Source organism: Mytilus californianus, unplaced genomic scaffold (genome assembly GCF_021869535.1).
Source record: "Mytilus californianus isolate M0D057914Y unplaced genomic scaffold, xbMytCali1.0.p SCAF_3, whole genome shotgun sequence".
Lineage (NCBI taxonomy): Eukaryota > Metazoa > Mollusca > Bivalvia > Mytilida > Mytilidae > Mytilus > Mytilus californianus.
In genome coordinates, this window is record NW_026262679.1 from 82,145,372 (window position 1) to 82,210,089 (window position 64,718).

At 32.7% G+C, this 64,718-nt stretch overlaps 2 protein-coding genes across 3 annotated transcripts; both read right to left on the reverse strand.

The window, feature by feature from the left end:
• Positions 1–6,737: 6,737 nt before the first annotated feature.
• Positions 6,738–8,237, reverse strand: LOC127735202 (zinc transporter ZIP1-like). Its single transcript, XM_052245328.1, has one exon. The coding sequence runs from the start codon at positions 8,222–8,224 to the stop codon at positions 7,223–7,225; it is 1,002 nt and encodes a 333-aa protein (XP_052101288.1). The 5' UTR covers positions 8,225–8,237; the 3' UTR covers positions 6,738–7,222.
• A 38,369-nt stretch (positions 8,238–46,606) lies between these two features.
• On the reverse strand, positions 46,607–60,421 carry LOC127735208 (alpha-ketoglutarate dehydrogenase component 4-like). 2 transcript variants are annotated; one of them, XM_052245335.1, is made up of 4 exons: positions 60,361–60,421; positions 51,582–51,630; positions 50,844–51,013; positions 46,607–46,751 (listed from the first exon to the last, which is right to left on the reverse strand). In XM_052245335.1, exons 1-4 carry the CDS (start codon positions 60,385–60,387, stop codon positions 46,734–46,736), a joined length of 264 nt encoding a protein of 87 aa, XP_052101295.1. In that variant the 5' UTR covers positions 60,388–60,421; the 3' UTR covers positions 46,607–46,733. The 2 variants fall into 2 exon arrangements, with proteins under 2 accessions (XP_052101295.1, XP_052101296.1); XM_052245336.1 differs by having other exon boundaries at positions 50,844–51,010; positions 60,361–60,416.
• Positions 60,422–64,718: the final 4,297 nt, after the last annotated feature.

Below are 64,718 nucleotides of genomic sequence, written 5' to 3' on the forward strand. Positions count from 1 at the left end.
TCAAAACAGTTAAGTTACGGTAGGTATTTTGACATCCGAATTCAACTATTAAATTAATATATGTGATGACGCAAATGCGTATTCTTATCTAGAATATCAGTGCGTATGATTTCTATTTACTACTTTTAGCGCAAAAATAACACGAGCATGCAATATTAATTTCACTCGTGAATGCGAATTTTCGCTGTTTTTATCTAGATTCAGGACACGGTAGTAAGCGCTCGACATGTGACTTTCAAGCAAGGTCATGATTACTTACAGTATTCTGACCTCTAGCTGTTTCTCTTTTGTTTTCTTCTTTGAGTCTCTGTCCTATTATAAACTTTGACATTTCGAAATGCTAAGGATTTTCTACTCAAGGAATTGATTACTTAACTTCGTAATTTATTTGGCCTTTTTCACTTTTTTATTCGAGCGTCACTGTTGATTCTTTGTACACTTCACTCGCGTACAACATTTTAATCATGGCATGCTATCTTTTTATATCTACATATCTTTTTATTTAAATTGGTTCTTTTTAGAGTATGTTCAGGTATTAATATAACTTCTGAAAATAGGATATTCTTCAAAACAAAGTTTTCCTGTAGAATAGTTTGATTGATTTAAGTAACATCAGGAAATCCTTTTAAAAAATTTGTAATTATTTTTTGACCAAAATATGTCTCTATATAAGAGGTCCATATGAATCTAGTGTGTTACTCTCAAGAAATATATACGAAACCTTCTTATAAGTTGCATGCAACAGGGTTTCACTTCACATGGAAATTTGAATTGATAAGTAATTGGGGACATCCAGGAAACAAAATATGAAGATATGATAGATAAAATAAATGCATCCAGATTAGAAAGCAAATTATGTGCTTAAATCTATATTGCGATTGGTTTATGCAATTTGCATTAGACATCGGGTTTGTAAAATACTGGGATTAACAAAAGGGTCATGAAATAATTATTTACACTCCCAAGTAATAAATAAAATAGTCGAGCCTTAAATGTACATTCAAATAGTAGCTGTATATACACATTTCTGTTCACAACTATCCATCATTGCTCTCAACTGAAACGTGTTTTAACATCATCATTATCTTATTTTATTCACATTCAGTTATTTCAATTCAAAAGCAGACAAACATTCAGCAACAACTTTTTGGTTACCAGTCAGAGGTCTTGGGTTCACGTATTGCTTTTCTTTTTTTTAAAGAAGGCAACTTGTTTTTCAGTTAACATTTACAGACAGTCTGGGATTAAATTTTTTTGACATGATAAATTTGTAAACCTTCATGGATTGTTATGAAACTTGGACAGAAGCTAATCTTCAAGACCAAGAAATAGCATCTAAAGAAAAAGTTTGATTTTTTTTAAATTCTGTATTTCATTGATAAATGGACTCACTTTTTAAGTCAATATTACATTTTTACACTGACAGCAGCAATCGCAGACGAGAAACAGGATTCCGCGGAAACGCTTACGAATTTTTGTATCAACATTGTCTTCAGGTACACTATACAGGAGCGAATAAAATTAGTTTGAAACTAATTTTTATGGGTTTATACTGAATTGTATAATTTGAATTATGTATGCGACATGAAATAATGTAACACATTTATCCCATTTTCTATTTTCCGAACCTGGATTTATTGACAGGTGAATGCTTGACGTCCAGTGGCAAATGTTTCATGCATGTTCACTGAGTACGATAATGAATTAAACAATACATCAAGTTATATAAAAATAGGTAAATGTGATGTAATGGATAAACAGGGATGCAGAGCGGGGGTTTGTACTGCCACTAGAAAAAAGGTAATGTTAGATAAAACCAAAGTTGTCTTTTGGACCCAAATTAATTTAACAAGAAAATAGAACTTTTAATTTTGCAAAAGCATGCGTGAACAAATTTCCCCTTGAACTATTTCACATCACAGACACCTTCAACAAGCCTTTCACTCTTTGTGAAAATTGACAGAATCACAGATTCATGAACGTTTAGGTTATAGCAATAGAATAGTTTATCTACAAAAAATTGATCAAATTATAAATGCCTCTTAATGGCTCGACATTTGTTTAAGAATATCATTCGTTGCAGAAAAAAAATGTAAAATTTAAAATATTCTATGGAAAATATGTTCAATAATATTTAAAGTTTTTTTGTCGAGCCTGCGACTTCTGTCGCAGAAAGCGAGACATAGGGATAGTGATTCGGCGGCGGCAACGGCGGCGTTGACAAACTTCTTAAAAGCTTAATATTTCAGAAGGTAGAAGATTCGGATGCTTAATACTTTGTATATAGATGCCTTATGTTATGAAGTTTCCGTCTGTCATATGTCCACTGTCCTTGACCTCATTTTCATGGTTCAGTGACTACTTGAAAAAAGTTAAGATTTTTAGTATTTAGTATGTGCGTACCTTGCAAGGTCTTCCTGCTGTCATACTGTTTTCATTTGACCCCAACCTAATTTCATGGATCAGTAAACAAGGTTAAGTTTTCGTGGTCAAGTCCATATCTCAGATACTATAAGCAATAGGTCTACTATATTTGGTGTATGGAATGATTGTAAAGTATACATGTCCAACTGGCAGGTGTCATCTGACCTTGACCTCATTTTCATCGTTCAGTGGTTAAAATTAAGTTTTTGTGTTTTGGTCTGTTTTTCTAGTACTGTATGCAATAGGTCAACTATATTTGGTGTATGAAAATATTTTACGATGTACATGTCAGTCTGGCAGTTTTTATTTGACCTTGACCTCATTTTTACGGTTCATTGCTCAATCTAAGTTTTTGTGTTGTGGTCTGTTTTTCTTAAACTATAAGAAATAGGTCACTTATATTTGGTGTATGGAATAATTGTAAGGTGTATATGTCTGTCTTGCAGTTATCATCTGACCATGACCTTATTTTTATGGTTTATTGGTCAATGGTAAGATTTCCTGGATAAGTTTGTTTCTTAGATACTATATACAATAAGTCAACTACATTTGATCAATAAAATGATTGTAAGATGTACATGTCTGTTTGGCAGGTATCATCTGACCTTTACCTCATTTTCATGGTCCATTAGTCAATATAAAGTTTTCATGGTTTGGTCTGTTTCTTGTATACTATAAGCAATAGGTCAAGTATATTCAGTGTATGGAATGATTGCAAGTGTACATGTATTTCTGTCTTAGTTTATCTGACCTTGACTAATTTTACTGGGTCATGTTAAGTTTATGTGATACTTGTAGTAAAACTTTATATTTAGGACTATCAACATGAAATCAATGGTCAGTAAAGCAGGCGAAACATTTCAGCGTGTGCATTCTTCTAGAGTTGTGGTATGTTTATCAGATACCATAAGCAATGGACCAACTATATTTTGTATGTGGAATGATTGGTAAGGGGTAAATGTCTGTCTGGCAGGGTTAACCTGACCTTGATCTCATTTTAATGGTCCATTGGTCAATATTAAGTTTTCATGGTTTTGTCTATTTCGCGGATACTGTAAGCAATATAGGTCGACTATATATGGTGTATGGAATGATTGTTATGTGTATATATCCGATTGGCATGGACACCATTGTCATAATTCATTTCTCAGGTTATGGTAAAATGTACTCACAGAAATTTGGCATTACATTAAAAAAGGGTTAAAATTGATAAACATTTTAGATACATGGTTTGGGTGTCTTTAAATGAAAATGTGTTATTGTCCTTCACAATCTTAATATAAGCCCAATTCACCAATCAAAAATCAACATCATTAATTTTCTCGTGTTTAAATTAAACGAAGCAATTATCTAAGGCGCTTCTGATGTGATAATCTAACATGTAAAACTTGGGTGAAATCTTAAGTGAACAACCTCAATAGGTTTGCAAACTTTCTGCGAGGTTCATAAGATCTGGGTTGAAAATAAAAATTAGAAATTTTGCTGAAAATTCTTAATTGTGGAATAAGCAATTCCATAAAACAGTTGTTACTAAATTCTTTCATATAGATACCAATATATAAAAATCTGAATAAAAACGGGATATCAAATCAAAATTTTCACGGTGATTTGGTTTATAGAGCTGTGGTTATTGTTGGTTTCAATCTGTCATAATTGTTTTTCGTTCAGTGTTACTAGCTTAAATCAGGTCGTTGGTTTTCTCTTTTAAATTATTTAGATTTTGAGTTTGTTCTGGGGACTTTTGTAGCTTATGATAAGATATGGATATTGCTCATTGTTGAAGGCCGTACAGTGACCTGTAGTTATTTACATCCATGCATGTCCTTGTCTATTGGCAATCAAATAAAATCGCCTTATTTTTACGCAATAAATCAGCACAGGAAAAATACGCGTAAACTCTAAAAACGGTACAATAGGTATAAAACCACATACACAAACACAACAACAAAAAAAATATTATTCTGTACCAAAGAATGCTTGCAGTTACTGAAAGCTAGGTCAAAGTACTAACATTCTGATATGACACCATTCCATCTCTAATATTGGTGGATGTAAAAAAGATTTCAAACAACAAAATCATAAACAGTTCATGATGACCACTCCTCAAACTCAATTTATGTCTTTTTCAATCTTTCGAGTTCTGTAGCCAAAATAAAATAAAACGTCTTTTGCACATCATTTTGGATCATAGTTACATACCCAAAAAAAGCTGTATAGTCATTTACAAAGTGTCTACACTCGTTGCGATTCACACAAGTCCTTGACATATGGACCAAACATTGGCTATTATTGAAGACCATATGTTGTCTTGTAAATGTCTGTTGGAATATTGTGTTGTCGTCCCATGAATGTATTGAACAAAAAAAAATGTTTCATCAATTGCCGAGTTTCAATGGATTTTAAAAAGTCAAAATAGTAGTATAAACTGTACAAAAATCTTATAATATCTCTTATATATTTGATACACATGTAATTCTTTAATCAACAATCATGATTGAAAACAGAGTAACATTTATATGTTTCGGAGTTTAGTGTGACGTCCATTTTCACTGAACAAGTACACATTTTTGTTTAGGGGCCAACTGAAGCCCGCCTCCGGGTGCGGTATTTTCTCGCTGTGTTGAAGACCCATTGGTGGCCTTGTTCTATTTTCTGCTCTTTCGTCGGTTTTTTGTCTCTTTGACACATGCCCCATTTCCATTCTCAATTTTAAGAACATGAATTAGTCAAAATCGGTATTTAAGGGCTATAACTCCTTAAGGAGTAGTCTGATAATTCAGATGCAAACAGAAATTAGGTAGAACGTGACATTCTAAGCATTTGTGTCATATCAGATTTTCTTTATCTGTTATAGTTTTCAAGTTATAAGACAATTTTAAAATGCATTTTACCCTTATGGTCTATGTTTAGCTATACTAGTATATACATTCCAATACTTTATACCTGACTGAAATTTTAGAAGTCTAGTGATTCTAATTATCTTTTCAGTAACTCAAAACCCTTGCGCGCCACATATTAGCTGACAGCAAGGTACTGTATGTTCAAACCACAGTCACCTGAATTTCTATCAACAAATGCTTTAAATAATGGTAAAAAATAATGTATATTCTTTGTAGTATAGTATTATGTAATTACTGAACACAAGGTCATGCGTTTCTCAGACTGTTTATGACGTCTTTGTACTTAATCCATTGGATGTGTACTGATTGATACTTTAGTCTGGGAGAACATGATTTATTATTTAGTTGTAACTAGTTTTAAACTAGCTTTCAGAAACTACGAGTACTCTTATATCGGTGCTTTGTATCACATGTTAGTTGTGTTTTGTGCTTCCTACCGATCTATTGAGTTGAGCAAATTACAACTGATTTTTACAGTTTGTTCTTATGTTGTACTGTTACACCACTGTGTCAGGTTAGGGGAGGGTCGAGCGCGCACTTATATGTTTAACCCCGCCATATTGTTTATGTACCTGTTCCAAGTCAGGAGCCTGTAATTCAGTGGTTGTCGTTGGTTCATGTCTGCCATATTTGTTTTTCGTAAATTATATCGTTATAAATTAGGCCGTTAATTTTTTCTCGTTTGAACCATTTCACATTTTTCATGTCGGGGCCTTTCATAGCCGACTATACGTTATGTTTTTTTATTGTTGAAGGTAGTACGGTGACCTATAATTGTATACATTGTAAATCCACTTCATTTTAACTCTGGTTGATAGTTGTCTCATTGGCAGTAATCATGTGACCACATCTATTTATTTTTATTCTAACTAGTTACTACACTACTAGACTTAGAAAATCTATTTTTATTGTTGACACCCTCCCTTTTTCAGTCCATTCCTACACCACTGATATAGCCCTAGACTCTGACACGGTCCAATCGAGTTCTAAAAAGGCCGTCAGACTTCAGACAAATCTCTGACTAACTGTTATAAAGAGAATTATGTGCACATAGTGTACCAAGAAATAAAACGTTTTGTATCTTTTATACTTCTGTTTCAATATAATTCTCCATTTTTTGCTCAACTGGCCCATAGGGCCTTGTGAACTATAACATAACTTGGCGTTCTTCCTCGTCTTCGTAAACCTTTTCAAAGATCATCTTTTCTGAAACTACCAAACTATTTACAGCTAAACAGAGGAGGGGAATGATCCTTATGATATCTAGTAAAAAGTTTGTGTTTTTTTCTGTCAGTCAACACACATGGCGACCATAGGAGGAGGGTATGAAGTTGAAAATGTACACATGTATGAGTACTACGATATCCTTAATATTAAAAAATATAAAAAACAAAACTGACATCATACTTATTCTTATATAAAAGTGATTTTATTTCAAGACAATGTTTTTATGACAATAGTTTCATTTTATGACAAAAATCAAAATAAAATATTTTATCGAACTACAGTTCAAACATTTGACGATCACTAATCACAAACACATAAGCAATACACAAACAAAAAACACATTGTGGTGATATATAATAACAAAGCGTCAATACATATTACAATTTCATCATACCACCTCTTCAAAAACGAAAAAGTTTTTTTGACAAGTGATTGTTACACACATATCCTCAGATGAATCACGAGAAAAAACACAAAATAACATAAACTTATATAATAAAAAAAAAGATATTTCTTTACACTTTCAACTCGATGTATTTGTTCTTTGTATGTGGTACGATAATAATTCCATTGATTATTTAAAGTTTAAACAATCTAAAGTTTAAATCTAGGTAAATTAAATAATCAAATAACAGTTAAAAATTACATAAATAAGAATCTAACAATTAGTATCATTCATGGTCATGGATCAAAAATAAACCTGACATACATATAAATCCAAGAAATAGAAAAAAAGTTTTAATCAACCGAATGTCTGGTATGCTTAATTCATGTTGGAGTATTTCAAAGAATGTGACATACAAGAATGTTCCACATGCTAACCCTTGCAAGATCCCCTCGACCAATGACGATGTCGTTCCTTGCCCATATTCCACAATCAGCAAACCGATGACAATCCCGATCGGCGAAGCTAAGGCAAAAGTAAGAAGAGATCGTATCTGTGCCCAAAACGAAAGTTTGCTTTGGGTTAATGTCATACCTAGACTGAAGGCAAGAATTACTTTGTGAATACTGAGGCCAATAAAAACTTCAACTACATCAGTGGTTTGTTTCTGTAATCCGACTGCTATTCCCTCGAAAATAGAATGTAGAGATAAAGCTACCAATAGCAAGATAGATCTCAGAGTGGAACTATTTGTTTCAGATGTCTTCACCGACAGGGTTACAGTACTGTTCTCGAAGTCATTTGTTTTTTTCTCTCTAGAGTCGTCTGTTCCAATGCCTGATGAACTATATGATATGCGAAACTCATCTTTGTTTGATATAAGGGTGTTTCTTTCGGTTTTAATCGCTTCTGTTCTCACCGTATCATTTGAATGGCTAATTTGTTTTCGTTTCTCCTGGTATATTATAACACATTGTTCGGCCGTTAACATTAACATTAGTCCTATAACCATTATAAACTGAGCCACAGGGTAATGCTCAAATTTTTTAGACTCCTTGATATGTGGTTCCAAAGCCTCTATTGTTTCAGGGAGTAGATCCAAAAGACATGTGGCCATGAATACCCCTGCAGCAAAACAGCTCAGAATGCTTAATAAACGACGATACACTGTTGATGTTTCTAAGTTCCTTCTGTAGTGATAGATACATTTCACTGGAATAAATCCTACCAGAAATGAAGCTACTAATAGTCCAAAGAGAATTAAAACTTTCACATGTACTACATCCATGTTAACGGGTTCTAGTCTAAATCTATAATACAACTACCTGTTTATAAATCACATGTTTGATTCACATTTTTCTATAAATAGGACGTGTCACGTATCGATCACGTTACATTACAATTGATTCACAACTTTTTGGCCTTTAAAACGACCATGGTACACTTTTAAAATTCTAATTATTCACCCTTTCAAATTATGTGAGGTTAATTCAACCGTGTAATTTAGTAAAATAGTTGACAAATTTAAACTTTTATCCCTATTGTAAAGGGTTGTACGTTATGAAAATAGTATGTTCATTTAAATCTGAGAATGTGTGCCATCAAACCCACAGTTACGAGACGATTTTTAAAAATATGTAATCTATCCTCGTACCTGTGATCAAAGCACACACTCCATCTGACCCCATAGGATGTTAAAGAAAGCTAAAGGAAAAAATTGGTTTGAAAATTACTATGAGATATTTTGATAACAATTATAATATTTAAATATACAACAATAAAATAAAGTTACTGAGTATGATTCAAGTGTACAAAAAGAAATTTAATGAAGGATAAAAACACATGCATTTTAAAAACAAATTTGCTCATATTATAGTTGGGGAACAACCATTTGATATTCGGGGGGGAGGGGAGGGTTTTTCCTGATTAATCATTTATTTTTCATCTGTTGCTATGCATGATTATTCTTTTCAGCGGCTTTGCTCCCTGTTGTACACATTTGTTTCCTGTATTTTGTGTTGCAGAATATTCATTTTCATCCTATCTTGTGCAAATTCGTTCCTTTTCAAAGTCCTCCTGTCCCCTCCAGAAAATCACATGGTCGTCCGGTTATACAATTTTCCTTAATGTTTCAAGCAATTCACTGATAATTTTAAACTTAATTATGTATTAACTACAGATGAGATTATGGCGTTGATTTAAGAAATAAAATATCCCTACTTGGCATTTTTTTATACAGTTTTAAATTTTAAATATTTTTTTGATTTCTTGAGGAAAAAAATACATCTTTGTTATCTTTAATCATTCACCTTAAAGACATTATTTACAAAATAATTCTATAAAGTGTATATACGAAGTAATAGGTAAAAAAAAAATTAAAAATCTATCATTTCTATATCTAACATATACATGTACTATTAAGGTCAATAATTGTGTATTGAATTGTGTAATATTTTGTGAAATAAAGTGTCTGCTTAACTATATAAGTCAATGGTTACAACCTGATTAATATACAGATCATATGTCAATCCTTAGCTTAAGCGAAGGGTGGGCACAAGATCTGTATTTTAATCAGATAGAAAGGGAAGTTGATTTTGAAAGAGTGTAAATAAGACATTATTATAGAGGGCATGGCCTTTTAGCATGTGTTAATTAGTTTAAGTAGAGTTATATATATAAACTTGCGGAAAAGATGATATACCGCAAACAAATTGCAAAGGTTTTTTGTACACCATATCCAGATTTCGACAATTAATGTCTCTTCAGTGATGTTAGGAATCGAAACAGTATTTGGAAAGCCATACAATTTACCTCAATTTAGGATAGACTCTTGAATTTTGAGGAGTCAAAATAGGTTGAATATATATATATATATATATATATATATATATATTTATCAGCAATAGTTAGAGGAAGGCATAAGGTGTCTGCGCAATGCTAGGCAGTGCAGGTTCCAGCCCCGCTCGGGGAGGAAGTAAAGAATCAGATCTACTCTAACATTGTAAGGGTTAATTTTCTATAGGCACTCTTACTCATAAGAAATCCGATGAACAAGGTATAATTTACAGTTGACTCTACACATAGGCAGATATATATATTAATAGGTTTGGTGCATAGTTGGTGCATACTTGGTGGCAATTTAGGTCAGTAAAAATTTAGGTTAAATTTTTGGTGCATTTTTGGTGGCATTTTGTATATAAGGTTCAGATTTTTGTTATTGTAGGCAGATTTTGGAGATTCGGCAGATCTTGGCAGATCATTGATAGATACGGAATTACTATTATTTTTGATATTTTTGTCCGCACAGTATTGGACACTGTTGGGTGGTTTTTGTCCGCACAGTATTGGACACTATGCGTGTTTTTTTGTGTGCACAGTATTGGACACTGTTGCTTAATTTCGTTATACGGAATGTAATGAAATCCATTTACAGTAACTTGTGAAAGTGATTTACCGAGAGTGCCCGTGTGCCTAACATTTTTCTATGTGAATATTCGAATCATGTATTTTATAAACGATATACATGTAGATATTCGCCCAGAAAGGAATTATAATAAACAATAGATTAATCGATTTACTAGTATATTTTCATGTAACAAGACCACGCATCACTGGATTATTTGTCGTCAAATTGTCCGTCAATTCAATGTACTATGACCTGAAATTTTGTTATACTCGACCGCCATGGCAACTTGGTCCCAACTAAAATCCTAGAGTTTAATCATGTCTTGATGGTGACAGAGTTTATTCCTTAAATGCCTACACCTTTTTATCTACCGACGAAATAGAGGTAAAAAGATGTAGGCATTCAAGGAATAGTGTCTTATTAAAATAAAGTGTAGTCAAAACAAACAGTAATTAAAATCTGTGCAGGTAACTAAGCTGAGTTTCTACATTAAAATTCCAGGTAATTTTTTTGATTTTCCTGTTTGTTTGCAATAAATTGATATTTTGTATTTTTTCTGTTTGTTTAAAATGAATTTTGTTAAGGAATTATAAAAACACTCTTCTTTGACAGCTCAATAAATGTCAACGAAAGATAACTAATATAAGGAATAGATATAAGAAGATGTGGTATGAGTGCCAATGAGACAACTCTCCATCCAAGTCAAAATTTATAAAAGTAAACCACTATAGGTCAAAGTACGGTCTTCAACACGGAGCCTTGGCTCACACCGAACAGCAAGCTATAAAGGGCCCCAAAAATTACTAGTGTAAAACCATTCAAACGGGAAAACCAACGGTCTAATCTATATAAAAAACGAGAAACGAGAAACACTTATGAACCACATCAACAAACGACAACTACTGAACATCAGATTCCTTACTTAGGACAGGTGCAAACAATTGCAGCGGGTTTAAACGTTTTAATGGTACCAAACCTTCACCCTTATCTGAAACAATAGTGTAACATCACAACATAGAAAAACACACGTTAAAATATCAATTGAAATGGCTTAACTCAATCAAAAGACATATTAACACCGGTGAACATACACTGAACAAATAAATTTGATCTATGATACAATGCAAATACAAAATAAATAAACCAATGGAAGAATAATTAAAGTAACATGTTATATCGCTGTGAAATGTTAAACAATTTAAGAAAAACAATATACTTGAACAAAAATATCAGCCATTTGCAATTACTTTAAACACATGTAAATAAAAATAATTTTGTTGCTAGGTATACGCGTACAGTTCAGATAGAGAAAGGAAATATTTTTACAAAATAAATAATTTTGATGTTCATAGTACGAAGAAGTGAAAATTTACAGTAATACCAAACACTTATCAAAGCTGGTATATAGACCAGATATAACCCTGAATAACATTAAATAACAAAAAAGCAATACAATTAGTATCAACAGGTCATAAACAAGAAAGTACGATTTGAGAGTACTCGCAATTGATAATAAAAAATCATGCATCAGAGACTAAAATCAACTAAAACACATCTCAGGGATTTAGTATTTTAACGTCATGGACAGTCAAAGAAGACATGACTTGTGCAATGCCAAAAATAAATGTATCGACAGACAGTAGGCTAATTAGGAGTTAACCTCTTTAAGATCAAAATGAACATGGGTGTGTCTTTATACATCCCGTTTGAAAAGAATACAAATTTAGTTATGTTTTAATTTGCTGATGACAAAATCGATATTAGTGCCAATGTAAACTATATTCAAAGCCAAATTTACTAATCAAATCTTTGTATCTTTGAATATATATTTATTCGTGTTCAATTGATCAAGAATATAGATAATATTCAAGATAAGAAATAAGCACAAAAACATCAAAGCACTTGTCACAATCACAAATAAATAAAGCATGCATGTCTTTGAAATTTAAAACATGAATAGTCACATAGTGCCATCACAAGTATACTACAAGTATTGTTAATTAAGTCCAAACGAAGGAGGTATGAAACAGCATCTACAAACTGAACTGTTGAAATCTCTACGTTCTTGTGTCGGAGCTTTAGGTTGGAGAGTCTATCTTTAATTTCCCTGTATTTTCGCTTATTGATTTGCTCATACATTAAATATTTCTATGAATAATACTTTAAAATTTATATGATTTTTGTTTATAAATGACCTATTTTAGTCTCAGAAGCATGATTTTTGTTAATTCTTTGTAATTGGCTGAACTAGCTGTCAGTACTCTCAGATTTTTTCTTTTTGTTGTGGGGATGTTTAAGTACCCTGCCAAGTCGACTCTGTGTTTTTGTTAGATGTTAGATGTATTTCTGCTTTGTATCCATCTGATGAGTTTAACCCTTTTCAACTGATTTTTATAGTTTGTTCTTATGTTGTACTGTTACACCAAAGTCCCAGGTTAGGGGAGGGTTGGCGCCTTCAAACTAGTCTAACCCTTCCACATTCTATATGTGCCTGTCCCAAGTCGGGAGCCTGCAATTAAGTGGTTGTCGTTTGTTGCTGTATATCATATTTGTTTTTGTTTATTATTTTGTACATAAATCAGGCCGTTATTTTTCTCGCTTGAATTGTTTTACATTTGTCATTTCTGAGCCTTTTATAGAGGACTGTGGTATGGGTTTTATCAGAAGTCCATTACTAGACGAAGTGTGCAACCCGCTATGTAGTAAGGCGATCACGTTGTCCCCGTACTTCCAACTGTGATTGAAACGGGATTTGAGCGAGATTGCTATTAATAGTAACAAAAATCAATGGCCAAATTTTTTGCGATGCAATCTGGGTAGAGTTAATTTATGCAAAACACCCTATACCTTAATTAGCACACAGTTGAAAATAATGTTTGACCATCGATGTGTTAATGAGCAGCAGATCCTAGATGCCATATTATATCTGTGTCATGAGTCATTATGATGGTTTTAATATTAAATGATAAAAACCATTTTTAGCAAAATTAACAAATTGTACCCTCAATGTTGAAAAAAGAGCAGAAATTAATTGTATCCCGTTTTTTCAATTTCGAATATTTTCGATCCTGCTTAAATGAGATCTTGACGGTAATACTACCTCGGATGATGGTGTGGACGAACAAAGGTTATCATCAAGTTCAGTCAGATATTGTTACATTTATCCGTTAAAATACATGCAAAAAATGAAATTCTCAACACGTGCGTTCGACATATAAATTGTATAGGTTAAAATTGTAGGAAAAGATGCGATCACGATCTCTGTATAAATAATTTAAATGAGTAATAAATATATAGCCTTTATGTAAATATAAAAAAGAAGATGTGGTATGATTGCCAATGAGACAACTCTCCACAAGAGACCAACTGACACAGAAATTAACAACTATAGGTCACCGTACGGCCTCAACAATGAGCAAAGCCAATACCGCACAGTCAGCTATAAAAGACCCCGAAATGACAATGTAAAACAAACGAGAAAATAACGGCCTAATTTATGTACAAAAAATGAACGAAATACAAAAATGTAACACATAAACAAGTATACATCATACTGAAATATGACGATCGAAGTCTTAATTCAAAAACCTAGCTGCAGGACAATTTGATTTATTTTTTTCAAATACTAAATCAATCTCAAGGGTTAAGCTAGGCCGTAAGGAATAAAGCAATCCCTGGAATTATCTGGTACCAACAATAAAACCTTGTATTACCTAAACTTCTTTCCCATAAATACATAGGCTTAAATAAAACAAAACAATATACTCATATTGCCGATAACCCAGACAGCTTGAGGGACACCGGATTTTAATAAATTGACGAATACAATTCATAAGCATAAATACATAAATAAATCATTACAATTATAAATGATGACTGAATGCTGATATGCTGTATTTTAAAGTTAAATACCAAATAATGACAAAGTCTCTATCATCGACGATCCCGCCGGCCAGGAACAACCAACTAAAACGAGTTAACTCGGTCAAACTAAATTAAATACTAAATATGTAGTGGAAAAAGTTGGAAACCTGTGTCCAAACCCAATGCTCGGAAGACCGTCTCAAGAGGTATACTTGGACAGTATAAAAAAAATTATGCTGTTTTAGAACAAAATTTAATAATTAGGAAAAGAGTAGTTCAAAGGTAAAACATATTTTGGCATATTTTGCTACAATAGTGACTTACTCCATAAATCATTCTTTTTATAGTACCACTTTTTATTAGGATTATCATATACACTAAATACTAGTAGAGGTAAATTGGCGCAAATAAAATCCATAAAATTTGCGCAATTGATACCGTTGCAAAAATATTTGGCGCAATTGATGCATCTTGAAAATAGCAATTGGCACAAAAAGACTGCTGCCATTATATCGATTAGTACTCATAAGACCAAACTAGCCAAATTCACAAACCAGACATTCATACTTGAATAAACTGCTCTGAAAAATAACCCATTTTTTTTAGTTCATTCGTGTCTATAGACTTAGTGACTACATCCTGGTGGATGTGAATTTAGCAACCTTCTGACATTTACACATTTTTAGCTAATTTCATAAAGTTCAAATTTGTTTCATTTCACTTTCGTATTTTCAGAGTTATGTTCCTATATATTAGTAATAATACGCCAGAAAAGGAAAAAATTGGCATGAAGATCACAATGAAATATTTTGATAACAAGGTTCTTAAATAGAAAACCAGTATGACTAATATTGTTGGACTTAGTAATTAATAAGTGAATGGAGATAAATAACTTTCATTTGTATATTTAGAAAAATCTGTATTTTTAAGAGAAACAAAATCATTTTAATTACAACTACTTAAAAGGAAGTCGAATGAATTTTTTTTTTTGATAATTGTTGACCTCCCCCTCCAAGTTTCTTTTACTAAAATGGTTTTCAAGATCTTACTAGATAATGAAAAAACTGCGTTGCTCTATCATCTATAGCATCCTACAGAGGATGGTTTATATACAGTTTGTTAGATGTTAGATGCTTTTTAATGTGTCTAAATCCAGACTATATATAGTGTTTTGTCTAAACTTGAAAAAAGAATAAAAAAGAGTGTAAATTGACGCAGTAGTTTCATATGAAAGATTTTTGGAAAAGTTTTCGACGGACTACAGCAGAGGGACGATGGACAACAGATTCCATGATTGAGTGTATTCTATAGTAAAAGTATATTTTATAAGTCCTTTTCTATTTTTGACAATAAATCATTATTGGCATATCTTAGTTTCATGAAAATAATATTTCCGAGAATATTAACATTTCGAGACCACGTTACGAAACAAAACAAAATACTTCATTCGGCATATGATCATCAAGGATAAATGAAAAAATAATATGGTTTGAATCATCTATGTCAAATACATGTGTGTATGAAATTCCCCAAATTTAATGCCAATATTGATTGCATCTCTTTCTATACCACACCTGATAATTTTGATTTTGGTCACAGATTCAGTTCGAATTTGTGCGATAACACTTTTAATTAGCCTTTCGATAGATATTCCCCTTGATAATAACACCAACGGTACCAATTTTACTGCACCAGAAATGTGTTTCGACAATAAATGTCTCTTTGAGGCTAAATATTAAAACAAACATTTATGCATGTCATACATACGTTGAAGAGCTGATCAAACCAAAAAGGACCCAAAGTATAGCCAAATCCGGACAAAGAATAATTAAGATAGAAAACAGCCAATTTTGTTGGTTTCCGCACGATAACTCGAGTAAACCTCCATCAATCATCATTTGAAATTTGGATATGCTGTTAAGTACCATTAAACACATGTCATCTATTGAATGATTTTACTTTTGTCTTTTCATTTATATGCCCCTTGATAACGTTGAAAAAGTCACAGCTTTGGTTTATTGACAATAACTCGGCTGAGTAAGCCTCCACCAAATTTAGAAATATTGTTAGGGAAACATAAACACAGATCAAACATAAACACATATCCAGTTAAGTGATATTCCCGTAGAAAAAGTGGAAACAATCATAGTCTTCTTTATAATAACTTAAGTCAGACTCCATCAAATATAAAATTATTGTTGGGGAATACGAAACACAGATCCAGTTCCAGTTTGGTAGATTTTACGTTTGACTTTCCCGAGTTATGACCCTTGATAAACCGAAAACAGCCAAATTTGGCTCCAAGTAAGCCTTCACTAAATCATTCGAAGTTTGGAAATGTTAGAGATCCCTTTAGCACTTCGAATTGAACTGGTTTCACTTTTTATCTTGCAAGCATTTTTTCAGTAGATAAAATAAGCTAAAAGTGTGTCAATGTCAGTAGGTCCCTTAAGTCAGATAACAATTACCAAATAAAGATGCATCTAAAAGTTTATCATTGCAGTTCTTCAATAAACCTAGGACCAATAGATAATGAAACTTAAAACTAAGACCATTCTTTATCAATATTAACCAATAAATGACTGTGTTTGGGGCGTTTCTATATCAAAACATAGGTATAGTATTTTTTATAACTCGGAAGTATTTTGATTAAAAAAAAGATATTACACCAAAGTGAGAATTGTTGTAGGGTGGCATAGGGTCATTTTCATTTTCACAGTCTTACTATATGTATAATGTTTTTATTCTATTGTTTGAAGATAGATATTTTTTCATAATTTGAAGCACATTCAATTTTAAACATTTGTTGTTACTGATTTTGATATGGAGATGAGGGATGGAAAGAGGCATTTTTAAAGGATTTTTATTAAATATTGATAACAAGTTTTTCAGAAATGGACGTTACAAATGCATTTTTCAACAACAAAAACCTGGGACATTATATATTGTTAGTACACTATTCCCAGCAAAAAGTATGTTTATAATCTATATTTTTTATTCAAAATTTTGGTTCATTCTTCATTACAAAGAAAATAAAGTTCCTGTATTCAAATATACAAATACCTTATACTGATGAAAAGCAATTTAATGGAGGATAAACACACATATATTTATAAAAGTTTGATTTGATGTCAGAGTTACACAATTTTTTCCTCATTGTTTCAAGCAATTAAACCTACAAAATAATTATGGATAATAACAATTAGGGCACTTTTTTTTTTAAATTTGAAGGTTCATATGACTTTAATTGTGTTATAGGTTGTGTACTGGGTGTCTGCTTAATTATAAAATTCAAAGGTTATGATCTGATTAAAAAACTGAGCTGGTGTCATATTGGCCTACAACCTTGTAAGCGAAACGTAACATGGGATCCTGGCTCACGCTGACAGTCGACGAAGTTTTAGATTGGGTCAGGATGCCAGGCTAAGCGAAGCGTGGCACCGGATTTGTTTTTCAATTATATTCCAACCCATGTTTGTTTCACATTTTTCTATAAATAGGACATATGTCACGTACCAGTGTGGATTCACAACTTGTTGACCTTTAATTAAAATGACCCTGGTACTCTAAGTTCTAGTTATTCACCCATTCAAATTTACCTAGCTAAAATGAGATTACGTCAACTCTGTAATATAGTACAAGTTTTGACCGATTTATCCCTCTATCCCTGTTGTAAAAGATTTTAAGTAATGGAAATAATTCACGAAATCTGAGCATATGTGCCATCGGACCATCAGAGAAATGCGCACTCCATCAGAATGAGCTTACGAAACACCATCCCGTACGAAAAGAAAAATTAATACTTCTTCAGGAAAAGAAAAATGTTGGTATGACGATTACTATGAGGTATTTTTGAAATCAAGGTTCTTTAAAAGGAAAACAGTATAGCTAATATCACTGAGTAGTTAATAAGTGAGTGAAGATGGGTAACTTACATTGTTTTTTTTTTTAAGAAAAAAATCTAGATTTTTTAGGAAAATATGTCTTTCTAAATATCTCCAGGTATCTATCGTAGTTTCAAGGTAATAGAAAAATACTGAAATTGGTCAAAAATCATCATTTTATTGCAACTACTTAAAAGGTGTCAACTGATAATTTTTGTAAAATGGAATAATGAATTGACCCTACCCCTCCCCATTCAGATTACTATAACTAACTAGATAATGGCAAAGATTGAGTTACTCTATCATTTATAACAGCCTATAGAGGATGGATTTTTCCAGTTTGTTAGATGCCTTATTAACTATCTAACAGGCTATAGTGTTTTGTCTAAACATTAAAAACAATATATATATAAGAAAATTAATAAAAGATAATAACGGTTTCAATTCATCACTTTTACTAGCGCTTTCACTGCTTTTACAGATCTTCAGGTAATGTGACTTGTATACATAAGTGTTACACAAAACTTATGTATACAAGTCACATTACCTGAAGATCTGTAAAAGCAGCGAAAGCGCTAGTAAAAGTGATGAATTGAAACTGTTATTATCTTTTATTAATTTTCTTAAATGTTACCAGCATACGGATTCTACTTAACTTTTCTTTATATATATATATATATATATATATATATATATATATATATATATATATATATATATATATATATATATATATATATATATATATATATATATATGAGTCTAAAAGATTGTGTAACAATACCGATAAATAGATGGAAAACAAAACACTAAAAAGTGTTGAATATCATCGCACAAAGATGGAAAAACTGAACAGATGATATACAAGTCTAAATTGAAAACAACGTTCAAACCTATGACTGCGTCGGATAAAAACCTCAATTTTTATACGTTTGCATGCAAAACACATTCTTGGTAGAGGGGTCTAAATACAGCACAAACAACATTTTCCAAAAGACCAAAAAAAGTGAAAAAGTATATTTTAACAAAACGCATTTGACTAGCAGGCCGAACAACTGATGTTCTTATATATATACTCTGTTGCTTGCAAGAAAAAAAGTGATTATCTATTTGAATTAATTTATATAAATGATTATTTGGAAAAATCACATTTCAGGTATCTAAAATATATTCTTGGTGTAAATAAAAAAAGCCTCAAATTTGGCAGTGTTATCAGAGGTTGCAAGATTTCCTCTTTATTTTTCTGTCATTATATCTGTTGTGAACATTCAATAACGCGGTTTTACCTTTGTGTTAACGTAACGTCGTTCCCGGCAAAATTGGCAGTTGCCGATTTAGCGTTACGAAATTCCGCCAACATGTGGCATTCGAATAACATCTTTGTTTTCTAACTTGTTATTAATCCTACATTTCTTTAGTTACTTGTATTTATATGCTTTATATTGATAAATCGGTGTCGAGACGTATGAAATCGTGATTGCTTTCTTTATAATCCAATATTTACGTATGTATTGACAGTGATTTATATGATTAACCTTGACCAGTAGCGACCTATTTTCTTACGCGCAAGGATAAGGCGTGATAAGTATTATAAAAGGGGATTTTCCGAATAGCAAAACGAATTTGAACTCATCTTTATAGAAACTTAATAGGTAAATACTTCACGCACGAAAATCACAGAAAACCGTTAAACATATTGTACTTTCATTCTTTGTAGTAATTTATAGTAATAATAATAATTTCTATTTCTTGAAATAGTAGTTTAGTTGTTATTTTATTTAGAAAACCTGGCTAATGTATTTCGAAAAGCTATTGAATAGAATAAATATCTACAGACTAAAGGTATTGTAAGAAAGATTGAGAACAATCTTTACACTGGTGGCAGCGAATTTAGTTTTCTTTTTAAAGAAAATTTTAAGAATCTACGTGAATATTTTATTAGGCACGCAATTGATAAGTAAAAATATTTTAAATTGTTACTGTCCATATTTGTTTACACTTAAAAAAAAAAACTGAACATAATAAAAAAGGACACTTCAACAAAAGGTGAAAGAAAAGAAAAGTACAGTTGGTGAGATTAATTAAGCTTATAGTATATCTTTCAGTAGTTTTAAATTCAACAAGGATAAATATAAATCCAAGTTGAAAAGAAATAATATAGTTAATCAAAATCTATGTCAACAAGGATAAATTCTAATCCAAGTTGAAAAGGTTATAATTATTAAATTTGAGTATATATCAACAAGGATAAATATGAATCTATAAGTTGAAATAAAATAGTTAAGGGGTATACATCAACAAAGATAAATTCTAATCTAAGTTGAATGTTAAAAGATAAAAAATTTTAAGTCAAATTTCAACAAGGATAAAATAAATTCCAAGTTGAGCTAGATTAATATTGAATACCATATTCAATAAGGATAAACTTTAATCCAAGTTGAGTTTTAAAGTTAGGAGTCTATTTTTAACAGGAATAAATCTGAATCCAAGTTGAATAATAATATTAAAACCATAATTTTTTCAATAGGGTCCAGTTGTAAAATTTATAGTCTATTTCAAAGTTGTAAATTAAATAGTCCATTTCATAAGCTTATTTTTTACAACAAGGATAAATATAAATCCAAGTTGTAGTTATAATAATTTTTCGATAGAGTCGAAGTTTAAAAAAAAAAAAAATTATAGTCTATTTCGAAGTTGTAAATTAAATAAATAAGTTTTACAACAAGGATAAATATAAATCTAAGTTGTAGTTATATTTCATTAAGGTCAAAGTTGAACGTCTATAGTCTATTTCAAGTTTGTAATGTATATAGTCTATTTCACAAAGTAAGGATAGATTCATAATCCAAACTGTGTTTTAAAAGTAAGGCATAGGAAATTCTTTATCAATTTCAACAAGGATAAAATTTAATCCAAGTTGATTAGTAAATTGAAACTCTTGATTCCATTTAGCAGTCAAAAGTAGGATGTATAATTTGAGAAATAGACAACCTAGTATGTCTACGGGATCAATGTCTTTAGGAAGGGGAAGAGGAAGGGGATCTGGAATAAACCCACCAAGTAGTTTAGCCATTCCCAACCATGCCATATCATCTGGGAATATGGAGGCCCATTTTTCAGGGGAATCTAGAAACTCTCATTATTATTTTAATGCAAGGTTTAATATCCCTGAATTCAGTAATGGGGAGACAATAAATAAGTATCCGAATATATTGCCTACTTCAATTAATGAGGGAGAAAGGGAGATAACTCATTTGACTGATGAAAATCCTTGTACCATGGATCATACTATCAACTTACCTGCTATAAGTAAAGAAATTGAGAATAACACTAATCCGTTCCTTGTTCCAACTCAAAGTCGAAGTGATAGCGCTTTAATTTCAAGATCAACCAATTCTGATAGTGATGAGCTCACACAATTAAGAAGACAATTAGATGCCTTAAAGAATGAAAATTTTGAATTAAAGAGAACAGCCCAACAAAACAGCCTTCCAATACCAAGTTCAAGTCAAACAAACCATAATCAAAATCTGGTCAACACAATTACCCAGTCAACAGAGTATATAGAGCCGAATGTATATGCTGGTACCCATACCCATGTAAACCATGATATTGTTAGCAGAAACATTTCACAGAATCCAGTTCTTAACAAGAACTTGTATACTCAGAGTCAATTTGTGAACAACACCTATCCTCATAATACAATGCAAAGAAGTAACTATTCGCAAAATACAGTACAGAATAGCCGATATATACAAAATCAAGCCCCGAACAGTAATTTTTCACAATTTCCAGTTCAAAATAGAGATTTCCAACAATATCAACCAATCACAGAGCCAAACTTGTTACCAATGCAGCATTCCAGTGGACCACAGTATATTAATACATCAGAAGTTCCAATATTTAATGAAAATGGACGCAGAACAAGAGTGCCATTTTATAACGGGAAGGATCCATGGAATGCATATGTGATGCAATTTGAATTGATTGCAGAAATGAATAATTGGAGTCCATCAACCAAAGCCATAGAACTGATGACAGCTCTCAAAGATGAAGCAATGGTCTATGCTTCATTTCTTACACCAGAGACAAAAAGATCATTTTCAGCACTTTGTGCAGCCATGTCAAATAGATTTGGAGATCATGGGTACCCGGAAACATACAGACAAGAGCTTCATACTCTGAGAAAGTATGATAGAGAAACAATTCAGGAGTATGCTTCAAGAGTCGAGATGTTGGTCAGGAAGTCTTTCCCCACAATTGACACAGCAACACACAGTACACTCAGTGTGGAGTATATGCTTAGAGGATTGCCGGACCAGAGTATTGCTATTGAGCTACTGACAAAAAGGATTACTAGCATAACAGAGGCAATACACCAAGTAACGCTATACGAGGCCTACAAGAGAGGTTCAAGAGACAGAAACATCCGTCAGATTGGTACAACAGAGGACAGTTATAGAAATAATTGTGGGTCCGAAGATATAGCTGTCAGAAAAGTAGGAGGAAAAAGATTTGTAACAGAGGAAAGATTGACTCAGTTTGAAAGAGGAATTTCGGAGTCACTAGAGACAACCATTAAAAGAGAAATGGCAAAGTATTATACACAACAGGATTATGACAGTAGTCCATGGCAAAATAAGCAAGTGTATAGAGACCATACGACCAAGATGAAGAACTCCAGATGCTTTAACTGTAATGAGGAAGGCCATTACATACGAGATTGTCCAAAAGAAAAGAGAAGCCCCTATCATAATCATAAAGAAAATAGAGGTGGTTTTATAAGGAATAATGAAAGGAGTCAAAACCAAAATGAAGAGTCTTTAAACTGCTAAGGGTTGAGACTATCGACCAAGTGTCAGCCCCTAAACATGGTAAAGAAAAAGTTAAAGAGAATAATTTGAAATATGAAGAGAAACATTGCCAAATGAAAGAGCATTTGGTTGAACCGAAAAAATCAGTGAATACAGCTTATATAAAGAGATCATTTGAAGAAGATAGCCTAGATATACGGGACCTAGATTTAAGCCTAGAGATGTTGTTTGAGGAGTCTAAGGAGATACAACAGAACACACCAGAGAACACACCAAAGGAGGTAATGGGTAGTGCAGAACCGATCAACGGGATAGAAGGACATATTATCATTGCTCGGGTGACAGCAGCTAGCATTACAGTTTCAGTGGTCATTAACAAGATTGTGACGAATGCAGTTATTGGCACTGGAGCAGAGGTGACGGTTCTAAGTGAGAAGTTGTATAATCAGATTCCTGGGAGTAAGCGGCCAAAACTAAGGAGAGCAGCAAGAAATTTGGTAGTTGCTGAGGCCGGTAAGAACTTGACAACAAGAGGGATTACAGAGGTGGAAGTTAATCTGGGAAGTGAAACCTTCAAATGGCCAGTTTATGTAGCACCCATTGGAGATAACATGTTATTAGGTTGTGACCTAATTGATGAAATGAATATCACAATCAATCCTATGCAAGGCTTACAGTTTAATGGTCAGCGGATTGAATGTGAGACTAAGAGACAAACTGATAGAGAAGCCAGAGTCGGAGTAAAGGACACCAATTCTGGGCTTATCATTGACAAAGAAGCGGAAAGAAGTGAGTTCCTGTCAATCAGAGATTCAATGGTAGAGCCGGTAATGGCCGATGACAGAAAACCCATGGTAGCAAGTACGCAGGACATGCATGTACATATAGGAAATATTACCAGTACAAGTTATAAGGGTACACAGACGGACAAGGTCGATGTCCAGATGTTGCCTGAGCTCTTGCAAGAAGAAAATGTAAATGTTACAGAAGAAAATGTAAATATTAAAGGAGACAATGTAAATGTTACAGAAGAAAACGTTAATGTTACAGAAGAAAATGTTAATATTACAGAAGAAAATGTAAATGTTACAGAAGAAAATGTAAATGTTAAAGGAGAAAATGTAAATGTTACAGAAGAAAACGTTAATGTTACAGAAGAAAATGTTAATGTTACAGAAGAAAATGTAAATGTTACAGAAGAAAACGTTAATATTACAAAAGAAAATGTAAATGTTAAAGAAGAAAATTTAAATGTTAAAGGAGAAAATGTTAATGTTACAGAAGAAATTGTTAATGTTACAGAAGAAAACGTTAATGTTACAGAAGAAAATGAAAATGTTACAGAGGAAAATATAAATTTTACAGAAGAAACTGTAAATGTTACAGAAGAAAATGTAAATGTTACAGAAGAAATTGTGAATGTTCCAGTAACAGAAAAAAATCAAAATATTCCAGTTACGGAAGAAATTGTAAATGTTTCAGTTAAAAAAGAGGATGGAAACTTTTTCTGTCAGGTGGAAAAAATAAGTCAACTGAAAGAAAGTTTCCGTAAAACAGATTTAGACCAAACTAAGAAAGAACATGAGAATGAAAAACAGGTAACTCAAGACACACAAAAAGATTGGAGAAAAAGGAAGAAGAGGACACAGAAAGAGAAAAAAAAAACAGAAGAGGATACAGAAAGAAAGACAAAAAGAGACGAACCAATAATACAGTGAAGTTGTTGGACAAAGAAAACATTGAAAATTTTATAAACAGTTTATTTATTATATTGAAAGACACAAAACTACAAAATTGTTGACATTATTTATATGTATATTGTTTTATATATCATTGGTACACTTTTATTATTATACGTGTCAAGAATTGTGATATATTCGTGATCTAGTCAACATTGACAAAAACAAATTTTCTTAATTTTAATATTCTATTGAGATAGCAGGTGCTTGTTTAGATTTTGTTTAATTGTATCTAATGATTTAATATTTCGCAATTATTTAACGCGGTTTTACCTTTGTGTTAACGTAACGTCGTTCCCGGCAAAATTGGCAGTTGCCGATTTAGCGTTACGAAATTCCGCCAACATGTGGCATTCGAATAACATCTTTGTTTTCTAACTTGTTATTAATCCTACATTTCTTTAGTTACTTGTATTTATATGCTTTATATTGATAAATCGGTGTCGAGACGTATGAAATCGTGATTGCTTTCTTTAAAATCCAATATTTACGTATGTATTGACAGTGATTTATATGATTAACCTTGACCAGTAGCGACCTATTTTCTTACGCGCAAGGATAAGGCGTGATAAGTATTATAAAAGGGGATTTTCCGAATAGCAAAACGAATTTGAACTCATCTTTATAGAAACTTAATAGGTAAATACTTCACGCACGAAAATCACAGAAAACCGTTAAACATATTGTACTTTCATTCTTTGTAGTAATTTATAGTAATAATAATAATTTCTATTTCTTGAAATAGTAGTTTAGTTGTTATTTTATTTAGAAAACCTGGCTAATGTATTTCGAAAAGCTATTGAATAGAATAAATATCTACAGACTAAAGGTATTGTAAGAAAGATTGAGAACAATCTTTACAATATCTATGGTAAAATATGTACACAGGCTTAACAGATTGGACGATGGGTTACTTTATGATGCTTATGTTTGTAATAAAATTTTAGATGCAGGAAACATTAATTGTTGGTATTCATCTATGAGACATGTCCTTCAATCACTTGATATACAAAATTTGAATACAAAGCTCAATAAATTAATTAAATTTGTAAAATGTAAACTTTGTAACAGTTTTAAAACATTTTGGGTGGTCAAAAGATCTGATACCTTATCACAAGGTAATATTAAATTAGAAAATTATTTCAACCTCAAGACTGACTTCGTAAAGGAGGCTTATTTATCAATTAAAGATTTTAATATAAGAAGAGCTATATGTATCAAAGTACTGAAGTACTGAACATCGGATGACCGCAGGTTCTTGTGGATGGTCAAAAGCACATGTCACAGAAACAGATCACATCTCTATACCTGAAACTGAGATTAATTTACAGAGATTTTTTTTCTTATACAAGTTCGTGCTTGGATGATGAATAAATGACAGGAAATTCAACCTCACCGTAATAACTATTATATTGTAGTGATACAAATCAGTATACCTTAGACTATTATACTAATATAATAATAGTTCCAGAGAATACACTGGTTTGTTTTTATATATTATATTAATATTACGGTTGCATGTATATATAATTTTCATCTAGTTGTATATCATACTATTCTACTATTATTATAGTGTAATGCAAGTGCATGGTGGACACTCTTCTGTAAAAAAAAATCAAAGTCTTAAAGGCTGTAAAAGCAATTGCTGCCATGTTAATGTTTTGTGGAATTTTATTTTTCATCCATATATATAAGAATTAAACCTGACAGGACAGGAGTGTTGACTAGTGAGAAGCAAGACGGTTTTAACTTTATATCAATATAAGACTTTAGCAGGAAATCATTTTAAATATGTTTTATATTTTACAAGGAGACAACAAGTTTACCAGGCTAAAGTTGGGGTTAATTATACATGTGCTGAAACATATAACTGAAAAAAAATCATTATGGATTATCCCCTGGTAGTGTTTGTAACTGGGCAATAATTTCCTTTATTGATTTAATTTTAACCATTTTCATAATTAATTTAAATTAACCATTCAGTTAAAACATTTCAACTTTCCAGACGCTAATGTTGAAAAACGGGACAGAAATAAAATATCTTACAATACATAAACATGTAAAAAATAAATATATATTTCAGCTTACTAAAAATATTTTCATAATGTTACTTTGACATCATTTCTTAAAACTAAGTCCCAAACATAATTGCTCAGTTGACATGTGTCATCCTCATGCGATACGAGATAACTATAATTCTGATGCAATCCCGAAAAGGGGGGTCATCACAAACAAACATGACATTAAATTGTCATTATACGAACTAGAACAAACAGCTCTATGTTGCTTTGATATTTATCAATTTTCAGGAAACATGTGAAATAAATTTCAGGTCCATTTCATTATAGTGCCTAACAAGATTGTGTGAGGTAGACGAAATTGACCTTAAAACGATCGCATTGTCTTTTGATGTCCAAAAATAGGCAGATCGGACATATACGGACTTTATCTAATGACTACATAAATTTGGGATTTATTATTATTATAATATTCTAATGAAACTGAAAATTGTATTTTTTTTTTAGGATAAACAACAATTTTACCTGGCGTAGCCGTTCATAAATGTTTTTCTGCATTTATCTTCGAAAAATGGCGTATTTAATGGAATAGAACGTTAATACAGTAAACTTTCTCTTTTTTCTCCGCAATAGGCTATCAAAAATAATTTATCTAATGTGTATGTGGAAAATTATGTGAAAAGATAAAAAGTGGCAATTGTTACCTTTCATACCTTAAGTTTCGTTCATCTGATTCTGACCAATGCTTATATACTAAATATCTATTTATATGCCGCTATTATTGTTGTTGTTACCAATTATGTAAATCAATTGTATCTGATTTTATGCCCTTTATGGGCCCTGTAATTTGGGAAATAAAAAAAAAATCTATTCATTGATAAAACGTAATATGGAGTGGTCTAGTGTCCAGTTTGCAGGTCATTTAATTTTCTGTACACATTCATGCACGCTCTGATTTAATCAATATACTCGTACGAAAAAGCATGAACAGTTTGAAGGTAATCTAATAATAACTTAATCCAATCAAATTGCATAAGATTCAATAACAATGTCAAGTCCACATCATAATGAGTAATAGAGGTAAACTGGGTAGGGAGAAAATGACAGATATTTCAAGTTAATATTTATGCAATAACGAATTAAAATTTGTCAACCAAAAGTTTTGCTACAATTTCAAAAACATGGCGTTCTGTATGGGTATAGTTTTCGGATCTTTCATTAGCGTATTTAAGGCTATAAAAAGTTTGGGCTTCAAAAGTTCACACAATTATTGACTTTATACAGAAAATTCGTCCTTGTAAAACATTTAATAGTTCACAAATGATACGCGATTTTAAAGTAAAATTATTTCTTAAAACACTGCAAAAAATTTCATTCATATTGATAAAGTGGTATCGTCATAAAGTGCGTTGAAATGAACAGTGGTATAGCAAACATCGAATTCCCTCAGTAAGGGGAGTCAGTTAAGTTTGTCTATTTTTAGATACTATACAGGTAATCTTTTGACACTACGTATACAACCTGTGTGACCTGTGTAGTGATTTTGATTTTACGATAAATTCATGAATGAACGATAATTTTATGAATGAACATGAGCACCTGACCTCTTTCTTAAACACCTATTAAACATATAAAACCGTATTTAATAAGGAGATAATTCAGTCAAATTTTCAGTACTAAATCAACAACTGAAATGATTCCATTTTTTGATGAAACATCGTACGAACGGAGAACGGAATCGCAGGTATAAAAATGCACTTTTTTCCCTTGTAATGACCGCGGATCTATAATTTTTATAGATTGGTTGAAATCCCAAAACTAATTTGCATAATGGAAATTTAGGCGATAGCAATACATCGGAGTGACCTCAAGGTCATCCTCTGTAAAAATGAGAATAAGTGCACATGATCTTAAAATTGAGATAGATATAGTAAAAAATACAGAGAGAGAACTCAGCGTCTATGTCATCACTGCCTATCACATGGATCAAATTCTATTGAAGATGAGATCCATTTTACAGTAAGTTGTCCTTTGTATAACGAACAGAGAAAATTATTATGGGATAAAGTAAACAGTTTTTGTACTAATTTTAAATAATTACCCAAGGATAAAAAATATTTCTTGCTTTTCACAAATGAGCATTTACCAACTCTTATGTGCCTAGGCAATTATATAATAAAGTGTTTAGAAATAAGACCCAGGTGGATACACAATATATAAAATAATATTTAATTATTATGAAATTATTGTTATAGTTATGTAAGACACATGATGTGTTAGGCTCTGATCCTGTCCATAACATGATTATATTATATTAGGATCTAGTTTTCCTTTTTTCCAATCATATTGTGCTTAATATTGTTGTAAATGATGCCCTTTATGGGTTCTTGATTAGATTAATAAAATTCTTATCTTATCTTATAGTGTAAATTGACCAAGTTGTTTCATATGACAGATATTTGGAGAAAGTTTTTGACATACGACAGAAGATGGACTATGGTCAACAGATGCCAAGTGAAGGCCAAAATTGAGTGTATTCCATATTACAAAAAAAGTCTATAAGACCTTTTCTATTTTGACAATAAATCAATATTGGCATATGTTAATTTCATAAAGATAGTACTTCCAAAATTTCAACACTAGAGACCACGTTACGGAACAAAATATATTTCAATCATGTATGATAAATATCAAGAGGGAATCAGGAAAAACCCTATACTAAATTTATATGATAATCAAGAATAAAATGGAAAATAAAAATGGCGTGAATCGTTTATGTTGAATATATCAAATTTACAAATCTAATGCCAAAATTGATTTTATCTCCACCAGTACCACTCCTAAAGATTTTGACAGTCTCGTCGATAGACAACCTTATTAAAATGTAGATCTGTGATTTCGTTATGCTCATAAGAGTACACGAATTATGATAGATCTGAATTATAATCAGATTGGTCGACAGACGAAGGGGTAATCTACTATATAGTTTTACTCTCGTTACGATTTTGATTTCCTGATGTTAACTCGAGAAGTCTCCACGAAATCATTTGAAGTTGGGAAATATCATTAGGGAATACTCATCTGGAACCAATATATTTTCATGTATAACGTCACAGTACCCAAATTGTACTGAGTTCCCAAATTGCACCCATTTAGCAAAACTAGCAACAGAAATCTTACAAGTTTTCTTAGAGACTTAACAATTTGCATGCTCATGATTTAACATTATTCACGTCTTTCAACATAGGTAAATATATTTAGATACACACAAAACGTTCACGGTATATATCAACAGTTGAAGTATTCACTTGAAAAAGTAAAATATACGGAAACGTCGCCATGCAACGTCCACGAAAATACAACTTTTAAAAATGAGCAATTAAAATATGTTACAGACATCCATTTCTTAAAAAAATGAAAAGTAAGCATGGACTATTGTCAAATTGTTCTAAATATTTTGAGATATAAAAACAAAACTCCAGCTATTCGATTTTTATAGATGTTGATTTAAGCATGGATGAAATTTGGGTACTGCCCATTACATGATTCTGTAATCGTTTGGAGGTCGGTTCAAACCCATTTTTCTATGATTCAATATGGATTCAAAACTAAATTGGTGGAAATATATAGTAAATAAGGATACATCTACAAAATAAAAACAGAATTGAAATTTTTTGTCTGGATCATAAATAAACGCAGGTGAAAAAACTGTCAAAATATGTGCAATTTGGGTACCCTCACGTTAAGTTTCAGCAGAGATCAAGTTCGAATTTTGCCCAATTACACTTTTGTTTTCCCAGAGATACCCCCCTTGAAAATAACATTAACGGTACCAATTTTACCGTGCACCAAATGCAGGTACAAATGGTACAAATAATTGTAGAACTGGGCATGCTCAAAATAGACATATATCGGAAGTTTTATTTGAGCTTAACACCATCAGCAAAATGTTACATAATTCCTATTACATAATTAATAGAAGTTAAATTTCTTGTATGAGTATGCAACGATTTAGATTCAAATACACAGTTTTACAATTATTTGCATAATCATACAATGATTTAATTCAAGTGCACAGTTTATAACTACTTTCATAATTCTGCATTGACTTAATTCAAGGACACAATTTTACATAATTCTGCAATGATTTTTCTCAAGTACACAGTTTAACAATTATTTGCATAACTCTACAATTTGTTCATTCAAGTGCACAGTTTTACAATTTTTTTTTCTATCATAGTGCAATGATTTAATTCAAGTGCACAGTTTTACAATTGTTTGCATAATTCTGAAACGATTTAATTCAGGTACACCTGGAAGCATAAAAAATTACAGTGATGGAAAACCGTTTCATCTGTTCAGTTGTATGTGTATTGATGGCACGTTAAAAAGAAAACGACTGCGACGGCTTAACAGAAATGTGAAAAACCACCCATCATTTCAACATGATGAAGAATGCATACACGCTACAGCAGCTAGTGCCCTTGGCCTTGGCGATACTTTGATCGATTAAGACGACATCGAGGAATATATAACAGTGGACCAATTGTCTTTAGACCCATTAATAGTTGGAATACATGATGGCGAATGGTATGGGACTTAAACCAAAGGAGACAGATCGTCAGTCCAGAGAATTAGATGTAGAACTTACAAGTCTAATTTTCAGGCATATGCAGTCACATGCGAACTTACAAACTTTGGTGTACAGAAAAAGACATAGACTTTAATATCGACGACGTCCATAGAAAAGATTCTACTAAATCATTCAGTTGCATTTCAGAGAACAAAATACCTTTTCCCTTATCAGAGAAAATGAGAAATACTTTGGACAGATATGAATCCGGAAGTACAACCTTCACCATAGATTTAATTCCTCCTAAAGAAGACGGTAAAAATGCATACATGGCAATACATGGGATTTGAGAGATCCGAAAGGGCAAGGTTGGTTGGTTGTAAAAACTCTATTTCCGGCCTACTGTTGGATCGTGTAGCTGTTTCAAGTCATATGATGGTCTTGTTATTAAATCTGAACAAACATTTTTTTTGTTATGGATTTTTGTAGTTATTTACATTTAATGATGGAGGAAAAATCCACTGTCTAAGTTTAATGTCTTTAGACTGTCTTAGAATAGCTTCGCAAGACATATATATATCAACTGGAATTGTTCTTTTCAGTGCCCTAGAGGTGGACGAACGCCAAGTACCGTAATATGTGATGGCATTTTTCTTGAGATTCTAAAAGATTTGATTCCTTCACTGCTTTCTAACTCAGATGAAACAAATACAAAACCCATATCTGGAACAATGCTTAAGGGTCGTATTTATGTGGTGGACAGTAAAACACGAAAACTGCATGCACAGTTGAACAATCTATAATACAACTGGGCGTTACATAAATATCAAACCACGCACAGTTATACAATTGTATGACGAACCTGGCTGCATTACTTAATGTGCATAAGCATGTACAGTTTTACAATTGTTTGATAATCTAGGCTTCAAAACTTCGCATGTGTATATATGAACTGCTCACTTGTACAATTTCCTGGGGAGTTGTGCATGGTGTACATATCGTATTAAAATTGTAAAACAATGCATGCCCAGTTCAACAAACTATGGTAAAACTGTGCATTACATAAATATAAACGCATGCACAGTTTTACAATTGTATGACGAACCTGTTGCATTATTTTACGTGCATAAGCATGCAAAGTTTTACAATTGTTTGATGATCTAGGCTTCATTACTTTACATTCACATATGAGCTGCCCACTTGTACAATTTCCAGGGGAATTGTGCATGGTGTACAGAGCAAAGCAGCCAAGTGTGTTGGTTACCAGACGATAACTTCAGTATCATTTCAGGGATATGTCCCTTGATAATGTGGAAAAAGCCACACTTTTGGTTTTTTAGACAATAACTTGAGTAGGCCTACACAACATTAAGAAATATTGTTAGGGAGAACTAAAAAAAGATCCAGTTCCAATTTGATAGATCTTACGTTCGACTTTCCTCATTATGCCCCTTGCTAAACCTAAAACAGCCAAATTTGGGGTTTTAAGGCGATAACTCGAGTAAGCCTTCACCAAATCATTTGAAGTTTGGAAATGTCCGACATCACTTACCATTCGTGTTGCTTAGTCTTTAGTTTTCTATGTTGTGTCATCTATACTATTATTTGTCTGTTTGTCTTTTTATTTTTGGCCATGGCGTTGTCAGTTTGTTTTCGATCTATGAGTTTGACTGTCCCTCTGGTACCTTTTGTCCCTCTTTTATCACAGTTCACTTCGAATTTAACTTGTTTCACTTTTTATCGTTCAAGAATTTTTCAGTAGATAAAATAAGATATAAGTGTGTTAATGTCAGTGGGTCACTAAATGAAGAAAACAATTACCAAATAAAGATTCGTCTAAAGAAGTTTATCATTGTAGTTCTGCAACAAACCAAGGACCAAAATTTTGGTTCATTTTTCATTACAAAATTACAAAAAAAATTAAAAGTTCCTGTATTCAAATATACAAATACCTTATACACTATTTAATCCTCATTCATTTATCTTCGAGACACTATTTACAGAATAATTCTATGAAGTGTAAATAAAAAGTAAAAGGTAAATAATTCAATCTATCATTCTATATATCAAACATCTAACATATATAATTAAGGTCAATAATTGTGTATTGAATTTTGGTATATGTTATATAATAAAGTGTCTGCTTAATCATATAATTCAAAGGTTACAATCTGATTTAAATATAGATTATGTGTCCAACCTTCACCTACAAGCTTGTAAGTGAAGTATGGACACAGGATCTGTATTTTAATCAGATTGCATAATTTAGGGGCCTGATGGGGGGGGGGGATCTGATCACGATTCACGAGTTGATTTTTTTGTCAATCACGATTCACAGAAAATAAATTTCCATGATCACGGATCACGAAAATATAAAAAAAAAAAAAATCTGTAGAAAAACGGATCACGATAGCGAAAATGCGCCGATCACGAAGAACGAAAATAACCCATCAGGTCCCTCATAATTATGTAATTTGGTCCCAATTTAAAAAATCAAAGTGCTGGATAGCACCTGTGGAAAGTTTGCAATGGTAGATGTTTAATATTTAAAATAGGTTGTAGATGTGTATTATTTCAAATATGTATTTAATCACAGCTTTGATGTTTTTTACTAAACCATTGTCTCATCAGCAATTATCAAAAATCACTTTTTTTTCATATGTTTGGCATGTAAAATTTTGATATTTTCTATCGCAACCTTAAACTGTAGATTAAAATAATCAAATATACAGAAAGTTCTGTTAATTTCTGTATGTGCACATCCCATGTCAAGGGCCTGTGATTTTAGTATTTTTATTGATTTAGGTCCTTCATATTTGTTTTTAGTAAATTGTATTGTTACTAATTAAGCCGTTATTTTTCTTGTTTGAATTGTTCCTCATTTTTCATAACAGGGCCTTTTATAGCTTACTATATGGTACGAGTTTTTTTATCATTGTTGACGACTGTATGGTGACCTATAATTAATTATATGTCTTCCTCGCTAGGTTAACCAAAATTTTAAAGTACAAAAGATATGACACAGACACGAATTGTACAAGGTTTTACTATCATAGTTATCAAAGGACAAAGACAAGGTCAAAGTGTTCCGACTTTGGAATATGACACGTCCAAAGACCATAATGCAACTGCCTAGTTAGTTTGATAACCCAAAGTTTAAAGCATAAACTTTATGATACGGGCACAAATTGGATAAAGTCAACTATCATAATCTTTTCAGATTCTATGATTTAACCTTTTCTTTGAGTATACTTACAGAAAATTTAAGTCTAGCGTTTTATTCATGCCTCCATCTGTTTTATCAGTATGCAATGTCATAGGCATAGATACATAGATAAAAAAAAATTGCTAAACATATTTATATACGTAATAAATAAACAAACAAACAATAAAAAAAGTTATGTTTGGTTTTTAGATTTTAAGCATTAAGAAAGTCATTTTGCTTGAAAACTTGAGACTCATTGTTTTAAACACTTTAAAATATATTAGGCAAAGCACTGTCTATATTACATGGACAAATGTTATTTAATAATTTCTACATCACTTGTCTTGGCACACTGGGTTATTTTAAGAAGTAGAAGCTGACTTGGCTGCTTTTAATACACTTGACTGTACTTAAGTAATCCTTATCCTTGTAACAATTTGTGTAGTTGTTAATCCAAAGGAGGCTGTGAAAAGTCGTTCAGTCAATGTTTTTCTGCTGTCAGTTTGGATCCACTTGAGCATGCTGAAGGTCCTTATATCCGTATTGGAATGTATTTCTTTGTTGAAAGTTTTTAAATGTTTTTTGGCATCAAAACCTTTCGATCGATGTTTTGACAAAACCAATGCACTTTTCTATCAAATTACTCATCCTTGGCGTGTGACATAGACAGAAGCCATATGATTACCGAGTATTTAATATCCTGTCAACTGTTTGTTGTTCAATCAAACTATTATCACTTGTTAATTAGCCGCCGGCCTGGTCAAAATATAAACATGTTGCGTAACCAGTAATGTCAGTTTTATCGGATACTTTCGATACACCCGGGCTTTTACGTCTTTAATAATAAATAGGGTTACACTAATGTCCTGACAATGTCCTGACGATTGTCCTGACCGATAGGAAAATGCTAATTACTTTTTTATTCTTAAAAGGATTAGGAACCAAGCAAGATGACAACATTTATTTAATTATTACAAGAAAAAGAATTAAAAAAAATAACTCTAAGAGTTAGAAAACTTGACCTGACCAACTTCGACTTTGTACTGACTAATGTCCTGACCGATATGAAACTGCTACATACATTATTCAAATTTATTTAATTGGGTTTAATAATTCAGTAATTAGTTTCATTACTTGCACTTAATCAAATTAACAAATAGGGTTATGAAAGGAGGGGTAAGCAATACTCACAGTCAGCAACCTGTACTTATATTTCCCCTATCTTTTTATTTAACAATATTTATTTGCTTTGGATGTTGTGTTTTATGAATAGGATAAATATTATTTCAAAGATAATATACGGTAAGAACTTAAAACGTTTATGTTTGTGTATTAAAGTGAATAGGTTATAAACAACTACAATCCAGAGTGTGTAAACCATTTCACCATCATTGACAACATCAGAACTGAAATATTAAATAATGAATGAGAGAAGATTAGTATGATCGCAAAATGATAAACAACCTAACATACATCTCAATGATACTAATCTTGATATCAAATGATGTAAATATGAACCCTGGACCTGAATGTTCAAACACAAGTGGAACTGTATATCCATGTGGCACATGCGACCAACCAGTAACATGGCAAGAAAGAGGTATCGTTTGTGATACATCCAATCAATGGTACCACGTCAGTTGTCAGTCTATGCAAACCAAGTCATACTTAGAACAACATGTAAATGACTCAGCCATTGCATGGGATTGCATTATGTGTAATTGTCCAAATTACTCCACCTTCTGCTATTCTTTAGTTTTCAGCACCTCAAATCAATTTAGCATACTATCAAATATATCCATCAACAGTCTAACACCTGGTGTCATAAAACCACTACATACTTCAACGCCAGAGAGGAAAACAAAAAAGAAAAAGGAGCAAGATGATTCAAATCCTAAAACTATTCGGGTATTAAATATCAACTTCCAGTCAATAAGAAACAAACAAGGTGAACTGATAAATCTTATTGAAAGCACAAAGCCAGACATTATTTTTGGAACTGAGACCTGGCTAGATGCATCAATAAAAGATACACAATATTTTCCAGACGGATATAATATATATAGAAATGACCGGAACTTAAGTGGAGGGGGAGTACTCATAGCCGTCAATGACGCATACATTACATCATCAGTACCAGAACTGCTAACCGACTGTGAGATTGTTTGGTGCAAGATGGAGATTATTGGGCACAAAACCGTCTGTCTCTCCAGTTATTACAACCCTAAAACATCAAACGAAAAGGGATATACTGAATATGGAATAAGCATTGATAGAGCTAGCAAAAATAAGAAATGCTTTTATCATCTCGGCTGGTGACTTCAACCTACCAGGCTGGGACTGGTCTAGCAAAGAAATAAAGCTGCACACTCAATGTGTTGCAAATCACAAAAAGTTTGCTGACATATTGGATGATAATGGCATGGGACAACTTGTAAACAAGCCTACTAAAGGACCAAATTCACTAGACCTTGTGGTAACAAATCATCCAGATAGCTTCATGAGAGTTGCAACCTTACCCGGACTTTCTGACCATGACATCGTTTTCGCAGAAGTAAATCTCAACCCCCGGATTATCTATCCAAAAACCGAGGATTATACCATTATACAGGAAGGCAAATTGGGAAAATATGAAAGTTGACCTAAATAACCTACATAAAGATATTACCTCAATGAATGAACAGAAAGAGGGGGTAAATGCACTGTGGACACACTTTTAAATTAGAAGAAAGCATAGGTAAAATTGTACCAAAAAAGACCGCTAGAAAGAAGGATGGTAGTCCCTGGAGTACAACCGACATCAAACGTCTAATAAGAAAGAGGGATAGCTGGTATAAGAGAATGAAAAAATCTGGAAATGGAGGGGACACAGACAAATTCAAAGAACTAAAACGTTGTACACAGAGAGAAATCAGGAAAGCTTACTGGAACTACATCGACAGTATAGTCTCACCACCAGACCTGAATAAACCGCAAGAAAAATCAAACTGCATGAAGAGATTCTGGACCTTCATAAAGCACAAGAGGTCAGATGGGAGTAAAATACCACCCTTAAAATATAATGGAACTCTACACTCAGAACCAACTGAAAAAGCAGATATACTCAACGGACAATTTCAGAAAGCCTTTTCAGACAAAACCAACATATCAAACCAAGAATTCCAAAAGCAGTGTAATATGTCTGGAAACTTTCAAAACATCTCCGACATCAATATAACAGATAATGGTGTGAACAAACTTCTGAAAAACCTAAATCCAAACAAAGCAGCTGGACCAGACAACATAACACCTCGAGTCCTTAAAGAACTTGCATCAAATATAGCTCCAATACTGACAACTATATTCCGCCGCTCATATCTTACAGGGGAAGTGCCAAGTATTTGGAAATCAGCTAACATCTGTCCAGTGTATAAGAAAGGTAAGAAATACGATCCAATTAATTATAGACCAGTTTCACTCACCTGTATATCATGCAAATTATTGGAGCATATTGTAACTAGTCACATTATGTCTCATGCTGATGCACAAAACATCATGTATCCACTACAACACGGCTTTCAGAGGGGCCTATCATGTGAGTCACAACTAATTGAATTTATCGATGACGTAACTGGCAACTTAGATCTAGGAAAACAAACAGGTTGTCTCATAATGTATTTCTCCAAGGCATTCGATAAGGTTAGTAATAGCCTTCTCATCCACAAACTGAATCATTATGGGATAATTGGTAAAACAAATGAGTGGATAAAGAACTTCCTCAGTGATAGAACACAGTCAGTAGTGGTGGAGGGAGAAACATCACCCTCCATACCTGTGGAGTCCGGCGTTACCCAAGGATCCGTCCTGGGACCTAGTCTTTTCCTGTTCTATATAAATGACATGCCCCAGGGGATTCAATCAACTGTACGACTGTTTGCTGATGACAATATTGCGTATGTCACAATCTCATCCGATATAGATTCAGCAAACCTTCAAAAGGACCTTGACAAACTAGCTGAATGGGAATCGAAATGGCTCATGAAGTTCCATCCTGATCAAGGTAACGTACTCATCATCTCCAAAAAGCAAACTCCAGCTAAATACAGTTACACACTACATGGCCATAACCTTGAACACGTCACATCAGCGAAATACCTGGGATGTACCATTGCATCAGATCTAAAATGGGGTAAACATATAAGCAACATCTGCTCCAAAGCAAATAATACCATCAGTTTCCTTAAAAGGAACTTAAACATCTCCAACAAGTCTATAAAGGAAAAAGCATATGTGTCCCTTGTCAGACCAACATTGGAATATGCCAGTGCAGTATGGGACCCGTACCAACAAAATGATATTTATAGATTGGAAATGGTTCAAAGAAGGGCAGCAAGGTATGTTACTAACAGATATCACAACACTTCATCTGTTAGTAACATGCTTGAACATCTAGAATGGACTACCCTATCTTAGAACAATCAGAGAGTGGAACACCTTTCCCAACTGTAAGGTCTCTGCCCCGAGTCCTGAATCTTTCAAGGCTCAGCTCCGTCAGTAAATTAAATGACATGTTTTTATTTTCACCTGTATATAAATTTCACCCAGTTTTTGTTTTTGTTATTAAATTTAAAATTGTTTTCATGCGCACACTCCAAAAATGTGGCAGGATAGTCAACCAGTTGACGGTGGCGGCTTACTGGAAGAAGAAGAAGAAGAAGAAGAAGAAGAAGAAGAAGAAGAAGAAGAAGAAGAAGAAGAAGAAGAAGAATAGGTTGAAGCTGGTCAGGTCAATTTGTTATTATCTTTGAAATTTTGCTTTCCAATGTTTATGATAAGTATAAAAAAAACTTTATAATTCGACTTGGTCAAGAAGTCAATCATACCCATAATAATAAAAGTGCTGGATGGCACCTCTTGGAAGTTTGCAACTGAAGATGTGTATTATTTCAAATAGGTTATAGATGTGTATTATTTCAAATATGTATTTAATCACAGCTTTGATTTTTTTAACTAAACCATTTTCTTTTCAGCAATTATCAAAAATCACTTTTTTTCATATGTTTGTCATATAAAATTTTATATTTTCTATTGCAACCTTAAACTGTAGATCTAAAATAATCAAATATACAATAAGCTCTGTTAATTTCTTTATGTGCCAATGCCATATCTAGGGCCTGTGATTTTATAGTATTTTTTTCCATTTGTAACTGGGCATAACCTTAACCATAACAGTAAAATGACGGCACCAAAATTTTGGTTTTGTGGTTAAAAGTATTGTGTATAAGTTTTGTAACATTTGGTTGAGGCACACTAAAGTTAGAGCACGGAATTGAAAAAAAATTGTAAGTGTTCCGTGGAACCTGGTGTTTCGCCTACTTTTGCTGTTAATCGCAGGCTCAATAAAAATGAGGAAAAAAATAATAAAAATATTCCTCTCAATACTATCTTTTGATTGTAAGAAGCTTCTGTCCAAGTTTGGTAAAAATTTAGGATAGTTTATGAATCTAATAAATGTTTTAAAATATTTAACTGCAGACTGTATGTAATGTTAACTGGAAGAAAAGCTAAGTCCATTAATAAGTAAAATACGGAAAAACAAGAACAAAATTTTAACTAAATTTCCTTCTAGATACTAGCTTTTGATCATAAACAAGCTTCTGTCAAAGTTTGGTACAAATCCAAGATAGTTTAAGAAAGTTATTAAAATTTTAAAAACTTTAGCCACAGAGTGAATGTAATGTATCCTGGCAGAAAAACTAAGTCCATTTATAAGTAAAATACTGAAAAAATGGATTTTTTTTTTACAAAATTTACTTCTGGATACTATCGTATGATCATAAAAAAAAGCTTCTGAAGGATCGCTATGTCTCGCTTTTTCGACAAAAGTCAACGGCTTGACAAAAATCAGCAATTTTTAAATTTGTAAAGGGGCATAACTCTAGAACAGTAAATCTGACGCCACCAAAACTCAATTTTAATCAGTGTTTTGTGATAATGAGCATTGTGTACAAGATTCATAACATTTGGTTGAGACAAACTAAAGTTAGAGATCGTATACAAAAAAATCAAGCAACTTTTCCAATTGTTAAGGAGCATAACTCTAGAATTGTAAAATCGACGCCACCAAAATTCAACTTGACCTGTGTTTTGTGGAAATAAGCATTGCGTATAAGTTTCATACAATTTGGTTTAGGAAAACTAAAGTTAGAGAACAGAAACCAATTTTGGATGTACGGACGTATGTACAAGTAAGGGACGTACATACTTACAGAAGAAAAAGGGTAAAACTTAATACGGTGCGGGTGGGGACATAACAATAGCAGTATGACGACAGGAATAAAAAGTTTATATACACTAGATTCATAGAGGTGCTTATAACCCTGTAACACATTTTATAGTTGATGCTGTGAAATTTAGCATTGAGGCAATAACATTGTGGAGATTTTTGATTCGTCATAATTATTTGGACTAGCACTAAGAGTAAGAAAGTCATTTTTCTATTACATGGACAGATTTTATTTAATCATGTAAATAATTGCTACAGCACTTGTCTTGATACACTGAGTTATTCTAAGTAGAAGCTGACTTGTCTGCCTTATCTTTGTAACGATTTGTGTACAAATGTAATTGTTAATCGTAACACTGAGGAGGCTGTGATATGTACGAACTGTCGTTGAGTCAACGTTTTTCAGCTGTCAGTTTGATCCACGTGACTGAGCATGCTGGACGAGTGAAGGTCCTTAAATCCACATTGGAATGTGAAACAGCTAGTATTTGAATAGCGGAATTCCGATCGATGTTTTGACAAAAACATGCACTTTTCTATCATAGCCGATATTTACCTTTACTCGTCCTTGGCGTGTGACATAAACCATATGATTATCGAGTATTTCTGTCACATGTCTATAATTGTTCAATCAAACTTTTATCACTTGTCAATTATCCCACGGCTTGGTCAAAATATAAAACATGTAAAAAATTCAGTAAATTGTCAGTCATACGGGATTCTTTCGATACACTCGGGCTTTTACTTTATATTTAATAATAAACATTTGTAAATATCGTACGTAGTAAAAATTGCGCGGGAAAATGTTCATTCGTGAAATATTCATGAATTAAACGATGTCTCGCGTAGATATCTTTTGATTTTCTCTTCAGCGCATGGAAATTCCGCGAAGTAGTGTTTGTGATACTCATTTTCAAAATGAAGTTAAATTCACCTTTTTTATTCAAGCTGTAATCTTTTCAAAAGGACTCAAAATTTCAAAAGCATCTTCCTAGAATCAGTAATCAAACACTAGTACTACATTATCTTGGAGCAGAACATTTGCGATAGTCTGTCACCGGAAGTTTGAGAACGACGCCTTAGGAAAATATTGCTATAGCAAACTTCCCAAAAATGTATTTAGCATTTTTATATTGGTCAGGACATTAATCGATGTTGGTCATGTCAAGTTTTTTTTATCCTTAAAATATTATTTTTCGATTTTGTTTCGAAAAAATTATTAAATATATGTTATTATCTTGCTTGGTTTCAAATTTGAAGTCAATCTTTCCAATAATAAATAAACAGCTGCGCCACGAGTGCATGATACGCCCGTCGCTTTTTCAAAAAATAAAGTTCATTTACTTCTCAATGTTATATCAGAAATTCATGAAAAAATAAAGGGAGGTTATCTTAATAGATATAAACCAGTTACCCTAAGGCTAAAGAATATGTTTATGCAATGAACATGTAAGTTATAGCCATCGTTAATAAGTAATACAGTTTCTTTAATGTGGAGATGTAAAGATGAAAGAGATAATTCTTAATATTAACTGGTGGTTTGCTTTCTTAAATTATGTTTTTTTTATGTTTAAGGTATAAAGGTTATGCTTAATTTCCTCCAACATTACAGTCTTTCTACCATGATGCCAAAATCCGATTGATTTGTCAATCTGGTTATTATAAGCATCTGAAAGTCTATACCCACCCATATGAATTTCATTCAAATTTTGACTTATGTGTTTGACACTCTTATCTTCACGAAAAACCACAAAAAGCACCAATCTGAAGTTTAGTCCTTGTGAACGATCATTTGAGAATAAAGTGTGGTAGTATTTCTGGTGAAATACAAAATTCAATAATACCAAAGTCAGTACTTACAAGCATTTAGAAACACAAAAAGTTTGTAATTTTCTAAACATTTGCCTTTTTTGAAATTGTCAGCACGATAAGAATATAAGCATTAAAATATGAAGCCAAGGTTCCTGCATATTTTATTTTAACTTAAAAAAATAGGATGACACATTAAGTGATATTATACGAACGATACAGTAAGAGAAAACTTATTTAGTATGACATTGCGTTTATTCTGAGTTCTATGGAATATTTGATGGTATGTAGTAATTCAATATGTAGTTATTTATTATTGCTTAAGGTATTTTTATGCAAAAATGTATGCACGAAAAGATATTCAGCATTGTTTACCTCATAAAACGTAGGAAATTGCACTATGTCTGTGCGTTTTGCATCTAGCAGTTTTATCAGACGTTCTATGCAATATCTAAAACTTGCAACAACTGTATAATTGAATAAATCAACTAACATGCACATTGACATATTTATATATGCTCAAAAAAGTTCATGCAATTAGACATCTATATATCATGTATATTGCAATCATCCAATACAACTAATATTGTCCACCTATTGTATTTATTATCTAAGATACCACACTCATTAAGACAAACAAATAAACCAAAAAAATGTATTAAATTTCAGACATACTATTTGCGAATAGTATGTTCACATTACAATCATTTCAGAAAATATACTTGGTCTACTATGAGATTATTAAAAAAAACCACCAAAATCTCATGAAAAATAAGCATCGACCAATAGCACACGAAAATAAGGTCAATGTTAGATGAACCCCGTTCAATATTCTAGTAAAAATAACAAGCCCTGCATACGCTAATTGTAATTGACCCATTGCTGAAAAAGCATCAGAAAAAAAACCGAACCATAAAAATAGAACATTGACAAACAGTTAGTTGAAACCTACCGGTCGGACATGTACACACTGAAATCAGCCTATACACAAACGAAACAACGAAAATTAAATCAAGGACAATTGAAAATTATATTATTGAAACATAAAGCTTTAGTATGCAAAATTTGAAGCATTCGGATCTTCTTCACATCTGAAATAAAAGAAATATATACCAAAAGATAATGACGTCGGACTTGCATACCTATATTTTGCATTATGTTGCGCTCTTCTCAGGCGAAACTAAAGTGTATGTCAAAGTTATAAATGCTCATAATAACGATCTTCTAAAACTTTTCCAATGAATCATTTTAAACGTTAGTTAGCGGTAAATTCAGAACATATTGATCATACTAGATGGAGAGTTGTTTCATTGGCACTCATACCACATCTTCTTATATTTAGTGAAAGAAACGAATATTTCATGTACAAATCATTTATAAAGTGAGTATGGCCTGTATTTAACTCCAAAAAGAGCATGGTGTTTCGACGTTCAAAGTGAAACCTGCAAAAAATATACACATTTTTACATCGGACATAAAGCAAATTCAGCGGACAAAAAGCAAAACAGACCAAAAGCAACGGACAAAAAGCAAAAGTGTCGGACAAAAAGCAAAATTATCGGACAAAAAGCAAAACGGACAAAAAGCAACGGACAAAAAGCAAAAGTGTCGGACAAAAAGCAAAAGTGTCGGACAAAGCAAAATTATCGGACAAAAAAGCAAAAGCGGACAAAAAGCACCGTAACAAGTGTTTAAATAGTTTTAAGTATTGTTTTAATGTTCTTCGAGATACTACTACAGTTTAGTAGTGCCAAAGGCGAAAAATATAGTTTATGGTTCGATGTTAAGAAAAATGTTTTTCACCTGAAGCATGGAAGACATTGAAAGTTTCTATAACTTCAAAAAGGGATATTGCAGAGTGGAATTGTAACGTCTGCAAAACTGACGTGCACATTGCTGCATCACTCGTTTGTGATGGCTGCCTAGAGTGGTTTCACCAAAAATGCGTCGGACTGAAACATGGACCCAAAACAACATACTGGATGCGTAGAAACTGCCATTGTAAATAAAAAAATAAAAAAATTGTATGAAATATTGTTAAAATTCAAACAAAAGTTTTATACATATTACTAGTCCCAGTATACATTGAAGTGCATTAACGTACCAATAACACAATGTAACCGTAGACACAAATATTATTGTTACATTCGTAATTAATTGGTTCCTTACCAAACCCTGCATTCCGGCAATTGTCTCCAATGTAACAATAACTTTTTTTTATTATTATTACATTTCAATGTAACCATACCCAGTGCCGCCTAAGGAAAGTATATGCTATAGCAAGCTATAGCAAACTTTCCAAAAACCCAGCTTCTGAGTCTTATTGTGTCTTTGATCGTGACAGTTGTCAATCATACTGGTATTGTTACAGTACTCTTACTTAATATGAAAGACCAAACTAGCCAGCACATTCATGCTTGAATAAACTGCTCTAAGAGATATAACCCAATTTGTTTTTAGTTCATTTGTGCATATTTACATATACTTGGGAAGTATTGGGAACTATATTTTAGTGTCTATAGAGTTAGTGACTAACCTGGCTCCATCCTGGGCCTAAATTAGTGGTTCAATACCTTGAGGAAGCCTCCGTCAAATAATTCATAATTTCGATAGTGGGACCATTAAACTCAAATCCAAAGTCTTTTTTTTTTTCCAGACGATACTGGTAACATAGGTTAATTTCCATAAAATCTTTCAAAATTTGGAAATGTTGTTAGGAACCGCTAAACACGATCCATTTTAAATTTGGCGGATTTCACTTTTTCATAGAAACAGCACTTGATAAGGAAGAACAGACAAATTGTTTACAGACAATAACTTCAGTAAACCCCACCAAATCATTCAAAATTTGGAAATGTTGATAGAGACCAATAAACAAAAATCTAGTTTGAATTATGACTGATTTCACTCTCTTTCAGAGTTATGCCCCTTGATAAAGCAGAAAATAGCCAAAAAATTAATTGTTTTAGTTTCCAGACAATATCTTAAGTAAGCCTCTTTCAAAAATCATTTGAAATTTGAAATGTTGTAAGCAAACATTTAACACAGATATAGTTCAAAATTGATTGATTTCGTTTTGGTCTTTCCACCATTATGCCCCTGATAAAGCGGAAAATAGCGACATCTTGGGTTTCCACGGTATAACTTGAGGCCTCCACTAATTTTTAAATTTTGAAACTTAGGAACCACTAAATAGATTAACTGCCTCTTATTAAATACAAAAATAGACATTTTTTTTGTTTCTGGATCATATTAACTGGAGTAGGCATGGACAAAACCATTCTAAATTTGGGAATGTTTTCAGGGTTTACTGAACAGTTCAAATTTGATTTCTTTAATTTTTGCCATTCTGGAGTTATACCCCTTGATGTGAAAACTACCTCAATTGTTGGTTCCTTGATGATAAACATGGTGTTCCAATATCATCCACAGCACCTTGTAGGAGATGGTTCATGTAGAGTTTAGTTGGTGCATTGACTGGTTAAATAAAGGCTATACATGGCAGAACTTTAGTCCCAACCCATTCTCTCAGAAAAAAACCCTGATACTACTCCTGCCAACATTATATTGGTGAGGGCCATGTGTCACATGGACACATTCTATTTTTAGTTATTATGATTTTTTTTAGTTTTTTGGGGTTTTTCATGTCAGTTTTTTAGAATTGCCTACTGGATGGTGTATTTTTCAATTTGAAATGACTAGCTTGGCAATTAGTTTTCTCATTTAAATTATTTCACATTTGTCATGTAGGCACCTTGTATAGCTGCCTATACGGTATGGGTTTTTTCATTGTTAAAGACACTCTTATTGCTTTTATTTTCGTCTTTTAAACTGTAATGGAAAGTTATTTCATTGACAATCATACCACATCTCAATATCGTTATAAGTATAAAATTTTTGGTCTTACATTACAGAGGACCATTCTTCTTGGTCACCTCTCCTCTGTATTGATAGTTTTCAATATCAAACTGATTAAAAAGGCTGTACATATGACTTACCGGTTTATAACTAGACTACATCACATAGCAATTAACAAAATTGGCACTAACAAAATTGACATTTACTCTGTAGGGGGGGATTAATCATAATGAAATGAGGGTTTAATTTTTTTTAATGAAAAATTCACATTCGTACTTCTAACATATGCCTCTCATCTATTACTTATATATCATGTAAATAAATATAAAATTCATCTGTAACAATCCATTTAGCAAGTGACATCAATCAGGTCCTCCTCTCTGCAAAATAAAAAAGAAAGAAAAAATTTAATTCAATTTTTAATGAACTGTAGCTGGAGCAAAATCTAAAGTATGATATGTGGCTGTCACAGTGGCTTAACTTTAAATACAGTAATTACAAAAAATTATTGTGGCATTCATTATTTTTTATTTTTGAAGATTGAATGAAAAATGCAAGATTAATTATTGTGATTTCAGGAAAAGCTTCACAGATATATGCATTTGATATCAGAATGTGAGTTTTTATTATTGTGATACTGTTTCATTATTGGCATTAATAAAAAACCTTGCAATAATTTCTGAATTTACAGTAAGCAGTTGTGCAAGGCATTTTTTTTTTTATTCAGAAATTGTTAGAAATGTTTTTGAATTAACAATCTTATGCTTTTCACACAATGTCTTTTAATTTTTTTAGTAGTACAAAAATGCTATGTTGGCATTTAATTCATAGTTTTAATAATGTGTGATTCTTCCAAGAAAGACGTGTGTACACTACTGTATCTGAATAATATACTAGTAATTGAAACGGTCAAAGTCTGTGTTTATGTTTGATGTTTTTCTGCTTAGTATCGATCTGATGAGTTAAGCCTTTTTCAACTGATTTTTATAGTTTGTTCTTATGTTGTGCTGTTACACCACTGTCCCAGGTTAGGGGAGGGTTGAGGGCTCACAAACATGTTTAACCCCGCCACATTCTTTATGTGCCTGTCCTAAGTTAGGAGCCTGTAGTTCAGTGGTTGTCATTGGTTCATGTCTTTTGTACTTGTTTTTCGTTAATTGTTTTGTTATAAATTAGGCCGTTAGTTTTCTCAATTGAATTGTTTCATATTTTTCATGTCGGGGCCTTTTATAGCCAACTATACGGTTTGGGTTTTTCTCATTGTTGAAGGCCGTACGGTTTCCTATAATTGCTTACACCCACTTTATTTTAAATTTGGTGAATAGTTGTTTCATTGGCAATCATACCCTCATCTCCTTATTTTTATAAAGTCTATGCTTTGAAATGAGAAACCCCAAAAATCATTCAGATCAAAAATCAAAATAGCTGGTGCACAACTTCATGTTCTGTAGTTAAATCTATGCAATATAAAAATAAGATGTTAGATGATTGACAATGAGAAAACTCTCCATCAGAGACCAAATGATGTAGTCGAAGTTGGCAAGTTTAGTTGAATTATGTTGAGTTGTTTTCATGAAGTGGCAGATTAACATAAAGAGTGGCCTGAACAACAGACTGATCCCTATGCGTCGCTACAGCATGTTGTCAGGTTACACAACAAGTCCTGTCATATCACAGATATTAAATGGTTTATTTTGTCAGTTCAGTGCTTGATGCTCAATTTCAGTAATGAAATCCATGAAAGTTAGTATGTACAGTAAAATTTTAAAAATATTTCTTTGATTGGACGTCATAATTTATGTTCACAAAAATCAGAAAAGTTGTTAGACATATTTTGTATTATGAAAAATTAATAATATCGTAAGACAGCTTACTGTAAAAATACTTTTATTTGTGGGTACATGTATCAATTTTCATGGTTTGAGCAAAAGTTACATGTTCATAGGTTCTTAAATTCGAGGATATTAGTTTTCTGAACCAAATCGATTGAAGAATTTGAAGCCATCTGAAACGAAGATTCTTGAAAATAATCATATGTTGTTTTAAATCATTGTGGGACATTGCCTGCCTAGAGTGGTTTCACCAAAAATGCGTCGGACTGAAACATGGACCCAAAACAACATACTGGATGCGTAGAAACTGCCATTGTAAATAAAAAATTTAAAAAATTGTATGCAATATTGTTAAAATTCAAATAAAAGTTTTCAAGTTTTATACATATTACTAGCTTCTGAGTCTTATTGTGTCTTTGATCGTGACAGTTGTCAATCATACTGGTATTGTTACAGTACTCTTACTTAATATGAAAGACCAAACTAGCCAGCACATTCATGCTTGAATAAACTGCTCTAAGAGATATAACCCAATTTGTTTTTAGTTCATTTGTGCATATTTACATATACTTGGGAAGTATTGGGAACTATATTTTAGTGTCTATAGAGTTAGTGACTAACCTGGCTCCATCCTGGAAGGTGCCAATTTAGTGACCTTCTGACTTTGACACACTTGTTTTCTCATTGTTGAAGGCCGTACGGTTGCCTATAATTGCTTACACCCACTTTATTTTAAATTTGGTGAATAGTTGTTTCATTGGCAATCATACCCTCATCTCCTTATTTTTATAAAGTCTATGCTTTGAAATGAGAAACCCCAAAAATCATTCAGATCAAAAATCAAAATAGCTGGTGCACAACTTCATGTTCTGTAGTTAAATCTATGCAATATAAAAATAAGATGTTAGATGATTGACAATGAGAAAACTCTCCATCAGAGACCAAATGATGTAGTCGAAGTTGGCAAGTTTAGTTGAATTATGTTGAGTTGTTTTCATGAAGTGGCAGATTAACATAAAGAGTGGCCTGAACAACAGACTGATCCCTATGCGTCGCTACAGCATGTTGTCAGGTTACACAACAAGTCCTGTCATATCACAGATATTAAATGGTTTATTTTGTCAGTTCAGTGCTTGATGCTCAATTTCAGTAATGAAATCCATGAAAGTTAGTATGTACAGTAAAATTTTAAAAATATTTCTTTGATTGGACGTCATAATTTATGTTCACAAAAATCAGAAAAGTTGTTAGACATATTTTGTATTATGAAAAATTAATAATATCGTAAGACAGCTTACTGTAAAAATACTTTTATTTGTGGGTACATGTATCAATTTTCATGGTTTGAGCAAAAGTTACATGTTCATAGGTTCTTAAATTCGAGGATATTAGTTTTCTGAACCAAATCGATTGAAGAATTTGAAGCCATCTGAAACGAAGATTCTTGAAAATAATCATATGTTGTTTTAAATCATTGTGGGACATTGCAAAATAAGGTCTGTTTTCTGCTCTTTAGTTGGGTTGCTGTCTCTTTGACACATTCCCTGTTTCCATTCTCAATTTTATGTTCATTTTCACTTACTTGATTGTCTTTCACTACTGACAACATTCATCAGATTTTTAATAAAATAATTGCTTTCGGATATAAGCTGCTGATTCACGTATGCTCACAAATTATCTCGATTGAAGGAATTGCAAAGTAAACCATTAAATTGTTGCACATGTGTAATCAGAAGTGATGACATTAATTAACCTGAGATCGATTGATCAACAGATAAACGACCCCCAAAGGTGTTAATTGGGCCATAAACATGTCAATTAAAGAAAACGGTTACAGAAAAAATGCTACACATGTACTTTAAATTGTAGAATCAATGCTTGTGAAATAGTAAAGTAAGCCCAATATAAAATTGTTTTTTTTCCTATGAGAATTATGAGGAGATAAAATGAACACTTCATCGTCGCATATCATCACAGGAAGTCTGACTTTCATGGATCAAAACTAATTTATCATGAGAATTAAAAGAATAAAAGTCGTAGAGTTTAGGTTTTTTTAAATATTAAATGAGTAAAATCCTCCCTGAAGTTATATATATATATAGTTCATAGTGCATTTGCTGATATTCGAGGTATTCTCTAGATTATATGCCCATATCCATGTAGTCAAACCTACATGGGTATCTTTACATGTCTTGATTTGGACAACAGTTGTTATATTTCGTTGGACACTTAAATTTGTGGATAAAGCCATCCACAAAAAATCACGAACATTGGTACCCCAAGAATAAAAGTAATTTCACAGTAATATTTACCGGTATGTGATTTCTAATAAAATCATAGAAAAAGATATTTTCCATTTACAATGCTACTTAAATTTACTGAATATGACAGCGTTCTTGAAAAACTGAAGGTCCTGTCATTCCTGACCACCAAAAACCAGGTAGGTCCATTAATTTTGAGTGTAGCGGTTGTCCTGGTGTCCAGCTAAAAGTGGACCACCAGATATGTAGTCTTGGTGATCCCAATGACCACCATGGCCACCAGACTAAAACTTTTTTGAGCACCCTGATATGATATCAGACTAGAACTTTTTTTTTCAGAAATATTGGAACTTTCACAAAGCTGAAACATTTGCATTACCTCAATATATTCCATTTCCTCTTGGCTTATTGGTTTTCTTTGATACCGGAGTGGTAAATCAGAAAAGTCTATCACATGTCCTCCTTGTGAAGATGATCTACCAGCTGCTGGAGATAATGTCTGTGTAACAGAAGATACTACTGGCACTTCATGTTTGAAGGAAAAATCTGCTAAAGACCAAAACATCAATTTAGTAAAAAAAATACCTGTAGACTGTACTGTAGTTTAAAAATAACATAAAGTTCCTAACTTTTAGTCATATCAGCTGCCACAAGCCAAAATAGATCTTTTAACCCAAAAGTCTTCAAGAGCATCAATTTCTCAGCTGGCAATCATCGAGTGCATTTATATAAACATTAAAGGGCCCTTTTTATAGTGATATTCCTTATTGTTTTTGCTCTTTGCTAAGTAATACTGTCATAAAATTAATTTTGAACACTATATTTATGATATTTGTAACTTAGTCTGAATAAAATCAATTTCTTTGGGGTTAATTTTGTTTATTTTGTGGATAGACATTATCCGCAAAAATTATCCACAACAAATTTTACAAAGAATATAATTTCACATACTGGAAAGCACCAAAATTATTTTCCCATGATATAAAAATTGAAAAAAAAACACAAAATTACTCAAAATTTTAACCCCTCGAAAAACTGATGTTTCTACAGTAAAATGAGCATTTGCCAATAATTCAAGATTTGATATATATATATCTATCAGAAAACAAGTAAATACCTTTATTTCTTTGTGGAAATTTTATTTTTGGCACATGTGGAGCAACAGCCTGAAAAAAAAAAACTAAATATAAATATGAAACACATTCATGAGAATTTATTATTCTCTTAACATTGTTTGTAGCTAATTTTTGTGTTCAGCATAACTTACCTTTTTAAAGGCTCCAAATTTACAAAAGTTAATATAAACATTGATGGCCGTACTTTGACCTATAATGGTTTACTTTTACAAATTGTGACTTGGATGGAGAGTTGTCTCATTGGCACTCATACCACATCTTCTTATATCTATATATGATATTGATTTCTGTTTGTACATTATGTTTCTGAAATAAGCAGATATGCCTGAGACAAAGTTATGGGTACAATGTACATGCATGTAAGCAGAAGGATTAGCTTCTAAATTTTGTTACAAAATTTTTTATCAGGCTATTTTTTCGGCTAAAATTTTCCATTTTTAATGCATCTAGATTAGAGTATTTTATCATTTCTTAAATTATTTTTAAATGTTTCTAATGTTTACTAGTATGTGTGTAATCCTGATTTTTATTCAGAGGACAATGCTGGTTTCTAAAACAGCTCTGAACTCCAAATAGCAATACACCTGTCAGATAACTTTTTAAATTGTATGCCATTAAAGTTAAGAGAAAATATCTGACTCCACCAAGTACAAAAAAAATGTATATATTGTAATGAGTTTTGGGAAATCCCTAAAAGCAATAAGCTCTATAGGGATAAGGCAAAACACAGTATATTTCTGTTTCCTTTCTCCTTATATACAATTTTCATGCTTACCCCAGATGTTTTTGCAGGCCATTGATTAAGCAACGCTTAAGTCTAGAGATTTTTGGTTAAAAAAAAAAACAACAACTATTAAAAGTCCAGAACATTTCCCTATATACTGATAATCTATATAAAACATTTTACAGAAAAACATTTTTTTTTCTTAACATTTCAATTTTTTCTGCCAGGTTGCAGGAAACAAAGGTATTGTTTAGGCCTTATTATAGATGACTTCCACATTCATGCATTTTTCCCTACCGTTCAAACATTAAGATGCATATGTTTAAGGACATTATTTACTCTGTTTGACCTTGGTCAACCCTCATAACTTGGTATCAGGTTGTTCCAGCCCCAAACCAATCCTGTCCCAAGTGGATTCAGCCCAAAGTCGATTAGGGCCAAGTTAATGCAGCCAAAGTTGTTCCGACCCCAAAATAAAATAATGAATAATTACAAAAAAAGTTTTGTGAAGTATTTGATTCAGGGTAAGTGGCAATTTGCATATGAAAACGTTGGTATATTTCGCTGTCGATCGGAGGATCTTTTTAGAAAACAATATTGATGAATGACAGCAGGTATAAACTCTTTTATGGAAGGTATTCTGCAAATCAAACAACATTTCCAAATTGAGTAGTTTTTTTAACTTTTTTCTTCAAAAAAAGACAGTTTCTGTGCATCAGCTTGTGTGTAACCAATTGTTATTACACCAGTTAAGGATTTGTATAGTAACTTGCATTTGAAAAGTCTGTTAAGATCAAAGTCAAATGCAAGTTGACTTATTATTGTATATTGTACTGCATAATCATCTCATCAACTCATTACAGTCAAATGTAACAAGTTTCTTGTTATTTTAATGTTATCAAAATTATTGAACCAATGCATGCATATATATACTAAACTAAGTCCAGTATGAACCTTTTATATATTTTTACGAATCTATAACGTATTATCAATAAATAGTATTTCAATCAGTGATTGTTGATTGCAAGCTAATTAACTTTCGAGTTTGTTGCCAAAGTTTACTGGATCATGAAATTGATAAGCAATCAATACACAGAGCACTTGGAGCAGGTGACAAATAAGAGAATTGGTAGAGCCATGATATTGTTTTTGTTTTTTTTTTACATGCATTCCCATTTGTTAATTAAACTTTTCCTTAACAGTTGTTAAATGATTTCATAGGCAGATATAGGGGTGGTGGGTGTTCCAGGGGTTGGAACCCCCCTTTTTTTAGTTAATTTTTTCAATTTTTTTTTAAATTATGTGAACGTTCATTGTGTTACAGGTGTTGGAACCTTCCCTTTTCAGAATGGCTGGATCCACGCCTGGATTTGTTGTATCAAATTTTTTTCTTTAAGAATCAGTTATTACTTTAACCTTCCACTTCCAGTGCACGTTTGTTTACATTTTTTCATCAAGGTTTCCCCCTCACACTTGCGCTGGCCAAAGTTATAACGAGAGGTCTCGTAGTTGAGGTCACTGCAAGTGCATACGGGAAACTATTGGTTAATTAGTGTACAGGAAGGCAATAATTCAAAAGCAGTACATTTATGAAGATTTTGATAATATAAAAGATTTTCTATTACAGGAAATAGTAATTACCTATTACTAGGGAGGACCAGTAATCTACTGCAGTGCAGCAGTGGGCACAAAAATAGAGTTTTTGAACTGGTCGGTCTTACTAGATGGAACTTTGACTACTCGTTTGTTGTTACGGACTTGTTGGTCTATAATGTTCTTAGTTAATACAAATTTATTGTAGGTTGTTGCTCTGATTTGTTGTTTTGGTCTATGAAATTTAATCAGGTCGTCAGGAGGGAGCACTGGTATCTTCCCATCAACCACTTTGAAAAAGAAGATCAGTCGTTGCTGTTGACATCTTGATTGTAGTGACGGAAGCTGAAGTTCTGATAGCATTTTTGTCATACATCCTTCCTCTCTCGATTTGTAGTCTTTTATGATAAATCTATCTCCTCTTTTTTATATGGATTCCAGTTTATTGATGTCTTTTAGTGTATATGGGTCCCAAATAATTGATCTATACTCCATACCGGTAATTGATCTTACGAGTGCTATCTATGCTGTTTTACAGCATTCCTTAGGGCAGTGATGTAGGTTCCTCCTAAGGAAGCCTAGCATGGAACTGGCTTTGTTACATGTATTTGTTATTTGTTCGTTCTATTTAAGGTCTTCCTGTATTTGTAGCCCAAGGTATGGGTTGGATGAAACTTGTTCAAGCATGTGGTTGTTAAGGTTGAAGAACCGTTGGCGCCAGGAGGATTTTGAAAATAAATAACTCAGCCTTGATAATAACAAAAATGAATGGTTTGTTCTGTGGTAGTTTGAAAATAACCTGACTTACAATGTATTGAAAATAAACAACTTGGCAGGTCTTTTAAGCCATTTTATAAATGCTATTCTAAAGTATGAGTTGGCACCAGATTCTTCCAAAATTCATCTTTTTTCATATTTTTTTCAGGAAAAACTTCCCAAATCTTTTAATAATACAATGTATAAATATAAATGTACTTGAAATGTCTGAAAATGGGTTTCATTTAACTTGAGATATATTGTCTCAGGAACATTTACCTCCCTTTTATTACAGGGCCGTAATTACATTGAGGCAAATGCCTCATGTAGGAAATTTCAAAAACAAAAGCTTGTCTTCATATCAAATTGTTTTCACACGGTGAATAATCTTCAATAATTGAAGGATCGCTAGAAACTTAAAGAAGAAGAAGAAGAGTGTCTTGCAAGAAGCAAGTTCTGTTCACCCTCTGACTTAGCCCCCATTTTTCGTGATCCATGTTTCTCATTTATTTTTAGTTTTCAGTGTTATTTGTCTATTGTTTGTTGTTTTGTGTTTTATCTGTTCCCGGGTTTGTCTTTTGCTAATTGATTGCTCATTGATTGCCCTTCTTTATTCTCTTAGTGTTGCATTCCATTTGTAATTTAGCAATTTTGTTTTAAACTTGAGTTTTATTTCATTTAAGGACTTTTTATCTAATTTTACAAAATTCTTTAAATTGTATCCCAGTTAGGAACTACATCAAGTTGTAATTGAAATGTGCTATAAAAACTTACCTGACAAACATGTAGTTACATCAATGATAATCAGCCCCCTCTTAACTTAATTTGAAAAAACCCCACATAATTGACAGGTATAAAAGATTTTCTGCAAGACGAAAGACCAAAAAAAATAAATAAATGGAGAATGTGTCCCCATGGACACAGATAATGCCCCCGCTTGCATACAACATTATTAAGGGACATAACTCAAGAACGTTAAAAGTGACGCTACCCAAATTTGTACTTGATCTGAGTTTTCTGGTAATAAGTATTGTGTATAGGTCTCATAATGTTTGGTTGGGACAAACTTAAGTTACAGAACGGAAACTCAAAATTTTGCAATTTTTTCGATTTTTAAAGGGGCATAACTCGATAATGATTAAAGTGATGCCACCAAAATTCAACTTGATCTGTATTTTGTGGTAAAAAGCATTGTGTATAAGTTTCATAACATTTGGTTGAGGCAATTTAAGTTAGAGAACGGAAACTAAAAATTTTGCATTGTTTTCAATTTATAAAGGGGCATAACTCTAGAACGGTTAAAGTGACCCCACCAAAATTCAAACTTGATCTGTGTTTTGTGGTAATAAGCATTGTGTATAAGTTTCATAACATTTGGTTGAGGCAAACTTAAGTTAGAGAATGAAAACTAAAAATTTTGCAATTTTTCCATTTATAAAGGGGCATAACTCTAGAACGGTTAAAGTGACCCCACCAAAATTCATACTTGATCTGTGTTTTGTGGTAATAAGCATTGTGTATAAATTTAATTATATTTGGTTGAGGCAAACTTAAGTTAGAAAACGAAAACTAAATATTTTGCAATTTTTTCCATTTATAAAGGGGCATAACTCTAGAACGGTTAAAGTGACCCCACCAAAATTCCAACTTGATCTGTGTTTTGTGGTAATAAGCATTGTGTTTTAGTTTCATAACATTTGGTTGAGGCAAACTCAAGTTATAGAACGGGGGCATAAAAAAACAGCAGCCACATACTTTACTATGTGAATTACAATTTTTGCTTTATCCTACATATTGGTCTTTTGATGTTGTCCCTAAAAACTAAAAGTCTTACACTGAATCTATATATTTTGCTTTGAGACCAAAATATTGTCGAAAAAATAATTAAAACAGAAGTTGTGTTTCAGATTAAGAAAGGGTCTGGGAAACATGCAGAATGCACAATTTTGCATCTTTTTTCTATAGCTTCTTGGGGCCTTCAGCAGCCCCCAAACCCTTTTCAGAAATTTGTTTGCCCCTCTCCGATCGGCGAATATGTTTGGCATTACTTTTAAAAGAGTCTAGTTACAGCCCAACTTTAATACCTTGTACGTATGCAATATATGCAGTTTGGAATCAGAAGATTCACTTCCAGAGGAGGTGGATTAATTCTGATTTAATGGTACATAATGACTTGACTTTACATGTATCATTTATTTAAGAATAAAAAAATTTGTAAGGGTTCTGTGGAACCCAGTGTCTCGCCTACTTTTGCTGTTAATCGCAGGCCCAACAAAAATGAGATGAGGAAAAAATTTAATAAAAATATTCCTCTCGATACAATTATTTTATTGTAAGAAGCTTCTGTCCAAGTTTGGTAAAAATCCAGGATAGTTTATGAATCTAATAAATGTTTTAAAAAATTTAACTGCAGACTGTATCTAATGTTAACTGGGAGAAAAACTAAGTCCATTTATAAGTAAAATATGGATAAACAAGAACAAAATTTTAATAAAAATTTCCTTCTAGATACTAGCTTTTGATCATAAACAAACTTCTGTCCATGTTTGGTACAAATCCAGGATAGTTTAAGAAAGTTATTAAAATTTTATAACTTTAACCACAGAGTGAATGTAATGTTTCCTGGCAGAAAAACTAAGTTCATTTATAAGTAAAATACAGAAAAACAGGATTTTTTTTTTAAATCTACTTTCTTATGATCATAAACAAGCTTCTGTCCAAGTTTAGTAGAAATCCAGGATAGTTTGAGAAAGTTATTAAAATTTTAAAATCTTTAACCACAGAGTGAATGTAATGTTTCCTGGCATTAAAACTAAGTCCATTTATAAGTAAAATACAGAAAAACAGGATTTTTTTTTTTACAAAATTTACTTCTGGATACTATCTTATGATCATAAACAAGCTTCTGTCCAAGTTTGGTAGAAATCCAGAATAGTTTAAGAAAGTTATTAAAATTCCAAAAACTTTAACCACAGAGTGAATATTTGTGGACACCGACGGAATGAAGGATCGCTATGTCTTGCTTTTTCGACAAAAGTGGAAGGCTCGACAAATATGAATTTAAAAATTGTGTGTTTCAAACATTATAAATATAATTGTGAAAATAAATAATCAGTTCCTTGTTTTGATGAAAATGAAAAATCATGCTTCAACAGTGCAGAAAATAAATAATCTGTCCTTTTAGTCCACAAAAATAAATAACCGATCCAAAACAAATCCTCCTGCCCCCCCAGAATATCAAATGGTCGTCTCCTAATATAGTTTTGTTCTGTTTTCCTGATTTCTCTTTTGCATGTTTTTTGGTAATGGCGGTAGTTTGTCCATGATTTTGATCTTTTGGCTTGGTTATACAGGTTTTGTTTTTTCTTCAGCATTTTCATGATCTGTCTGTTGTTGGACTTGACTATTTTTGATGGTATGTGTTTGTCTAGACTGGTGAATAGGTGTTTCATAAACATCAGTGGGGCTGGAATGACTTGGGCCAGAATGTTTTAGGCCAGATAGACTTAGCTTGGGGCCAGAATGACATGAAACCAGGGTAAAAATTAACTTAAAGTTGGTCTATGAGTATGTGAAAGGTTGATCAGTTGATGTACGGTATGGGACCCAACAAAACAGACTAAAATAAAGGCAATGGAACAAGTGCAGAAAAGAGCAGCAAGATTTGTAAACAACAACTATACAGACCGCACACCTGGCTGTGTAACAAACATGATAAAGTCTTTAAAATGGGAAAGCCTTGAAGACCCCAGGAAACAAAATAGGCTATGCATGCTGTTTAAAATAATACATGATCTAATAGACATAGATTGACACCAATATCTGATGCAAAACGATAGCCAGACCAGAGGTTAAATCCGTTTCTACTAAGAAAGGGCTACAACAGACGCCTTCGGCCAATCATTCTTCCCAAGGACCATCAAGGACTGGAACCAACTGCCAACATCAGCGACATCAGCAGACACAGTTGGAGGATTCAGAGCTGCCCTGAAGGCATGCTCTGCTAAAATCTAGACAGTAACATCCTGTACATAGTTTTACTTCTACTTCTACCAATATGCGGCCACCATCAATAAGTTGATTATTTTGCCACTTTTTGGATGCGCATTTAAAATTTAGACAAAAAAAAAATAAATATTGAATTGATTTGAATTTGTGCTATACATCATATATACAGTGAATTTAAAAACATCTTTGCTTGATCTAGTTCATCTCATGCAGGTAAGTCTTGAAGCATTCAAGACTACCTGTATTGGTGGCAGTATGTGATAGGGCATTCCAGTCTTGTATCGTCCTTGGGTAAAAAGATTCCTTCCGCACTTCGGTCCTACAAGATGGTACTTGATATCCATTTGTGTTGATGTTTCTGGATAGCCTATCTGGTGGAATGAGAGTATTACTGGTGTCAACTTTCACCATCCCGTTGGCAAGTTTATACATCATTGTAAGCCTTGATGTTCTCCTACGGTCTTCGAGGGTTTTCCATTCTAGTTTGTTAAGCATGTCACTAACAGATGATGTGTTATGATATCTGTTAGTGACATATCTGGCTGCTCTCCTCTGTACCATTTCCAGTCGGTTTTTGTTGTTTTGTTGATAAGGATCCCAGACTGTACATGCATATTCTAGAGTCGGTCTTACAAGTGACTTGTATGCAGTTTCTTTTATTGTGTTGTTATTGATGTTCAAGTTACGTTTGAGGAAGCCTATGGTCTTGTTTGCTTTAACACATATGTTTTTATGTGTTCATTCCATTTTAAGTCGGAGCTGATGGTGCAGCCAAGGTACTTTGCAGAATTTAGAGATTCGAGGGTGTGGCCATGCAGTACATATTCTTTTATAATAGGCTTACGTTTTCTTGTTATGGTAAGAACATTACATTTATCTGGATGAAATGCCATTTTCCATTTGTTTTCCCAAATTACCAATTTATTCAGATCTTCCTGAAGGTGGTCGCTGTCTGTGTCCGATGATATTGCGAGATATATGATTGTATCATCAGCAAAGAGTCTTAACCTTGATGGGATTCCCTCTGGCATGTCATTTATGTAGAAAAGGAACAAACTGGGTCCAAGAACTGATCCTTGTGGGACGCCCGAATCGACGTTGATTGTATCAGATTTTTCCCCTTCTACAACTACGACTTGTTTCCTGTTGGCGAGGAAGTTTTTGATCCACCTATTGGTTTTCCCTCATAAATTGTAAATATATATAGAGAGAACGTTTTAAATGTAAATAGCCAAGAGAAAACTTTCTGTGTTGTCTAACACTGGTATAGGTTTTCGCGGGACCTAATACATTCAATTATTTAATTCGGTTCCTTACCTGGAACTTGGAAGAAGAAGATGTATGAGTTATGACCTTCTAATTATATTTCAAAGTACTATGTGAATAATTGGAGTGCCTTGATACAGCTGAAGACTTTCGATTACTTACTTACGATGTTACTGTATTGTGAATGGACCATCTACTTCAGATGTAATATATCAATAAAATGACATATGATTGTTTTGAATTTGCATTTGTCCTACATGCATAACATGTGGAAATTTTGAATTGCCTTACTAAATTTCAAGGTTCAGGTTCGTTCTAAATTATGATTCTTCTTGAAAAACAAATTGAATTGTTAATTCGTGACATTGTGTGGTCTTTTACACTACATTTAACTGTGTATATTTGATGCAAACCCTGACTGTCCTTGCAATTGTCGCCATTTGTTGACAGACGAATCAGTAAAAAGAGAGCAATTGAAAGGGGCGATAACCGGAATTCCCGCGGAAATATATCAACTGTCCGATATCCATCACTGTCAGATATGGAAACATTCTCCTTCGCCTACCATTATCACGAAAGAGCACTTTTCTCCCAAATAGACTTTTATATTTGCACCTATCGTATATAGACACATAAATATAGTTGGATGAATAAAAACATTTTGAAATATTTTGACCTCGACCATCAGTGACGATTCATTGTTGAAATGCACATCAGATCTGGTGCAGTAAAATTGGTACCATTTAATCTGCAAATATTAATTAAACGTCATCCGTATTTTAAGCCAAAACCGAAGGCAGTATACTTCGGTTTTGGCCTAAAATACGGATAACGTTTAATTCAGTAAAATTTGCAGTTATAAAATTTAGGAAATAATTGAAATTAAGTAATTTATATCTCCCTCATATGCATAAATGTGTTCCTTGTTTTATCAGTTTGTCAACGTATGTATAAGTTTTTTTAATTTTCAAATATTTTGGCCTAACCTTTCATAGCCGGAGTAAACTGAGGTGCTCCAGAAAGAAAGGCAGTTTCTGCTCCACATGTGGCACCCCTGCGCCATATTGTACATGCAAGTACAAATTTGATTGTCGAAGTGCGCTACTGGTGCAGTAAAATTGGTATGTTCATGTTATTACAACTATACCGGGTCGATATGCCACTGCTGGTGGGGTTTCTTCATCGAGGGTATCACCAGTCCAGTTCTTAGTCAGAACTTCTGTGTTGAACACACTGGATGTTAAGCAACCAACAATCAATCAATCAATCTGTGTTGAACATGAGGAATTATCATTGATATGGTCAAAATCATAAATTAACTGTTAACAAAGCTTTGAATTTTTCGACACTGATTATTTCTACCCTAGGAATAGATTACCTTAGCCGTGTTTGATAAAATCTTGCGCAACTTTGGTTTCACTCGTTCTTTATTTGCATGGCCTTTCAACTTTTTTATTCGAGCGTCACTGATGAGTGTTGTGCAGACGAAACGCGCTTCTGGCGTACAAAATCTTAATCCTGGTATCTATGATGAGTTTATGTACATACGTATATTGTTTTATTGAAATTTACTGCAATAGAATTTTGAAAACCATTTTGAATGGGGAAAAAAACCCATCTCCCACAATCATAGCTCCTATTTCTTGTACGAGTTTTACCATATAATTGAAATATTGCAACACGACGTGTGCCACTCGTGGTGTTGTCCGTAAAATTTTCAAAGGTGCGAGTTCAAATTTCAAAATTGCAATTAAACAATATTCGCATTTACATATTAGTCTAATCCGGCAAAAGAGAGGCGAAAGATACCAAAGGTGTATTCAAACTCATAATAGCTTGCTGTTCGGTGTGAGCCAAGGCTCCGTGTTGAAGGCCGTATTTTGACCTATAATTGTGTACATTTTACACATTATGACTCCGGACGGATACCACATCTTCTTGTTTCTATCATAAGTCGAAAACAAACTGACAACGCCACGGCAAAAAACAATGAAAACAGATCAAAAGACAAACAGCAGTATATACATAACACAACATAGGAAACTAAAGTCTGAGCGAATCCGGGTCCGTTCGCGCCCAATCACGTTCGCCCCCATGCACGTTCGCCCCCTTTCACTTTCGCACCCTACACGTTCGCACCCAAAGTCCGTTCGCACCCTACACGTTCGCGCCTAATTTTTATTAGTTTTGTGTTTAATAATTTGTAAACGAGTTTTGGTAAGTGTATTGCTATAAATATATATTTTTTTTCATTGTTTCTTAATAAAGTGAGATTCTGACAAGGTTTTTTTTTGTGTCATGGTAAATGTATTGCTATAAACATTTTTTTTCGTTGTTTATAAATAAAGTGAGATTCTGACGACCAGTATTTTATTTTTGTGTTGAATAATTTTTAATCATGTTTAGGTAAGTGTATTGCTCTATATCTGTACATATATATTTGAATTATTTTTTTTTATTGTTTCTAAATAAAGTGAGATTCTGACAACGTTTTTTAGGTGTTGATAAAATCTTAATCATGTTTTGGTTAGTGTATTGCTATAAATAATTCTTTTTTATTGTTTCAAAAGGAAATGGGATTCTGACAACGTTTTTTTTTATGTGTTGAATAATTCGTAATCATGTTTTGGATAGTGTATAGCTATAAATATTTTTTTTCATTGTTTATGAATAAAGTGAGATTCTGACACACATGAGATCAAAGGAGCCAAGCTGTTAAAAACAATTATCTTTCATGTTTTTTATTTAAAATCTTCAAAGTTTTACTCATACCAAGCTAAATAAATGCAGTATTTACATTTAAAGCAAGTTAAAACAACCATGACAACAATCATGATTTTTAAACACTCAACAATAACACCAAATTAGGCTGTGTATAAATACCAATTAGCCGAGTAATCATACATAATTAACATTTAATAATTAATCATCAAATCAATTTAAAACAATATTTCATTTAAAAATTCCCGAATTTTTATAAAATAAAAATATTTTGATATAAACATCTACAAAACATCTAAAAATTTATCAGGTTTTTGAATAAAAGAAAGGGTGCGAACGTGTAGGGTGCGAACGGACCTAGTGGGCGAACGTGTGGGGTGCGAACGTGTAGGGTGCGAACGTGTATTGGGCGCGAACGGACCCCGGAGTGATATGTGGTACTCTGAAAGGGCTGATTTCAACTTCACCATTTGGAACTCTTGGTTTAATAGCTTCCTTGTAAGCAGCAACTATCTATCAAGAAAATCAAGATACACTCCGTATGCAGGCGCTACTGGAATGTTGCTACATATAAATTGAAAGTTCACAATTGTGAAACTGTAATCATCTCTTTTGTCGTTAAGTTTTGTTATCAACGGACCATACTGTTTAGATGAAAGACAAGATATGAAGCAGACTTGACTGTATTTTTGATATCCTGTCATCTGTATAGCGGAATGATAAGTTGAAGGATAATGCTAGATTCTTTTCGTTCTTCCTCAGAATCTCTTGTATTAAGTCTGTCTCATATGAATAAAGGAACAAGTCTGTAGGAAGGGGGTACAAAGATTACTAGTAATCTATTGTTTGTTGAATAACACGTCGTCCAAACGTAACAAATAAAAAAAAAAAATCCAGCATCTTGATGATGTCAGATTCAGAGAATTTTTGTTTGAATCAGAGTGGTTTATTACAAAGGATGATTTATCCCCTACTAAAACAAGATAAATATATCTAGTACTATCTACGCTGTCCAATCTTATTGATGAAATAAAGTTGGACTAGTTCTGTCAAAATGTCTTTAAGTTTAGAGTGTAGAAGTCAAATGTTTTCATACAGATTGCAAGAGGATAGAGACCAAAATTAATGTATGTTCTTAAGAGATTTTTTAGTATCCACATCCGATTCACACCCACCCTAGAGTAGTTACTAATAGTTTGCACAGCAAGTCTTAAAGCCTGGCTTTGATTGCTGATAAAATTGACGTTTATGGTTTGGAAAGATGTTTCGCGGAGGACTTAGCAGACCCAGAAATATAACGTTGTTTGTAAGGACTCTTATGTAATTTTGATATCCAGTACAGTGAAAGAAGATCAAGCTCTTCAACTTTTATTAAAGTCCCAAAGGAACATATAACAGACCTATATGAATGTTCATGATTTCCTCTTCGGTATGTGCCATGGGCGTAAATATTGAATTTCCAAGTGAAATGTCAATACCTAAATCCGTTATCAAGCAGTTTATGTAATGTGATTTACACTCAAATACGATGTTAGTCGATGCTTTATCTGCGGGGACAACGACATATTTGTCATGGAGGTAAGACAGGTGTTTAGCACCGTTTGAGTCTTTGAAGATAGATGTAACATGAGTGTTCATAGACCCAATCAGTATTTTAATTCTAATTTGTATTTGTATCAATCGTCGATACACGCACCTGGTGCAGTAAAAATATACTTTTTCAACAAATTGTCGGCATTCCTATCGAAACGAAGTGTGCGCCTCTCCTTGTCGACCTATTCTTATTTTCATATGAGTCGGAATTCCTTCATACACTTGTCAAAAACAAGAAGATAAAAGAAGCCAGATCATTTAATTTCACATTCAGATATATTGATGATGTTATTTCCATTAACAATCCAAACTTTTCTGATTGGGTTCCATTATTATATCCTCCAGAACTAAAAATTAAAGAAACAACAGACACGGCTTCCTCAATCTCATTTTTGTCGAGCTGCGACATTTATGTCACGAAAGCGAGACATAGCGATCCTAGATACCGGCGTCGGCG

Excerpts from the sequence above, each read along its gene's own strand:
- LOC127735208 (XM_052245335.1), bottom strand. The coding sequence starts at position 60,387 with ATGGCGACAATTGCAAGGACAGTCAGG. Across the intron at positions 51,631-60,360 it reads CAATTGCAAGGACAGTCAGG|GCTGTTGCTCCACATGTGCC; the intron begins GTTTGCATCAAA and ends TTTTTTTTTCAG. Across the intron at positions 51,014-51,581 it reads ATTTCCACAAAGAAATAAAG|CAGATTTTTCCTTCAAACAT; the intron begins GTATTTACTTGT and ends TTTGGTCTTTAG.
- LOC127735202 (XM_052245328.1), bottom strand. The coding sequence starts at position 8,224 with ATGGATGTAGTACATGTGAAAGTTTTAATTCTCTTTGGACTATTAGTA.